Below are 67,739 nucleotides of genomic sequence, written 5' to 3'. Positions count from 1 at the left end.
TTTCATAATAAAATCAACCAGTAAAAGTGATTAAAAGTTTTAAAATAACCAACTACAAATTTTAATAAAAAAACGAGAATAAACTAATCAACTATTAAAAATTTGGAATTGGTTTCAAGTATGAAGCTATACTACTACTCAAAAATAAATTTACAGATTTCAATTAAATTTGGTGTCAGTGATTGTTGAGTACAAAAAATAATACTTTTTTTCTCAAAGAAAAACTAGGTTAATAAAGCATCAAAATCTAAACAAATAAAAAGAAGTGCTTGTTTTAAATAACTCTAATACATTTTTACACAACGTTGCCACTCTTTAAGTAAGAAAACTAACTTGAGCGATCTTAAACTGTCCTGTGTCATTCATGATTTTGATGAAAATATTTTCTCCAGTATAAATTAAGTATATAAAAAATTAATTGCGGAGCAATGTTAAAATAGAAGTATAAGAATATAAAAAGGCAAAGGTACTAGTTTAAATGTACTATCCGTAATCAAATAAATCTAGTTGTTACCATGAAAAAGAAAACCAAAATCACTTTATACAAAACTACAAGTAATTTACAATACCTTAACACCAACATAGTTTTAAATTTTATTCTAGATACTAAAGCTTCCTTTCATTACGAACTAAAACTTAATTTAAAAAAAGTCTGCTTCTCATTAATTTAAAAGAAATACTGACAAGCAGAATTTCTAAGCACACTTTTTTTTTAAATTTATGTATCACTGCTTATATTTTGTAAATGCAATGTTATATGATTCAAAACAATGGTAATTCAATAATACATATTTAAAGATTAAACTCAGTTATTAACAAAAATTAATTTTTGTTTGTGTAAACAACTACAAGTCTTAATTGAAAAGCTCTTAAATATAGTTAATCTTATATACAAGTATCACTTTAGAAATAACAAAAACTTATATATAATTATATAAAACATAATCTTAATTAGTTATAAAACTAAGTAGCTTATTATTATTAAATTAACTTTATTTAAATAAAACAAAAAAATAATTAATTAGTATAAATTTTATAAGCTTTATTAACAGTTCATAAAAAAAAAACTATGAACATAAGATAAACATTAAAGGTTGTTACTACTTGATAAACATTTTGTAGCATACATAAGTGCAATTTATACCAAAGTTACAATAGAAAAACCATTCATAATTTGTTAATTTATATTATTGATTAAAAACAAAAATCTTCTTTTATTGTACCAACATATGTTTCTTGTATTAACGAATCAACACACTTTAACTGGATTCTGTAAAAAATAATTACGGTAATGAAAGAAAGAAGCATAGAATAAAGTGGGTGTATACATTTTTTTCATTAAGATAAAATAGTTTCTACAGATAATAGTTAATAGTAGGTAAAATACTTAATATTAAATCCGACTGTTATAAAACCATATAATATTTGTAATTATTAAGTCTAAAACATGTAAAGTAAACTAAAACACACAACAAAACAACAAATCATAATATAAACAAAGCACTCACGTTAATGGAAAAGATAACTGAATCAAATTTACTGTTGTTAATCAATAATTAATAAATTTTGAATGTATCTAATAACTTATCAGTAAATCAATTTTTATAAACAAAAAAAAACTATCACATTACTTACTATTTGTGTCATACTGATTAGCTTAAACAATTTAACCTAACAAAACAGTAGAACTGATCTAGCTTTTACAGAGACTAATACTTTTTAAAAGTTAAATAATAGCCTTAGGCACTCTAAACAAGCTAAGTTTATTATTATAATAATGTAAACAAAATTTGTACATACACAAAAAAAAAAATTTACAGTGAGCCTACTTGTACTACAGCCGAATTCTTCTGCTTGTACAGTTTCTAAATATGCTTATTAATATGCATAGAAAAATATAATACAGAGTTGACATTCTTCAAGACAAAAAATGCGGCCTGTGTGATCTAAAAATACTTAAAGTAACATTAAGGGCATAGGGAAGAATCAGCTTGATTTTTACAAGTTGATCTTATTTTATAGAGCTATATATCTGAGCTATAAGACATTTTTAACCGTTTAAAAAAATTCAAAGTAGTTTTTGAGATATAAGAGATCAAAGTTGGTGACCTCAATAAGTTCCTAATGATAGGCACAAACAAAAAACACAAAAGAAGACTATTTCATTAAAAATCTATCTTCTCCTTCATTTTTTAACCAATCTTCTTCAAATTTTCACAGAAAGTCCTTATTTTGTAATATTTTCAAAATCATAACATTCAAAACCTTTTAAACCAAAAAAGGAACGTTTCCTGAAAGTTTAAGGTCTCTAGCTCAAAAAATAAATAATAGAGAAGATAGATTTTTAGTGACTTTGAAAAGTTCAGAGAAGATTTACCCCACTTGTGATCCACATGTTTGTATCTGAAACTGTTTACAGAAATTACAATATCTCAAAAGTTAAACAAGATTTTTTAATTCTTTAAGCTTCTAGTTTGTACTTGAAACTTTCATATAAGAGTCAATGTTATTTTGTGCTCCCTCTATGCCCTTAAACTAGCCTTTGTTTATAAAATTAAAGTCCTAAGACAGGGTTGCCAGTCTTTAAGTAAAAAACCATCCTGATTCATCCTGCATTATTTCAAATCCTTAAATAAAAAACTTATCAAAATCAAGAAATATCAAGTTCTTAACAAAAATGGTTTTAAAATAACAGTCAATGACACTAAATCAATTAAGGCCATAGGGGGGGGGGGGGGGGGGGTCCAACATTTTTTTTTACAAAAATTAACTTTGGCTTTTATATGAAAGCTTTAAGTACAAACTACAAGCCAGTTTTTAAAGAATTCAAAAATATCACTTAACTTTTGAGATATTTAATTTTTTGTAAAAACTTTTCGATATAAACGCATGGACTGCAAATTTTTCCGGGTCAATTTTCTCAGAAATTTTAAAATTCACTAAAAATCTATCTCCTCCTTCATTTTTCAAGCAATCTTCTTCAATTTTTTTAGGAAATGTTAATAATAATAAAAGGAGAAAACGTTACTTTACAATTTAAGTTATTTAAAAAAAATAAAAATTTTATATCAAATATTTAAAAAAAAAATTTAATTTAACGAAAAAAAAAAAAATTTACAATTTCTTTTTTTATTCCAAAGTAACGTTTTTTATTTATTGTATAAAGACTAGACTGAAAGTTTGAAGAAGATTGCTTGAAAAATGTAGGAGGAGATAGATTTTAAATGAAATAGTCTTTTTTCAATGTTTTAGTTTTCCCGTCCCATAGGAAACCTATAATGCAGCCCGACTTTGTCTGGTCATATCTCAAAAAATAATTCAAATTTTTTAAAACGATAAAAAGCATTTTGAAGCTTCGAAAAAACTTTATAGAATAAAATCAACTTGTAAAAAACATGGTCTAACCCCCCCCATGGCCTTAAATCTCATAATAAATCTTTGAAAAACATTGTCTGAGATTTACTGAAATTTAAAAACTATTCTGATTTTTTTTATAAATAAACTAAATAGCTTAACTCACCCTGATTTTTGTTTCAAACTAGCCTGAGTAATCTTGAGATTTTCTAAATACTTAAAACTTTTCTGAGTTATTCTGAGTAACATTAGTGGGCAGAAACCCTTCTAAAAGAATAAAAATGAATTTTAAGGGCATATGGAAGCCCACCTTGATTTTTACAATTTGATCTTATTTTGTATAGTTTTTTTCTAAGCTATCAGACATTATCAAAGTAACTTTTGAGATATAAGCAAAGTCAGTGTGCTCAGTAGGTACCTAATGGAAAGCACAAACCAAAAACTAGAAAAAAAACTACTCCATTAAAAATGTATCTTTCTCTTATATTTTAAACTAATCTTCTTCAGCATTTTATAGAAAATAGATTGAACACAGGAATTTTTAATATTCTATAATTGCAACATTCAAAGTTTTTTAAACTATAAAAGGTACGCTTTCTAAAAGTTTGAGGTCTCTCGCTCAAAAAATAAATAATAGAGAAGATAGATTTTTAGTGACTTTGAAAAGTTCAGAGAAGATTAACCCCATTTGTGATCCACATGTTTGTATCTGAAACTTTTTACAAAAATTACAATATCTCAAAAGTTAAACAAGATATTTTAATTCTTTAAGCTTCTAGCTTATAGTTTATACTTGAAACTTTCATATAAGAGTCAATGTTATTTTGTGCTCCCCCTATGCCCTTAAACTAGCCTTTATTTATGATAAGGTTTAAAAATAAAGTCCTAAGACAGGGTTGCCAGTCTTTAAGTAAAAAACTGTCCTGATTCATCCTGCGTTATTTCAAATCCTTAAATAAAAAACTTATCAAAATCAAGAAATATCAAGTTCTTAACAAAAATGGTTTTAAAATAACAGTCAATGACACTAAATCAATTAAAGCCATAGGGGGGGGGGGGGGGGTCCAACATTTTTTTTTACAAAAATTAACTTTGGCTTTTATAGAAATAGAATAGAATTCAAAAACAACATTTAACTTTTGAGATATTTATTTTTTGTAAAAACTTTTCGATATAAACGTATGGACTGCAAATTTTTCTCGGAAAATTTAAAATTTACTAAAAATCAATCCCCTCCTTCATTTTTCAAACAATCTTCTTCAATTTTTCAGGAAACGTTCCTTATAATAAAAGGAAAAAACGTTACTTTACAATTTAAGTTATTTAAAAAAAATAAAAATTTTATATCAAAAATTTAAAAAAAAAATTTAATTTAACGAAAAAAAAAAAAAATTTACAATTTCTTTTTTTATTCCAAAGTAACGTTTTTTATTTATTGTATAAAAACTAGACTGAAATTTTGAAGAAGATTGCTTGAAAAATGTAGGAGGAGATAGATTTTAAATGAAATAGTCTTTTTTCAATGTTTTAGTTTTCCCGTCCCATAGGGAACCTATAATGCGGCCCGACTTTGTCTGGTCATATCTCAAAAAATAATTCAAATTTTTTAAAACGATAAAAAGCATCTTGAAGCTTTGAAAAAACTCTATAAAATAAAATCAACTTGTAAAAAACATGGTACACTTCCTTAAAGTTTAAGGTCTCTAGCTCAAAAAATTAAGGAGGAGATAGTTTTAAAAAACGTTTGTAGTATGGCATCATATTTACTCAACTAAAATTAAAAAGTGATAAAATTCTGGTCATTATTAGTGAGTATAAGACTTTCATTTCCATGCTTTGTTAAACAAACTTGATTCAGCTAAAACACAATTTTGCTGTGATGTCATATTACTCAACGGATTACCTTAATTTAAAACATTTACCTAAACAGGTCATCATTAGTGAGTGTATGAACTTTTATTTCCATACATGCAGTAGCTTTGTCAAATGAACCTTATGGTTTTCAAACACAACTATCCCTGGATAAGATGTCTATGAGAGTTTTAGTGATTTGAAAAATTTCCAAGATAATTGACCCTGAAAAATTTGCATTCTTTAGGTTTGTATCGGAAACTTTTTTTAAAAAGTACAATATCCCTGAAGTTAAAAAATATTTTTAAGTTCTATAAAAACTTACTTGTAGCCCGTACTTAAAGGTTTTATATTAAAGCCAATTTTATTTTTGTAAAATAATGTGGGAACCCCTATGCCCTTATTTAAGACTTAATAATTAAAAAACATAATAAATTCTAATGGAGTTAGGGTTATTAAATGTTTTTTTTTTTCAAAATCATTTAAGATAATCTGAGACTTAAGATAATGATTAAAACCAGCCTGACTATTACAAAAAATATAAAAACTTTTTTTTTAAAGACACATGCCTGATGGTTTGGAATTTTGATATGCATTAACACATAATTCATTAAAGTTAAAAAATTTACCAACTTTTGAAACTAACTAATCCACTTAAACTATTTATTGCAATTTTTATCGATTTAAAATGTCTTAAAATCTTTTCTATTGTAAAGGTTGTATCTATTATCAAGTATTTGTCTTTTTCTACTTTTTATTCTTAAAAGTTAATTTTTTAAACATCTTTACTGGTTACAAACAGAGGAAGATTTTAGACTAGTTTTGTATGAAATTTTAAAACCTGATTTTTTTAGTTAAAAGATAAATATTAGATTTAAAATTACATCCTTTGAAAAAAATTTGAAGATAGTTTTAATGATTATTTTGAAGTTGCTTCTGATGTTAGTGTAGTTTATAATTGGTTGCTAGAATATTGCAGATGGAATTTAAGTAATAAAATTATTTGAATTTTTGACAAATAAAAAATGAAAAAAATTAAAGAAATACAGACAAAATGAAAAATAAATGACAATTTTATGAGACAAAAAACTGAGCTTCAAAACTATTATAGAGTACAGATTATTTTACTTTCTACTTTGTATACTGAATATAAAAATTAGAAGGATTATGATTTTCTTTAACTTAAATCAAAATCCCAAAAAAAAATTTTTTTAACATATATCATCTTTTTTTTTTGACAACTCTTCCTCTGAGCTATTTTGTGTAAGCATTGAATGTTTTAAAACTGGTATTTTTTTGATACTGTGATGACTTTGTATTAGGGGATTTTATAAATAGACAAACATACTATATTGTATACAGTGTTTTGAAAATGATTTTTTTTAAGTTCCCAATCCTAATCTAAAATGAAAAATTTAAATTATTTTGTAGTTAAAATACTGTAAATATATAAAACAATAATAATTAATTACTTTAAAACTTTTAATTTCTATTCTTTATACATATATACTATTAAAAGCAGAACAATTTTCCAGAAAAATTATATTTAAAGTAGCATAGCACCTAAATTTTATAACCATTCTATGTTTAACAAACGTACAAAATAGTAGACTGCTTATATGTTTTTTTAAAATAGGCCAAACGTATGTAGATTTATCAAATTAGTAATAAATATATTTTTTTAATAAATTAAATTATTCTAATAAGTAACAAAGCATGAAGTGTTCAGCTAATATGTTTTTTCTTACAGTAATCTAAAAAATTATCAAACAAGCTAACAATTTATTAAGGTTAATTATTATTTTTAGATGTTTTTAAAACACTTTAAGAAAATATTTGTTAAAAATTTAGGTCTTAAGTATTGGAAAAAACGGAAAAAATTATTTTAAACTATTAACTGTAAATAACTAAATGGGTCGATCGAGAGCAGTAGAAAATGTACATTTTTTTTATAATTTAATACAAATGAGGTTAAGTAATAGTACATCAGTACATATATAAAACAAAAAGTACTATCTCTAAGCATATTACCCAAAACTTTAAGTATAAAGCCTTACTACAACTAACTTACCTTACCTAGACATATTACAAAGAAACTTTATACTAATTAAAACTTATAATTTAATATATAGATTTAAAAGAATTTTGAAAGTAAATTTTTAGTCAATAAGAAGCGCGTATATTTTTAGCTAAAAGCAACTAAACTACCAATGGCTATATAATTGGTTTTAAGTTAAACACAGATAAAAATACCAACTAAAATTATGTACGTAAAACACATTGACTTTTTTTGTAGTTTTAATATACAATAATTATTTTTATATTTTTACTGTACTTAAGATAGACTTAAATCATTAAAAATATTAAGTATTTTTATGGTAAAAATTTACTAATAAAAATATTTTACTCATATTCTTAGTTCAAAAACAAAAATAATAAACTGATTAAAAAAAATAACTTTAAGCATTCAAAAAAAGTTGTAATTATTTATTTCTAATAATAAAAAAAAAATATATATCAAAAGTTTATAAAATGGAAAAAGGAAAGTGTTTACAACTATCAATTACTTATATAGTTAAATCTAAAGTATTTTACTTTTAATTTTAGTAATAAGACAATTGATAATAGTTAACTACAGTTTTTAATTAATTTTATAACTCTTTGCTAAAGTTATAAAATTCTAAGATGTAGAAACTAAATATTTAACATTTAAAAAATAATATACATGTTTAAATGTATATACTTTGAAAATATTGTTATTATTTTAAGCTATGTTTTTGAAATAAAAAATATATTTTGTATTATTATCTTCAAAATTTTTGTCTTGGTACTATTTTTTGTTATAAAATTTATACATAAATCTTTCATTTTAAAAAGCATATTAGTCTTTTCGTTTAGCTCTTGTCAGACAAGAAATGTTAAAAACTTAAATTAGTTTCGTCATACAGACTACATAGTCAAATGTAAAACAAGTCTATGTTAAGATTTTGTTTTTAAATTTTATATTTTTAATGATTAAAAGTTGCGTTCAAGGTAGAACTGACAAAATTGAAAAATATATTGTGGAACTAAAAAACTGTTTGTATGTTTTTAATTTGTAAAAATTATATATCATATAAATGATAAAAACAACTTAAATTCAATTAATATTTCACTGAACAAGCCTATATTGAACTACAGCTTCTAATTAAACTCTTTTAAATTAACTTAAAATAGATAAGTCTACAAAAACAAGTTTATACGAATTTATTTCTCCTAGATTGTATGTTATGTATAGTACGTGTCAAAGCAATTAAAACTGTTTTAAGTGTTTACTATGATATACAGTAGTAAAAAATGGAGAAATTTTAAATATATATATATTTTTAAACTTGTGGATAGAAGGCTAAGATTCTAGCGCATTAAATCCTTTAAACTAAACTAAAAAACTTCGTCTACAACAAAAGTTATGTCAGTTGGCGCAAGGGATTGAAGGTTTATCTTTATGATTAGATCAAATTTTGGTGTCTTTAGAAGTCGAAAACCAACGGTCAATAAAAAATTGTTTTTAAAACTATTGTAATATAATTTTATTTTAGTGTTTTATTGTTTTTTTTATGGTTTGAAAAAAGTTTTAAGTTTTTTTTAAATTTAATCGGTAGTTGTATCAAACTCGTTCTTTTTTTTTTGCAAATAAAATAAGTGTATGTATTTTTACACTTTTTCTTGTCGACAGTCTATTAAACTTTAAAAGATTAATGTACTTTCGGCACGAGCTTGGTTTAAATATATTTTTAAAGTCTTCAGGAAAAGTGAATTTAAACTTAATTAAATTAACGCTTTCTTTTTTTAGACAATTATAGCTAATTTTTTTTTTCAAAAAAACCCACTTCAACTCAATTTTAAATTGTTGTTGATAATTTCTGTAGTGTTTTTTAAATTATTAAATTAAATGTCTTTTAAACATTTACATGTTATAAAACAAAAGTAAAAAAAAAAGTGGAAATTTAAATTGTCTTATTTTTAATTTTAATCGACTTACTTTTTAATTTTAAATATGCATAGAGCAAAAACATTTTATAAAGCTTCATCTTAAAATCTGATATGATTACTTTTATTCTTTTTTTTTGTTTATCTCGAAAATTTAAATAGATACAATCTTAAATAAATTAAAATTTAATTTTCAAAATTTTTGGAAGTATAAACTTTATATAAAGTTTAATACCCTATATCTGCTAATTTTTTTTAAGACTTACTGTGTGGTGTATTATTACTTTACGTATTATGAAGCTATTTAAAGTTTGACTTTTAGTTTTTTTTGATGTTACTCCACGTATGTAATAGATCTAAAGACATGTTATATACAGTTTTTACTTTTTCATGTTTTAGTATTTATTAGAACTTAATTTGTATCCATTGTTAGCTAAGTAGTACCATTAATTTATGAGTTTTAGGCTTAGGCACAGTGGGAGACGAAGTTCAAGCGGCTATTGACTAAAAAAAAAGTTTTTGCTGAATAGAAAACCAAACTAAGTGCTATACATTTTTATGTAGAACTAAATTTTTTGTTTCAAAATTAGTTTTGTTTATTTTTTTACTTCAAGTATTTAAAAAGTTTTGTAAGTTTAAATCCAACCCATTTGTGCCTTTTAATGTGTAAGAACTTTTCAAAATTCTTCATAGTTTTCTTTGAAAAATTACTCGCACAAAGTTACAAAAAAATATCTGAAACATATATACATAAATATATATATTAAAACTACTTTTACAATTTTTCTTAAATTTAGTATGAATTTTATTGAAAAATTAAATATGTTATTTAACATTTTTGAACATTTTCCTAATCAAATACGTATCAAAATATTGCTTGTATAATCCTTAAAGAATAGTTTTATACCTAATGATAATTTTTTTTTGTAAATTTGCTTATACAATTTTTGTCAAATTTACTCAAGTATAATAAACATTTCTGCATTAGGAATTTGGGATATTTAGCCCGTACAGATGCCCTATTTCGCTCTAAATGCACCAATGAAATTTTAGAAAACTGAGCAGTATTTTTTAGTAAGAAAGATTACACTTTTCTTTTTAAATAAATCATTAAAGAATTTCAAATTTTTTGAATTAATACTTAAAAAAAAAAAAACTAAAAAAATTATATGTATACATTTTTTAAGGTTTTTTTAGCAGTTGCTGTAGACCAGGATTTCCCAAACTCATTTACTAAATCGCCCCCTTTTCGCCAAGTTTGAAAAAAAATCGCCCCCCACGATTTTATAAAGTAATTTTTATCTTGATTACGCACTTTTAAGCCAAAAATGTTGTGTTTGAAATATATCTTAGTCTGGTATTTCTTATGAACGCATTTTTGAAATGTGTTCAAATTAATTTACATTGCTTGAAAAAATAAATTAGAGTTTTTTTTTTATAAGCCCAGTAAATTGTATTAAAATACTTAATTATTAAAAATAGTTGTGTAATCTGTAATCAATTCTGTTTAGATATGAATTGTTATAAAACTAATGAACTTTTAGGTTAGTGGTGGACGATATTTGTAATCAGCAAGTCATTTTTACTAAAAAATCCTTTATAGTGTCGACTTGTTAAAAAATTTACTTGCGGGCTGCATATTTTAAATAACTAACATGTAAGAAAGTTAGAAAACTAGAGCAAATTTGTAATAACATGATTTAGTATTATTGTGATCTATAAAGTACTATTTTGAACTGAAAACCAAGTTGAAAGCGTATTTCAAGATGATAAATATCAAAAAATTTAATTATATTTGTTTTGCACAATAAAAATAACAATATTGAACAATGAAAAAAAATCTTAAGATATCTGGTCCTAGGACCTGGTGCACTTTCGGTTATTGGGTCGCACACCACGGATACCTTTTGACGTCATGTCCAGGACAGTTTTAACACAAGTGGTTTTCAAGTTACTTAGCGGGCCCAAATTTGACTTGATCTTGACCGTACGTCACCCATCTAAAACTTTAACTAAAACCTGACATAACAATAATCTTTCTTATAACGGATTTCGGACATTTAAAAGATAATGCTAAGTAACTTATTTTAGCCGAACAATATACTTATATATATCTAGGCATATTCTAAAATTACTATAACAGACATTAAAAAAACTAAAAAAGAATGAAGAGATTATTTTGCACATAATTGGATAAATATTAAAACATCATTGCTGATCTAGTTTTAAAATTTTTGACCGACTGTTTGATTACCTCAAATGAAAAGTGGTTTTATCTTTAACTTCTGTTAATGCAGTAAATTTGTTAATTTCAATGAGAAATTATAAGCAAGTTAGTTATAAAGTTATAAATATAATTTTGACCTTATTAAACTATATGTTTTGTAGTAAAATACCATGAAATAGTATTTGACTTGGAATAACCTTCAAAAAACTAAACCTTAATTCTAACAATATGTTTTATTGATTTTTTAACTGTAGCAATCTTTTCGATGGCTCATTTAATTCTGTTCAAAATTGTTTTTTTTTAGCATTCGGTCCTAAACTAATTTAACATAGGAAAATAGTGAAAAATTAAAAGCTAATGTAGAAATATTAAAATAAACAACACATTTTAATTGTCAAAATATTCTGATTTAAGTTAAACAAAACAGTTGTACTAATAGTTTAAAATTCCTTAGAATATAATTATATTACCAATAATAAATCAAGTTAAAAAATAAAATTGATTTTAAGAATCCTTTAAGTGAAACATTTAAAAGACCTCCAATCTATAATCTTTTAAAGCCAAACATTTTTTTTGAAATAAAAAATTTAATGGTTATCAAGATTATTTTATTTATACAGATAAACAAGTAATAAAAAAAATCTGTTAAATAAATATCTTTCAAACAAATATTTTAATCACTATGTCAAAAAAACTTTTATTGTAATGTAAAATGACAAATATAATCTACAAAATTAACCAGGTAAAAACAAAACTTTTAATAACTGTAAAACATAAACCACTTAATAAATACAGTGGACTTCCGCTTGAGTTCGCACTTTGAACAAAATCAAAAAGTGCAAAAAAAAAATCATTATCATTTTTCGTACAAAATGGCAAATTTTAATATTTTATAATGCAATAATGTTATAAATAAACATAAAATCAAATAAAACATAAAAAAAAATTCTTAAAAAAAAAGATATATATAATCTATTAAATGTTATAATTTTTTTTAGAAATACTTACTTAATAATAGACTTTATTTAAGTTAAATTTAAGAAAATATTAACTTTCACTGTTTTTTGGTAAAAAGTACGAACTCGAGAGGAAGTCTACCGTAATTAATATTTATTAGGCATTAAGCAAACGTGTTGTAGAATAAATAACTTTATAAAATTGTTTTTATAAAAAGACTACAAAATTACAATACAAACAAAGTTAAATAAGAATTATATATAAAGATCTAATACAATAAAAAAACTTATATAAGATAATGTCTGCTACTGAAGTCTAATCAAATGTGAAGGATGAGCTTTATGATTGCTTGCAATTTTTTTTATATCTGATTTTAAATCAGTCAAAAAAAGGCTCAAGTCACCTCCTTTACAAATATCTAGATTAAACCTTTTGCTCAAGTTGTTGATAACTGAACTAAAAGCTTTCTCAACAACAAAGCTAGAAGGAAATATTATAAACAACAATCTAACTTTATCCCAAATGATTGATAAATTTTGCCTTAATTTTTGTTAAGTCAAAGAGCTTTCATATTGTTATTTGAAAAAATTTACTTTAAGTTCAAGGTCAGTTTGTAATTCTAAAAAGGTTTCCTGTAAGTCAACTTTTACTACAAAAGGATCACTAATCCACTTCGGGACATTTAATTGAAAAACGTCAGTAAACCGTTTATTAATACCACTTTTAAGCTGTTCAAGATGAGATAAAAATACTTCTACTTTACCTTAACTCATTTAAAGTTTTTAAGTTTTTTAAACTTACAAACTGTGAAAAGTGATTAATTCTGAAATTTCTTTCATATAGGTCAGGTTGGTTTCTGAAAATGGTTATCTTACTTTTGACTTTCACAAGGTTAAAGTTTATACCTTTTAAAGTTTTGTTCAGATCGTTGAACTTACCATATAAGTCTGACATGTAAGCAATGTCTACTTTTCTTTAAACAAGATTGTCTGCAAACACCTTATCCTTTTCATAAAAAAACTTAATTAAAAACAGCTAAAACCTTTTCTAGACAGTTTCCTTTTGATTACCATCTAAGTTGTGTATGCATTATCAAATTAATAAAAACCTCGTCATTGCACAGCTGTTTAAACAGACGACTATATATAGCATGTTTTTTTTACTAAGTGATTTGTCAAAAAACAATTAGAAATATCATGAGGTGATAGTTAATAATAGATAACATAGACTTTTACAAACCATTTATGATCCAAAATAGCACATATGTCAAGTTATGAAATGGTTAGAAAAATTCCGATCGTCTATACTCTATGACAGGGGTCGGCAAACTGCGGCCCGCGGGCCAATTGCGGCCCGCGAAGGGTAAATCTGCGGCCCGCGAGCACGTTATTTTTTTGAATGGAATGCGGCCCGCGAGAGAAAATTTTGTGGCCCGCGAGCATTTAAATGTGGCCCGCTGAGCAAAAATATATTTCAAGTTAAATTTTTTTCCTAATTCGATTTAATTTGATTAGTTTGGTTTTAAGTTTCTGTATAACATTTAAAAATAATTAGAAGAAATTACTGCTTTAGTTAAGTAATTATCTGAAAAACGAGTGTAAAGAGTGCTTGAATTTAATAAGTTAGTTATATAACACCTATTTATTAAATAAACTAAATGCAAATGTTTTCCATTTTGTACAAAAGTAATGCACAGTAAACAACTATAGTGTCATTTCTTTATAGCTTAGATATTCTTTTTCAACCTTTTAAAACCAAAGTTTTTTTTATAGATTTTTTTTTTCAAAGTGTTATATTTTAGTGTAAAAGCATTTAAAATAACATAGTAATAAGAAATAAGGTTTATTTAATTTTTGTTTTTACACATTTTAATTATTTAAAAGTTTTCTTTGCACTTAAATTAATTTATATGCACACCAACTTAAAAATATGTTCATATTTTAAACAACTTTTTATTTAATACTTTAGTTAATTTAAGTTTAGTTTATGCATAATTTTCTGACATTGTTGTTTCTACATGTAATATCTAAATTTGTACAGACACATTAAAAACAGTATATATGACATAAATTAATAAATTTTTTTTAAGTATGCATTTTCATTTTACAAACATTGATTTTGTCAAACTAAGTTAACTTTTATGCCTTGCATATCAATACACACATTTGATGTTTTTTGGAGCTACTTATTTAATATAAACTAGGTTTAGAGATGGTAAACTTATCAAGTTTGTACATTGTTAATCCAAATAGTTCAAATTCAAGCAAATAAACAACTAAAAGTTGACACACACTCAGACTATCACTATTTAAAGACTTCAAATCTCAGGCCAATTAAGTCTTTTTATAATTTTTTGGCTAGAATAGTTTTTTGTATACAAAAATATCAGGAATGTTTTTGTTGACTCAGGCTGGCTTTTTTGCTTGAAAGAGTAGCAAATTAAACTTATGATGTAAGTTTTGCTCAATCCACAGTGTTAGTTTGAGTTATAATATATGTTAAATTTTAAGTCTTGCAGCCGATATAATTCAAAATATTATTTATATTATTTATATTATTGTGTACATATAAGTATGAACAATCAGTATTGCCAAAAAAATTGAATCCCGGAAAAGCTTTGAACTTGAAAATTTATGCTTAAAAAATCTTGAAAAAAACTTGAATTTGAGAATTTTTGAAAAAACCTGGAATTTCAAACAATTTTTACATTGAAAGTAATGAAATTTCTATTTGACACAAAAAATTTAGCAAATAAACATTTATTTATTAAAAAATATTTTAGAGTAGCTTAACAGTGTTTTTTAATATTGATATATTTTTTAAGACACTTTTTAAACTTTAATTTAACTATATACTACAAACAAAGGAAGGAATTGTACTTCTAAAAACTTTGTATTGGTGCATTGCACCTTTACTTGTGAAATTTCATAGATTGGTGTGCTTCGTGTTGGAACTAAACCAAAAATTTCTACTAAAATGTCAAAGTTAGTAAAACATCTCTAATAAAAATTCTCAGATGAGCAAAAGTTTTTCTATCAGTGCTCTCATGTTAACATATTGATAAAGTCCTAATTTGATTTATGCGACTTTATAACTTTAATGCATTTCCTAAATATGACTTTTTGTTGTCACTGAAGAAATAAACAAAAGTTTTTCATTACTGCCAACATAAATTCTTTGAAAAAGTTTTCAATTATAAACGGTATGTCATTTTGAATAATAAATTTTGCTACTTTATAACTTGCCTTAACAATTTTTTCTGATAATTCTGTAGTTACTGAAGATAATCATGTGCTTTGTTGGAACTGTCTTTGGTGATTTGTTTTTTTATCGTTTCTCGCAATAAGTCCTAACTAAGGTTTTTTTTTTGTAGCTCGTCTTATATTTTACAATTAATATTTTTAAATGAAATATTCGTATTGCAGATAAAGAATTTCTAAAATGCTAAAAAAAAAATAAGTTTTTATATTTCGCTAATGACTCAATAAAGTGTTATACTTTTGTTAAAGTTGTTTAAGAAACTTAATTGTCCATTCCAGCTGACTTTTACTTTTTTGGCATGTAATTTATTTACTGTTAATAACTTTCGTTATTTCTTTATGTTGTGAACTTTGTTTTAACTGGGTTGCTACACAAGCAGGCTATTTTAAAAGCTGGAAAAATCAGGTGTGTGTGAAAATTTTATTTCAAACACTAAAGAAATCTTTTATTTCCCAGAGAAGTTTTTATGACTGTAGTGTAGTTTACTAATTGTAGTTTTTTCTTGTTTTCTTACATTTAGTGTACTTTTTGATGATGATGATATTTTTATTAGGTATTTAAGCTTGATTAAAACGATTTATCAGCTTTTTAAACTTTTAACAAGCTTAGGCTGGTTTGATACAACTCAGACATTTTTGCTTTTTAAGTGGCAACCATGTAAAAGACTAGTTACTAATAAGATATTTTATTTAAGTATTCGAGAATTAATTATATTAAAGAATTTGTTCTAGCTTTCTGGAATACAAACAGGTATTAATTTTAATAAGTTAAGTAATTACTAAATTTCAAAATGAATGTAAACTATTTAACACGTAAAAACTTTTTTTTTAAGTAAATACTCTTAGAAATATGAAAAAAGAGTTGATAATATAACAAATATATAAAATTAACCCATAAATTGTCTTTCAAGTTTGGTTTTTATAGAGAGTTAGGTTGTAATTAAAATTACAAAAGTATTAAGTTTAACTTATTAAGTGCTTATGAAAATACATAGTTTATTAACACTTAAGTATATTAGTCAAAGAAAATTTTATACTAATAAATATTAATTTAAATAGGGATTCTATGTATAGCTAAAATATAATTCTAATAAATATTAATTTGAATAGTCATTCTATGTATAGCTAAAAGTCATTTAAAATGATAAGGTGAATAAAAGTAAAACTTTTCTCTAGTGTGACTAAAACTAAAAGTTTATTCAAATGTCACTAAAACTTAAACTGCGGCCCGCGAAGATTTTGTAAACTTGAAATTTGGCCCGCGACCACCAACTGCCTGCCGACCCCTGCTCTATGACCTATTTAGTTGTTAAATAAGAAAACATATGAATAAAATTTTGTAACTTACTTAAAAATAGAAGACATAAGAACTTTTTTTTTACGTAAACAAAATAAACTTTTTCGTTTAAGTTATACATCAGTGTCAAATGTTTAATCGCAAGCTAAAATTAGTAAAATAGCAAGGTAAAAATTAAAATTTTATTACTGCCCAAAATTTAAAAACCGCCCCCTTACTAGTTATCGCCCCCCCCCCCCCTTTACTAACTTTCGCCCCCCGACTTACAAAAATCGCCCCCAAGGGGGCGATATCGCCCACTTTGGGAAACCCTGCTGTAGACCTTAATTTCGACATAAGTTTGAGATGTTTTCAACTTATTTTATACCTTAAAACAGCAAAAATTTAAGCTTACAAAACTTTTAATATATTTAAAGCAGAGTAGATCCAAACCCAGTTTTTAAAAGAGGAAGCCCAGCTCTAAACAACCAAATAAATCTCTTGGTTTAATCTTTAAATCACTAAAATGGTCAATGGCTACTGTGTTGTGGTGCTTTCTGCCTTTTTAAAATTTTAGGCCAGAAGGTGATAATGAAATCAGGCGTTCAATGACCTGCGGAAAGTCAAACAATATTAACTTGCTCGACTTGTTACTATGAAGCTGGACCAGTATTCTCAAACTAAACTGTTATCGGAAAAGTAATCAGTAACAGTTTGAACTAAAGAGGAATTGTTTTGAAGTTTTTTATAAAAGTAGTTTAATATTTTAAGTTTCAATAAACTAAGTTTTGTTAGACTTGTCTTAAGCTAGTAAAAAAAAAATCAGAATAAAATATTAATAATTTAAGTATCACTTACCAGAGTTGCCACCAGTTTTTTCAAACTTTTATTTTAGGTTTTCCAAATATCTTCCAGGTTTTTAAAAGTACACATTTTTGAGAATGTCTTTAGTCTAAAGTTAAGTTTTAGGTAAAAAACCATGTTAAAAAGTATAAAAACATTGAAAAGATACTGTGAAGCTAATTTAAATGTGTTTTTTACTAAAAAAATTTTTGATGATGATAAAATTTTTTTACCTATATGGTAGACTTTTGGTGTCAAATCGAAATTTTTCTACTAAACATGTAAAAATTGTTAAAAATTACAGGCTTCTTAGTAATTTTTGTTCAAAATTCCCTTTTTTTTTTCGAAAATTTTCCAATTCCAGGTGTTTTTTTACCGAAATTGTCAAATTCCAGGTAAAGTGGCAACCCTGACTTACAATCTAACTGACGATCATTAAGAAAAAACTTAATAATGCTTGAGCTAACAAACAAGACTTTACACGTAGTAACTAAAGTCTCGGTCAAAACCTGACTCATATTTTCATAAGAATGGTGGAAACCTTTTATTGTATATATTGTTAAGTTGTATAATCTATCAAAAATAAATTTAGGTTTAAATGACTTGCAAAATGAGTTAATTCTAGACATAAAAATTTACATCCTGGTGTATAGCGCATCTATATCATAATAATTACTGATCTTAACACAACGAAAACTGTTTAAATTTTACTCTCGATTATAGTTTCTACTATTGATAGTAAATAAATATATTTAATTGGTTAAACTCTGAAAAATTTAGTTTAAGCAGGTAACAATTTGTCGAGGCTTAAACTGTAATATTTTAAAAATATAACTAATTAAATATTTTTAATGAGACACACTTCATGACTGTTGGAAATTTTTAACTAAAAACTTACCAATGCAGTTAACGTTTTCACAGTTATTTTTGTTTTATTATGTTACATAGTACTATTGTGTGCCAAGTTTGAAATGATAAAATAAAATCAATAAGTTGACAACGTTTGACTGCGAATGCACTTTAAAGAAAATAAGACACAAAAACGACCATCGAATGCATATAAAAGAAAAGCAACAAAAAGTATGATGGCAAAACAGAGGCACCAAAATCTATCACAAAATAACTTATTAAGTTCTATGAAAGCTTTGGTATAAATAAAATTGCTTCTACAAAAAGGTCTTGCATGATAATAATGCGATATCAAAGAAAAAAAAACGAATTTTACTAATATGTGCACTTGAATGAGAAAAGTATTTCCTAAAATTTTAAAATAAATCAGGTAGTTTCGAAGTTTTTGTTTTTTTGAACTGCTTTAATCAACTTTTCGGAATATTCTCTTAGCAGAGGTTCAAACTGAAAAGTGTTCTGATGAGTGTTTTCTATGCCGAGTTGTGAAATTTCAGCGGAAATTGTAGCGAAACAACCGGATATTCCGTGCAGTGCCTCTTCAACGTTGTTCTTTTCTTCGGCTGAGGAGCTTTCATGGCTTGCTAGCTGTAAAAATAAACGAAAATATTTCAATGCATACTCGATACAGCACGCAATAAAGTGAGTTAAGAATTCGCAGTCTCTATGAAAAAAGCACAATTAGTTAACCCTAGTACTTTCTTTAGTAAGATAAACATTCTAAAGTAAAAAACGGCTTGTAAAACTTGAATTAAAACACTTAGTCAAATAATAAAGTATGTTTTAACATAAAGACTACATAAATTTAAATCTACCTTGTGTTGTTTGTAAAGTCTCTGAAGAGTGTTAAACTTGGACATTAGCTCGGAACAGTGAGTCTGCCAATCTTCGCATTCATTATCGCTTACTACTGAAGAATTAGAAGAGGCAGAAATTACATCGAAAGTTGCGTCACTGCTGCTATTTGCTGTATCTGTATTTTGTTGCATGTTTGGTTTTATGGTATGTTATTATATAACTCTACTAATAAAATAAAATTTTTTAAATAAGAGAAAAAATTTATTACAATTTTAAAAAAGGCAGTCATTTCAAGTTCGAAAGATTTTTTCGAAATTTTCTAAATAACTTTCAAAATCACATACTAAAAATTTTGGTACATATATACTTTATTTATTTAAGTAAAACAACTTTGGCATATTTATATAGTAATAAACACTTGGAAGCAGGGGCGTTGCGTGGGGTGGAACGCTGGAGCTACTGCTCCACCCAAAAAATGAAAAAATTAAAGCGTACAACAAGTTTAAATTTTAGAGATTAAGCTTTTAAACATGCTGTTTTAAATGAGGCCCTGCTTCAGTTGTACAACCCCAAACTACATCAAAATAACTTTATGTTAAAACTTATAAATTGAGCTTTAAACGATGTCAAAATGTTTATGGTAGCTTTAAAAACAAGAAAGTTAGGTTATTATGAAGTTGTACAAAAATTACAGCCAAATGTGTACATGACCGTCGTTAATTTCCCTGCTAAATTAACTTTTTTCAAATTTTTTATTTGATGTTCAAAATGTTCGTAAAATTAGAGCTGCAAGCCCAATCTGGTCAGCTGCATCTTAAAGGTTTACAAGTTTTCAATACAAAAAATGTTGAAAAGCTGAATTCAGGAGCTGCATGAACTTTCAGCAACATGTGAATTAAATCATGATCGTTGTTAAAAATTAACTAAAACGCAAGAACAATAAGTAAAGTTGAACTCGAGCAGAAGAAACTTGAGGAGGGCAAATCGATCAGAGGCAACTCAAGCAGGGACAATACGAGCAGAAGAAACTTAAGTAGTGGAAACTCAAACAGAGACAATTCGAGCAGGGGCAACTCGAGCAGGTGAAATCGAACAGAGGCAACTCGAGCAGGTAAAATCGAGTAGGGGAAACTCGAGCAGAGGCAACTCGAGCAGGAGCAACTCTGTCAGGGTAACTTGAGCAGGAAAAACTTGAGCTAGGACAACTCGAAAAGAGGCAAGTCGAGCAGGATCAGAGTATATTTTATTTGATAAAAAGTAGTTAAAATCTTTATCAAATTGTAATCTTTTCCATTACATAATTACTTATTATTGTAGTAACTTTGATTTTTTTAGCAAACAAATATTTTGTTACATTTACAAATTGATGTAGTCGTATTCAAAAAGTTCTGAACTAGTTTAAAATAAAAGTTTCAAGTTTGAGGTTTGAGTTTATATCTCAGCACCCCCTAACAAAAATACCACGCGACGCCACTGCTTGGAAGCACTTTTATTGCTACTATTATAGTTATTTGTCTTAACTAAAAAATATTGCTCAACTTACTGTAATGTAAAGAGCTTATTTAGATACAGTTTATTTTTTATTTTTCTTGAAAATATTGTAATTTTTTTGCCACCGAAACCTGGTAGTAAATAAAATATTTAATTTGCAATAATATTATATTGCTACTATTACAAAATTTGAGTAAAAAACAAAGGATTCTTCTTTGATATTTACCATACAATTAAGGTAGTGGAGAACTAAAATTTTTTTTGGAAAACTTTTATAAATATTTCTTTAATGTAAAAATTAAAATATTTCAAAAAGCCAAAAAAATAAAAAAATAAAACTTACTTGGAGCCTCTGGTTCTTCAACAGCAGACGACGACGCCACCTCAACACTGCTGCTGACGCTTTTCTTTTTAGGCGATTGTAGGCTTTTCAGCAGTTCAATGAAAGCGGGAGGCATGGAACTGCTGTCTGATGTTATGGTCTTGTTGTTGTCAACTTCTTCATCGGAAGTAAACGACATCAGATCTTTATTTTCAGCATGCGAGTGTCCCTTGTACACAACTGTGCTTTCCAACTCATCTACTTCGTCGAGCGAGTCGTCCAAAGTGTTGACAGAAGTATCCGAACTTCCATCACTGATAACTGGCAACGAAAGAGAATTTTGCGAACCAGACTTTTCTGACTTTTCCATGTTAAAAGTGGACATTGAGCATGCAGATAAAGTCGGTGGATATTTTTCCATTTTAGGTATTAATTTACAATCTGAAGACGGGCTGGAACTTGCGGTACTAGAAGCAGGTTTGTTTGAACTACCATTTTCTAAGTTTTTATGCAACAAGTTTGTTGATTTTTCATTATCAGCGAATTCTAAACGTCTTGATCGCGTCTCGGAGGACTTTTCATCGGGAAAACTTGAAATTATTGCGATCTTTTCAAGATATGATTGATTTTCATTGATTAAACATTCTTCAGAGCGATCAGGAGATTGTTCAAGTGATGAACCTATGCATTATTTCGGCTGTTAGATTTAATTCATTTATACTTAATTAATTAAAAGAAGGCTTTGTTGTGGGAACATATAATTGTTGTATTTAACAACCAATTTGATTAGAAATAAATAAAGACAAAATACTCATCTTTTTTTGGAAAACTATAAAAAGCAAAGTCTAAGTAATTTAATGAAAATATAATATTAAGTAACTAACATTGAAAGTTGTCACAACTTGATGAGAGCGTAATTGAGCTTGTGTCGTGGATTTCGAGCTTGTTTATAGCTTCACAAACCTAAAAAACATATTTGTTCTTTAAGTTAATAAAAGATGCAAGAAAAAAAAAACTTTAAAGTGTATATGCCGAAAATGTTGCATAAACCTTTTTTAACCAAACTACTAACCTCGACTTTGCTAAGATTTTCCGCCCATTTTCCCAGCGGTTGGTTAACATCCGTTGCTACTTTATTATCAGCAAAACCCCTTAAATCAGAGTTATGTTTTTCAATTTTCAAATCTTCTGTTTTAGCAAGATCCACTTTTCCGTCGTCAAAGTTCTGAATGACAAGCGCTTCTTCAAACGCGTTTTCAACAGGCGAACTGGATCTGCTGGCCGGTGTGAAAATGACGTCCTTGTCTGATAAATCCCCATAAAACGAGGGAATGCGCAGCTTCAACTTGCTCACGTTCCACACGAACAAGCAGGAATCTCCCGCTGCCGACACCAACGTCGTGTCGTCGTGAAAGTACATCGAGTTGGCGTGATCGGCGTGTCCCAGCAAAACTGCGAGTGTTCTGTCTGCAACAGATAGAAAAGTTAGAACTGAAATACTCTTAAAAAACAGTAATCTTAATTCAAATAGGAGATATAACGTTGTATTTTTGTGTAAAAAACTGTTACAACAAAAGCTTTGACAAAAATGAACTAAAAATTTTAGAAAGTTAGATAATTATTCAGACCTGAAATTAAAAAAGTATCTATAATAATTATTTTAACCTACTAGTGAATCATGTAGTTACATTTATTAAAAAATGGTTGTATACTTTGAATGAATTCAACCAGAATCTATGTGTTAAAACTTAAAAAAATATATCATTTAGATAAAATTTGTTCATTTTTTCCGATATATTGTAACATAACGTTTAATTTATTTTTTTTGCTTTTGCATGTTTTCTTTTAATCACAGTATATTTATATGTTTGCTAAATTTCGTTATATTATGTTTTCTCAAACAATATGAGTATATTAATTACAACCTGAGACAAGTGAGTAAATAAAGATTCCTTCCTTTCCAGAGCCAGCAGCTAGTAATGTAGAATCACTATTAACCGCAATGCACATAATAGAAGAAAACTTAAGGTCTAGACTGCATTCCCGTCTTAATTCCGTGCTTTTCATATCAAACTCGTAAATACAGGATCCCGCCGATGAAAACAACTGGCCATCTCTGTTTTGTTTGAAGTTTAATATTTAGCAATTTTCTTAAAACAATATAATCATTTAAATAAAGTGTGTACAAAATAGTCAGTAAAAACGAACTTGGTTAGAGCAAGACTAGATATAGTATTGTTCCTGGCAATTTGACGCTGGTTCACCCTGTCAAGCGTCCATGCTTTGCTTTCGTTGGACCACTTCAAGTTGTAAAAATGCAATGACCGGTCAAAGCTTCCAGTCACTAACCTAACCTGTTACAAATATAACTATATTTGTTTAGAACAACCTTTTTAATATTTTATTATTTATTTATTTATTTGTAAACCTTAACACACAGTAATAAACCTTATAATTATGTTTTTCTAACCAATAAATTGAACAACTAACAGGTAAATATCTAATGATAAATTTATACACTTAGTGTATAAAATTATTTAAAATAATAATTGATATAAAACACAATCATGTAAAAAATTTTCCAAAACTAAGTTTTTAAAAAGTATTTAACAAAATTTAAGAAAACTTTTACCTTTTTAAAATACAATTCAGTGTATAGTTTATCTAATTTGCTTTTATGTAGTTTTACTTTTTGTTTCAATAGTCAAAAAATATATTTCAATTAAGTAGAATAAGGACAAAATACAATCTAATAAGTGAAAAAATATAACATTTTATACTAAACTATGAAACTTCATTTGTTACTGATGACTACTCAAATAGAAAGGTCTGTTCAAATATAAAAGTATTAAAAAAAATCAATACTTTTAATCTAACAACTAATGCAGTACTTAAGCATTATGTAATGTTTTAATGGTTCTCCAAACCCATCTACCTCTAAAAGTTTACTTAAGCAACTTTACACAAGCATACTAAAGATGAATACAGACTTACTTGGTCTTCCAATTCAAAAAGCTCAACCCCGGTGACAGTGGACGAATGATCGGTCAGGGTGAACAGCAGTTTGTAGTTTTCTGTGCAATCGAATATCTGCACGACTCGGTCCCTCCCCCCGCAAACCAACAGAGAGGGCCAGCTTCTCGTCGATTGGTAGAAGCCGCAAGTCGTGACCGATGACGTCAGGTTTCTCATTATGACGTCACCCACCGACTGCATGGAGTCGATGTCAAATATGCTGTTAAATGTTTAGAGTGTGATAAATAGATATGCTTCATAAACAAAAGTTTTCCTTTCGTAAATTTTGGGATAAGAACTACCCTACAAAAGTTAAAAAAATAACTCAAAGTTATCCACATTCTACAACAAAACAAACTGTGAAATTTAAAACTCAAAGAGTCAAAAATTGCGCGTTAAATATTGTAAATTTTGTATTAATATGTAAAATGTAAAGACAAGATTTAAAATCCACTATGTTACGATTATCAACATTTTTTCCTTAAAATTCATTACAAAAACTTGAGAGCTGAGTAAAAATAAAAACTGACTTTAACAAAATATTTAAAATAATTTATTTATTTGTTATAATATAACAAAATTAATGATCTTACTGTTATAAAAATAATTAAAAGTAAACAGAGCTTTTAGTCAAAAAAATTGAAATAAATTATATAATAATAAATATATCATCAAAAGTTTATACAACGATTGTTACTTTAGCTAACACTGTTTCTCGTAAAAGGATCTTCAGAGCTTTCAAGTAACAACATTTGAAACTTCAGAAATTTGAAGCAACATTGTTACTTATAAGCTTTAAAGATCCATCTAGGAGAATTTTTTTAGCTAAAGTAACAATCGATGAATAAACTTTTGATAATTAAGCTCTTTAGTGTTGAGTAATCTAACTCCTTCAGTTTTCTAAATTATGTAATAAAAAATGTATAAAACTACATATAAAAAAGAATGCACACAATATAAAGTTTAGTATTATTAATCATAAAGGAAAATACTTAATTACAGGTTGAATATCTCATGACAAAGTTTTATATATGTGTTACCTTATGTTACCAGCAAGGTCACCGATAGCCATTGTTTTGCCGTCAGGACTAACAGCTAGAGATCGAAATCCGTTTTTGTCGAAATCAACTTGGTTGTTGCCAGACTGAACATTTTTTGAGTTTAAAAGTTGAGGTTCCTCAACCATCGTGGGTATCTTGCAACAAGTTGTTGTATGAAGCAATTGCTAAAAAAGTTATAAATTATTTTTTCTATTTAAAATAACTAAACCAGCAAATAATATTAAATTTTCTAGTTTGAAGCATTTTCTTATGTAATGTACATAGAGCTGTACAGGGTTGCCAAAGGTTTTTTGAATTTTTTTTTAGGTTTTCTAGATTTTTTCAAGGTTATTTAAAGAAGAACCTTTTTGTTCCATTTTTAGTATTAAATTAAGCTAAAGGTAAAAAAACTGTTTTCAATATTATAATAACAATGAAAAGATACTGTAAAGCTACTTTAAATGTGTTTTTTATTAAAAATAAAACTAATGATATTTTTTTTCTATATGATAGACTTTTGTATTATATCAAAATTTCATTACTTTACAAAAAAAAATCTTTTTTGTAAAGGATTTTTGGCAACCCTGGCTATATGACAACTTTTTTATTTATTTAATAACTAATATATATCTCTATTTTCAGTTTAAAGCTAATTCTAGCCCACTGTGTAGTGATAACTTAAAAAAAGAATTTGGAAAAATTAATGAGATTTTATCAGATAAAATCAAGTTTCAAAACTCGAACCAGTAAGACTTATGATAGTAGCAATAAAATTAATTTCGTCAACTAACGTTGATTACTCTCATTAAAAAATAATAACAAATTTAGTAAAACTTATTATGAAGTCATCCGTTCATCCTGTTCATTTATATTTATAATATCAAAACTGCACAATGTGTAAGCTACCCCTAAACCCGTACTAAATGACTAAGTACCCCAATATAAGATAGCCAAATGGAGCACACAATTCTTAAAGATCCATTAAAAGTATTTTACTCAAAATAGAACACGAAGTCTTAATACCCTAAAATAAAAGCTATAGGCTCAAAGTTACCGGATCTCAACTTTCAAGATTCTATGTTGTTATCAGCAATCATAACATTTTTAAATTATGTCGAATATAAATAAAAACTATTTTTTATTATAAAAACATACAATCAAATATTTTCAATTCTAGCTGTCCTGTCTCTGTTTCAACTGAAATTTTACTGAAACCAAACATACACGACTAATTAAAATCTTCATAATATTATTCTTTTAATAACCAGAAATTGGTGATTTATTCTTTAACTTTTTTATTATTAAAAAAAAATTCTATTCAAGAATATAATTTCAGCTCATTTTTATATAAAACGCTTATAATAACTAATTAATTTTAAATGCTATTGCATTATTCTACTTTAAACGAAAAATACGTAAAAACATATTTACACAGCATTCATTTGAATACTTCCATATCATCGAGCGACCATCAGTAGAACAAGTTGCAAATTTTATTGACTTTTCATCTTCTAACGATTCGTAATTGATATTCTGTGTTGTTGATTTTGTTAAACATTTAAATAAATTTTGTACAATAGTCTTAACTGTAGGAAAGTTATAAGTTATTCGAATTATTAATCGCAATGATTTTTTAATTGTAAACTTTGGAAACTAAAAACAAATACAGCTTGAAAAAAAAAAAACCTTTACATCCCACAAAGCGTCACTGTGACCTTCGATACTAGAATGTAGTTCTAGTGGCTTGGTAAACATTTGTTGCGTGGAATAAGTTTCTAGCTTGTGATCATCATACCAAATATGCAGTAACTTGTTGTTCGCATCCAAATGAGATGATCTTATTTTCTTTTCACTGTTGAAAAATAGTACAGTTTTATATTTGAACATAGATTTGCTATTTAAAAATTTCTGATACGATAAAATAAATCTTTTTTTAACAAGGTTTATAATGCATAAACTGCAAGGTATAAGGTAGCTTAATACAATAAATATTTTGTAAAAAAAATTAAAAAGCTGCTAAGTTTTATACTAAAAATAAAACATGTGCATCTTAAATTCTAAAATAGAGCTGGTTTTTTAATGTATTAACTAGCTTATCATGTTTTTATTCTAAAACAAATATAAAGTATACTAAAACTTAAATTAAGAGTTATGAAACAAAATAAACGTAAAAGAGACTTGAAATTTTTTTAAGTATTTTCATTACTCACATAAAAACTTTATTAACTCAATAGTGTACACGTGCTTATTTCTAGAATCACTACTGTAATATACTTTTTTTAATAACTTTATGGAGTAAACTCTATTCAAGAGCAATACTTTTATTAATTTATGCAGAAAAAACTCAAACTACTTAGCTAAACAAAAGAAGATCGTTTTAAAATGCATATTTATACCTTCCAATAGAATTTAAAATATTAATTTTTATAGTATTCAAAAATTGTAATTAAGCATAAGGAGCAATATCTTTTTATTTTGTTTTCATCTTGGCTACCAGACACTTTTTACGGGTAGGTCTCAAATATGCTTAAAGGGTGAATTTTGCATGAAGATACTTATGCACGAAGGGACACTTTTGCACGAAGACACTTTTGCGCGGTTTTTTTTAAATGATAATAATTTCAATTTTTTTTTTTATTATTACTTTTACCCCTAATCCTCACCCTCGTTAGCTTTTTTCTCCCTTTATAATTTCTTTTTATTTCTTTTTTTTGTTTTTAAGCTTTTTTTTTTTTACTCTCGGGCAAAATAGCCTTTCTTGCAAAAGTGACTCTTCGTGCGAATTTGAACCGTCCCCACTAATTACAGCTTAATAAAGTTTTCAGTTGTTTATCACGGTAACAACGATAAATTTTAAAATTTTCTTGTAAAAGACTAAAGCTAAAAAGACAAAAAAAACATCTCCTAAAACTTTTAAGTATTTGCTCACAAATTTTTCATTATAATCTTTATTAAATAACAGAAAAACACAACAGCCAAAATAAGTTTATTTTTACAGTGCAGAACATATTTTTAAGCTCAGTGATGTGGTTTTTTTAATCTAAAATAAATAAGTCTTTTACAAAGCTGAGGATATTTTAAAAACTATTTAAACATTTATATTCCATGAAAATTATTTTTGTATTAGTAATAAGTAATAGTTTGTTTATAAAAGTTCTATAGAAAAAACAATTATAATATTTGTAAAAAAATCTAATTAAAATTTATAACTTAATTAAAAATTAGCTCTACCTAAAAAAATATATTTTTTTTATACATAATTTTTAATCTGAAGATTGTATTATAAGCAAAAAATAATCACTACTACAAGTAAAAAAAATTAAATACTGATACAACTTACTCCTCTGAAGCTTTGAAATCCACATCAGAGCACAGTTCTAACGTTTGACAATCATAGAGTCGTAATTTTCCTGAATGAAATCCGACAAGCATTTTTGTTCCAAAAACGTTCAAAAACTGACCTCTTTCCTGTTCGAAGTTGTTTTTTTAATATACAGAAATAAACAATGTTTTTATTTTCGTTTACTTTTCACATTATATAAATTGTTTAGCAGTTAACTATCAATTTAAACTAGTTTACCTTGACAACTTTCATCGATCAAATATTTTAGCAGCTTATTGTTTAAGAGTGAAAAAAATCATAATAATTTTACATGAACACAATACATAGATACTTATTTTATAAATAAAAATTGTATTATTAAGGATACATTTAAAAGAAAAGTAATATAGTCCTCAGTACGATCTAAAAAACTTATGAACAAGTAAAGCCGCATTCAATATAATTAATTAACACGTTTAAAGAATTTTAAAAGTGTTTTTACAGTATACAAAACAAATATCAATTTTTCACAACATGGCATTAAAACCCGGAGGGTGTTCTATTCTAACTTTACAACAACTTTATAGACATTTTTTGTGAAATTACAGTTATCACTTAAAATATGATGTTGGTATCTGTTTTGTAGCATCTTAAACATAACAAAATATTATATAATTAAAATTATGTAAGTTTTAGTTCATTCTTTAAATAACTTCAAGTATAAATCAAAAACCTAATTGTTTTGTATATCAGTTACGTGAAAATTTAAGAACTAACTAAAATAAATAAATAAACACATATTTTCATCGAAGAAAAGCTGTAACTTTATCATAAAAATTTATATACACCAAAACATAACAGCACAAATATAACTATACGATATACATGTATATTTTTCTTTACTATATTACAAAGTTAATTAATTTATTAAAGTTTTAAGCAAACTAAAAAAAATTGACACATTTTTAATGGAAATTGTTATTTAATTTATTGTTAAAAACGACTTACGAAAACCAGTTTTAACAAACAATATAAACTTTTACGTTCTTTATAAAAATGAGAGAGAAAAGCACTAAAATAACAATTGAATTTTTTAATCTTGGCATGTATTACTAATATAAGTGATTGAAATTAAAAACAAATTCATTGTTTAAGCTTAATGCTTTACTTAAATCACAAAAATTAGTAAATTTATAATCTTGTATTAATTTAAAATAACTTACATATTTTTTATACTTTAAACTACATTAGACTTTAGTTTGCTCTAAAATCTATATACTTATTATAAATGACGACTTAAAACTAAAAAAAAATTAATACTAAACTTTAATTACTTAATATTGAAAAAGTTAAGAGTATTTAACTACAACCTCTTATTTAGCTTACATTTTATCAAAAATATTATCAAAAAACATGCCTTTTAAATACTTATATTAGTTTTGGGTAATAAAAAATAAACGAAGAATAAATATATCTATTCTAGTAATATAAGAAAAAATTAAATATAAATCATTTATACTAAATGAATTACAAGTTATATTATACTAAAATACTAAATGAATTACAAGCTTAATTCTAATAATTAATCATTAATTTCTTAAAGTATAACTAAAAAGTATACATGTTTAAACTTGAAAAAAAAATCGCTAACTACTGTTTGTGTTTTATATAAAGTTTTAAGAAAAAATGGTTCTATTTTAGTTGTGCTAATTAGAATATACCATAAACATGGTTGCCACTGATCAAGCTGAGAAAAATTTCCTGACTTTTTCCTGACTTTTTACCAAAATTTTCCTGACTTTTCTAAATCAAACTCTTAAATTATACTTATACTAATATACATAATCTAACACTTGAAAATATATAAATTTACTCTCTACCAGTAATAGGCTATTTATCTAACTATAAAGTAAACTTTAGTCAGACTTAGCATATAAGTTGTAAAACAACTTAGAAGTTGAAATATCTGATAATAAAATTATTTACTTAAAACATGTTTTACTTATAACAATTGTTCACTTAGTTTAATAAAATACTACCCAAACTATTTAATATAAAATCCTTAAATTAAAAATCAGTTCAAAAAGAATATACTTAAGTAATTGTAAAAAAAAGACATAAAAAAGTAAACTATATAACTGTTGTATAAAATATTTCCTCTTATCATTTAGTATAAAATTTGTAACAAATAAATATACTCTTATTCACTTTAAAAACTTAAGTTACTCTACAAAAAATACAAATAATAAGTAAACTAAATCTTGGCATATACCTCTCTTATAACTTATTTTATAAATTTAAACAACTTTGAAAAAATTTTAAAGAGGTAAAGTATACACATTAACTTGTTACATAAAATACTAAACTAATTGATTAGTTATAACAAACTCAATTATTTACTTAAACAAAAAACAATACACAGCAGTGATCTTTGTAAAATAAAGAAAAAACACTTTGTTGCTGATTAAATGCAAAAAAAAAAATGGAAAAAAAACAAATATTGATCAAGTAACATGAATCAGAATTTTAAACATTCTTCTTAAATTTAAGGGCATATGGGGGGGGGGGGGGGGTAAACACCCTTTTTTGGTTTTTGATCTTTTTTTATATAGTTTTTACTAAGCTACAAGATGCTTTATACAGATTAAAAAAATTCAAAATAATTTTTGAGATATAGCAGGTCAAAGTCGGAGGCAACAATAGAATCCTTATGGGAGGCGCAAACTAAAACGGCTAATAACTAGAAATCACTAAAAATATATTTCTTCCTACGTTTTTTGAGATAAGTACCTCAAATTTTCAGGAAATGTTCCTTGCAGTATTTAGAAAATTCTGTCAGAACAGAATTTTACAAAATTAAAAAAACAAAAATTTTATAACAAAAAAAAAAAAAAAACTGTTTTTTGTTTATTTTTTATATAAAATTATTATTTTTTAATTTAAAAAAAAATCCTTTTGACAGAATTTTCTAAATATACCAAGGAACATTTTCTGAAAGTTTGAGGTAGTTATCTCAAAAAACGTAGGAAGAGATAGATTTTTAGTGAAATAGTCTATTTTTGCTGTTTTAGTTTGCGCCTCCCATAAGGAACCTATTGTTGGCTCCGACTTTGACCGGCTATATCTCAAAAACTATTTTGATTTTTTTAAATCTGTAAAACATTTCGTAGCTTAGTAAAAACTATATAAAATAAGATCAAAAACCAAAAAGGGTGTTTACCTCCTCCTTTGCCCTTAAAATAATATTTTTTTTACTTTAAATCTAAAATCAACTCACAGGTATTTTAATATATTCCACAACCGACTTTTTGGAAATGTCTATTTTGACAATGTATTTTGATCCTACCGCAAACGCGATTTTTTCATCAAGGCAAGTAAAGCAAACGTCATAAAAATTTTCATATTTACAATCTTTTAGTAAAATACTACTCAAACTGTATCTTGTACCCAAAAAATTTGAAAACGAAGATTTTCGGTCTGTGACCTAAAAAATGATTGTCTAAATTCCTTAAAATAATAGTAAACTAAAAATTGTTAGCAATAAACAGATTTTACAAAAAAAGTAAAAATCAGTAAATTAATTATCAGGCACAACTTAAAAATAATAAAAATAAACAATCAGATGATTAAGTACTTTAAAAATTTTAGTTCAAACAACTCATACTTGAAAAAGGTTTAAAATAAACTAAATCAACAATTTTTACAGTAATTTTAATTTTAAACTAGAAAACCGCTATTAGTTATAATAAGTTAAAAAAAATTATCAAGTAGTCGTACTTAACTTATAAATAAGTAACGACTTTTCTCTTTTTTTAATTAAAAATATAACTTGAAAGAGTTTTTAAGGTAACTAATGTATTCTAAACATTCTAATTACTATCAGAATTGTTGTTTTTACGTTCCTACAAACTTGTTTCGCTAAGAAGTTTTATTACAAAACATAAATATCTTACAGCTTTAACGTTTTTAATTGAACTAAAAATTTTTACTGAGAAAACCACTTATACTTAACACCAAAAATCTCACTCGCTTAGACGCTCCAGGTGATAAATTGAGTATTTTGATGTAACGTTTTCCAACCATTAAACAACAGCTGCTGTCAGATGAAAAAGCAGTAGACTCAACATTTTTCTGATTTATTTTAGTTTTCCAGACTAGTACCCATTCTTTTTTCTAGGAAAAATTATTAATTATATTATGTTGTAAGAACATTGGTTTTTATAACTGCTTGTAAGTTTTTATAACTGCTTTTTTAAAATATATAGTTTAAAACTACAAAAACAGTACTAGAAAACTTTACTTATAATTTTTTTATGAATTTATCTTAAAGTAAAATTTGTTTTAATACCTAAATACTCATCTATTATTGATAACATAATTAATGTCAAGTTTTTTTTTGTTTTTACCTCAAACTTCCAAACATGAATAGCCCGATCATGTTCAGACCCGACTCCAACTAGATGCTTCATATCGGGACTGAATTTGACACAAGAAATTTCATTTGTAAACGATTGTGGAAGCTCACAAACTTGCTTTAAACTTGAAGTAGAGTAAATTCTTGCACATGGTTTACTACCAGACTGAAAAAAAAAATTCATAGACATAACATAAATAAAAATAAGTTATTTTAAATTTATTTAAAAACAGATAATTGAAACTTAAAGTGTAAAAAATAATTTTATAAAAATAATACAAACCTCTCCAGTCACAAGCAGCTGACCATCAGCAGAAAAGTGTAGACTTCTTACTTGCTTTTTGACCATGGATATTATATGTCTTTGTTGTTGGGTGAATGGGTCATATAAAACAACAGTACACCCTGCGGGATAAGCAATAAGCCCTGTGTTATTGTCAACTGAACAAGAACATGAGGTTTTTCCTGTTGATCCAAGTACGTGTTGCAACTCGAACTTGTACTGTTTTGTTACAGCAATTATTTGTTTACATGATTTAACATAATATTACTTAAAAGAAATTATAAATAAACTTATGCTTAATTTCATTAAAGTTTTTTTCATATACTTATGATACACATACTTATTTAGGGTTCAGGCAATAGGAAGAAGTAAAAGCTTTTTTACAAAAATGGACATTAGCTTTAATGTGAAAGCTTTAAATATGAAATATAAGTCATTTTAATGGATATAATAATATCAAATAAACTTTTTAAATATAATCAATTTTGTAAAAGTTTCCAAAACAAACATATGGACAGCAACTTTATTGTCAATGTTATTATAAATTTATAAACTCACTAAAAATATACCCTTTTTATTGTTCACCTCAAAACTTAGAAGTTGAATAAAATATTTATTTAATAGTAATAAAAATTCAGATTGTTGACTTCATTTAAATTTAAAAAAAATATTGCAACAAAAATTAAAAATGAACTTAACTTTTTACAAAAAAAGGACTTTTTCATATAAATATGAAAATATCTTAAACTTAAACATTTCCAATATTATATTCAACTTTTTAAATATACACAATTGACGTTTTAGAGTTTCATATGTTTTTATCGAATGCACAAAAACTAACTTGTGTTTATAAAATAAGCTGAAAAAAATCAATCTTGTAAGGTTTTTTAAATTTTTAACCGTATGTGGAAACTATCATCCAAGAGATCCAAAAGCTAGGATATGGCTCTCATTTTTGGATCAATATCTTAATTTTTAATGTTAAACTACACTTTGATTTCAATTTAAACTTGTTTATTACAGTTAATTACATTTATATAAGAGTTGGCAGGAATTTAGTGGCCTAATTTTGAAATTAAAAATCTTAGGAGGCTGCAATTATTTTTTTTACACAATGTGTCTTTTTTTTACTTTTCATTACGATTCACATAATATCTAGTGTATGTTTCAACAACTTCTAATTTAGTAGGACAAGTTTACATGATTACTGTTGTCCTGTACTGTAGTGTAGAGATAATGTTCATAGACATTTGTATACCTACAATACTGTATAAAAAAAAAGGAAGTTTTTAAAAGTCCTAATACTGTAGTACATTTGGTAGATTTTAGCTTTTCAAATGAAAAAAAGCGCGACTTAAATTAATTGGAATCAGACCCGGTCAAACCTATAATTTGTTATTGAAATTAAGAACCAGACCTATTTCTAAAATTAGGATTCAAATATTTGCAAAAAAAAGGCCTGATCTGGATTGGGGATACTGTAGTAGAAACCTTATTTATTAGAAAACTGTTAAACACTTTTAAAGTTGTATAATATACACTTTAATTATTGAAAACTTGAAAATGTCAATATTACTTATATTGTAATATGCACATATGTATCCAATATACATGGATTGTAAGAAATTGTCAGCAGATTTCATTTACTTTAAATTTTTTTAAACAATTTATTAAAATTATGAGCTAGAGATGATCTGTTTTTATACATAGACATAACTTTAAGGGGCATAAAACATTTAAATACTAATTGTTTACAAAATAAAATAAATTTTTAAACAGTTATTTTTTAGTGTAATAATACTTAGAAACTTAATAGTGTTCTTCAAAAGTGTATTTTATAAATTTAAAACTGATTTTAGAAATGAGTTATTAAACTTTATAAAACAAGACTGTTAATGAGAAATACTAACTTTTTCAGATGCTTTAAGTTTTCTGGTACTTCTACTTCTCTTCATTTGCAATTGATGGTTTTACAATGACAGACAGTTACAATTAAACGAGACAAAAACAGGTTACTTAACAAAAACTAATTACATTACTATTTAATGGTATTTGATAAAACAAGAACTTTAAAACTATTAAAAAAAAGGTTACTAAAATTAAAAATGCTATTAAATTAATATAAACAAAAATTAAAGCATCTTAAAGATAACAAAACGTTTTAACAAACTTTATAGCAGTTTTTAACAGACTTATATTAGTATGTTGTGAAAAAACTACAATAACATGTATAAATAAGAACAAAATCATTAAAACAGGCTACCAATTGACAAGGTTAGTTACAAAGGTTAATTCATTAGAAGAAAAACATCCTAATCTGTTTAAGAACAAATAAAATAACTTAGTTTAATAAATTAGTAAAAACACACTATTTATTATATTAGTTTTTAAATAAAGCTAAGCTAGCCAGGACTTTTAGTAACAGTATTATGATATAAATGCAGCAAGTTTAGAAAAAAATATTTTTAATTGTTTTTTGTTAGTATATAACTTATATAACTACAGGGTTGCTACTTTTTGAGTCAAAAAAACTGTCCGAATAATTAAAAACTGCCTTGAGTTATCCTTAGTTTTTTTTTCAAATCCTTAAAAAAATTAAACTAATTAAGGGCATAGGGTTCCATTTTTTTTTTTTTCTTAAAAATAACATTGGCTTATAAATGAAAGCTTTAAGTACAAACTACAACCCAGTTTTTATACAATTAAGAAATATTATTTAACTTTTGACATATTGTAATTTCCGTAAACAGTTTCAGATATAAACATATGGACCGGAAATTTTTTTAGGGTCAACTCTCTCAGCTATTTTAAAAATCACTAAAAATCTATCTTCTCCTTCATTTTTTAAGCTAAAGACCTCAAACTTTCAAGAAATGCTACTTTTATAGTTTAAAAGACTTTGAATAGTGCGATTGTAGAACTATTAAAATACTAAAATTTTAAATAAAAACACAAAAAAATAGGTGCTTTTTTTATTTTAATAAAAATTTTATTTTTCAAAATTAAAACAATTCCTACATTCAAACTTTTTTAGATTTAATAATGAACTTTTTTGTGAAAATTTGTAGAAGATTGGATGAAAAATGAAGGAGAATATAGATTTTTAATGAATTAGTCTTTTTTAGCGTTTTTGGTTTGTGCCTTCCATTAAAAACCTATAACTGTCCTGAACTTTGATCGCTTATATCTCAAAAATTGCTTTGAATCTTCTAAAGTGTCTGATAACTCAGATAAAACTCTATAAAATAAGATCAAATTGTAAAAATCAAGGTGGCTCCCCCCCAAATAACTTAAAACATTTTAGATCTAGAAAAAAAAAAATTCCTGAGGTTTTTTTTAAATCTTTAAACTTTTCTCATAATTTTATAAAAAACCAAAACTGTCCTGAGTCATCCTGAGTTTAAAAAATGTCAAAATTCCTGAGTTATACTGAGATTACTTAAAATTTCAAAATATTCTGAGTTACCCTTATTACCCAGAGTGTATGGCAACCCTGATACATTTACAAAGCTTATTTTTTCAAAATTTTACAGCTAATCCTTTTATAACTTTCATATCATAAAAAATCAGCAAACTCTTCATTTAAAATAAGTAATTATTTCAGGGTATCAAATTCAAACTATTAATGGTTTTTCAACTGTTCAAGAAATAAGCACTGAAAACTTATGTTCATAGCTTTAGAAATGAAATTGATTTTTTTTTTGATATCTGTGATTTTTGTGAAAAAAATTAATGATCAAAATTATATTTCTACTATGCTAGTATAGGAAACTTTACTCAAAACCAAAAAATTTTTAAACTTTTGGTGAATTTTTTAAATATATGTAAAATTACCTAAATTTTATACTTAAGTATGAAAGCTATTATAAAAGCCTTCACTACATATGTTAATCAAATATGTTTAGAAATTTCCTGCTGCTTAACAATACTGTTTCCGCTTAAATTTTAGTTTTTTTTTTTAAACTACATAACAGTGCTGTAGTTCAAATTTTTTTTATACAAAAACCATTACTTCTAAGTACAGTCAACTCTTGCAAATCTACACACATTGTGTTAACAACAAAAGTGCGCGACTAAACAAAAGAACGTAACTAAACAAGAGGTAGATAATATACAAACTATATTGGCTTTTTTTTGTAATGTAGTTGCTTAAATACAGTTTATGGATTTTTCCACATTTTTTGTTAAGAAAGTAGTTTTCATTCAAGTTGTACATGTATGTGAAAAGTTATTTTAATGAAAATTGTTTATATGTATTTTTTTTGACTATGTTCCTTGGCCTTCTAAGATTAAACTTGTCTTGCATAGAATTAGAGAAAGATCTTTCTTTAAAAAAATTATTAAATCAGTACATACAAAAAGTTTTAAATATTTAAGAAGATTTCAAACTTTTATTTTCAATTTTTGAGAATTCTAAAATGCGTAACTAAACAAGAGTGCCTAACAAACAAGTGCATATAGATTTGCGAGAGGTGACTGTATACTAATCTATTTAATTTTATAAATAATATAAGAACCTGTAATGAACTATCAAAAATCATAAAACTTATAAATTAAATTAAGACAAAATTCTTATTTGTAATTAAAAATATTTTACTAGTTATCAAAATTAAGTATAATAAACAGGATTAACACTTTTTGAGGCTTGATCCAGCTTGAGTAACCAAAAAGTAGCTAAATTTGGCCAGAGTTTTTTAAATATCATTAAACAAATGCTACCAATCAAGCTTAATCACCAATTAATACCAAAATAATATCTAAAGGACATATAAAAAGCTAGTGATCTACCGGATCCAGATGGATCTAGCCATTTTTCAGCAATAACCCGCTTTGGATTTTTATGAAAAAAAATCATGAAAACTAGCCTGAGATTTAAAAAGTTATCTTAACTAGTCTGCATTAAAAAAAGTCTTCAAGTTTTTCAAAAAGTTAAACTATCCTGAGTTAATCTGATTAACTAGTGTGGTATTCATTAATAAATAAAAATTTGTGCAGAGGTGCACGTTTCAGAAACACTGCTATTTAAAAAACTCAGTTAAGTCTATTAAATACTACAACTATTCAAAGCAAAGGTTAGTAAAAGTTACTTATAAATTATATGTATTATTGTTAAATTTTACATCACTTTAAAACTTTAAAAGTGTCATAGATATTTGTGTTTTGGCAGTATTTGCAGTTGTAATATGTTGAAATATTGCGCTGTTTTTGTCGGATCCCTTGTGGTCTTTGATTTGTCGAAAAAGTTGTCTGGATACACCAGCAGAAAAATATTCACCTATTCAACAATAAAAGCAAATGCTCGGAAGCTTTCAATGCAAAGGACATTTACAATATACTTGCTCTAAAGATCCGAACATCTACTTCGTGAAAATTTTAAGAAGAGTTTAAAAATTAAGGAGAATATAGATTTTATAGTGAAATAGTCTTTTTTCAAGTTTTTGGTTTGCGCCTTCTTATAAGGGTAATATCTCACAGACTTTGATCGCTTATAACTCAAAAGTTACTTTGAGTTTAAGGCCATAGGGGGGGGTCCACTTTGTTTTTTACAACTTGATCTTATTTTGTAGAATTTAATCTGAGCTATCAGACACTTTTAACCGCTTAAAAAAACTCAAAGTAACTTTTGAGATATAAGCGATCAAAGAAAGGGCATTCAATAGGTTCCTTATGGAAGGCGAAAACTAAAAATGCGAAAAAAGACTATTTCACTAAAAATCTATCTCCTCCTTCATTTTTTGAGTAATCTTTCTCAAATTTTTACAGAATGTGTATCATTAAACTTTAAAGAGATCTATTGTAGGAATTTTTTTCATTTTGAGTAAAAAAAAAAATATTGTCAAAAAACTACCTTTTTTTTAGTTTTTTGTGGATAAAATTTTTATTTTTCGAAATTTCAAAAATTCCAACATTAGGATTCTTCAAAATATTAAAAGGAACATTTCCTGAAAATTTGAAGTCTCTAGGTCAAAAAATGAAGGAGAAGATAGGTTTTTAGTGCGTTTTAAAATTTCCGAGAAAATTGACCCCGAAAAATTTGCGGTCCATACATTTATATTAAAAAATTTTTACAAAAAATTAAATATCTCAAAAGTTAAATGATATTTTTGAATTCTATAAAAACTGGTTTGTAGTTTGTACTTAAAGCTTTCATATAAAAGCCTAAGTTAATTTTTGTAAAAAAAAATGTTGGACCCCCCCCTATGGCCTTAATTAAGCGATAAAATTGTCTGTTAGATTAAAACTCTATAAAACTATAATAATTTGTAAAAAACAAGGTATACTTTTGCTAACAAGGTATTTTTATGACACAATATTTTTTAAGTTTACTTTTAACTACAATTGAGTTCCATAAACTAACTTATATAGAAAAAAAAAAACAATGAAGAACAAATTGTTTGAAAAACTGACCAATACTTTTATGATATAGTTATTATTAATTATTAAGCTTTTTGTAATGAATTCTATATATTTTCTTTTAATCCAAAACTAACAACTTTAACAACAACTTGTTCAGAATTTCTTGGTTAAAAACCACTTTATACCTTACAAACATACTGTTTGATTAATTTTGAGTATTTCGTACTTTTTCAAAGACATAACTAATGTTTTAATTTTATTAAAATTAACAGCTTGTTATGCTAAACATATAATATTTTGCTAACTGTTTGATAAAATATATTTAAAAGCTTATTTTTAACTTAACATCGTTTCAGATCCATCCATAGATATGTCGAATTGTTATGAAATTCGAACAAAATCGTACATCTTTACCACTCTTGTAAAAACTCAAAACACATGGGATGTTGATCTATGATTTATTTTAAGATTAAGTGTAAAGTAATCTAAAACAAAATTTAATTACAACTTGACCTTAAAATTCCTAAAATAAATCTAAACAGTAGACTTAAATTTATCAATTTTCATTTAACTAACACATGGATATACAAAAGCAAAAACACTTAAAAAAGATTTCTCACAATGTTCATAATTACATTAACTTGTAGTAATATAGTTTGTTTGTGCTATGGTAAGACTGATTTTACCAAAAACTAAACTATTTTGACATTAACAAACTTTTAAATGTACAATAGTTATTATTTTATAGGGAAGACAACAAACACATAAATACAAAACTTACCATTTTTAATACCTTTCAAGTACAAAATTAAGTATATAATGTGTAAGAAGTAAAATGTACACTATTGTCCTAAATACTTATTTCAATATACTGCTAAAAGTAAACATATACCTCTTACACTATTTCTTTTAATGTATTAGAATAGTATAAGACTAATTAATTTATGTGGACTTTGTAATTTAGTACATGTAATTTGTAAACAAAACACTAAGGGTTTAAAAAAAAACAATTTAAATATAAAATTTTGTATCTACTATTTCTTAAATTTATTACAATTTACTCTCAGGAATTATAAAACATAACATCAAATAAGAAGTTAAGTATTAAAAGGTTCAATTTCCTAAAAATATTAAAGAAGTAAAATAAAAACTAAATTTTCAAAGAGCTCTTAAAATATTTGACAACAAAAGCTAGAATAAAATACTTTAAATTAACTCATATTTTCATTAAAAATGTCTTTAACTAAATAGTAACTGAAAATAACAATCTACTTCATTACAGTTTTATCTTAAATACCATAACTACGCGTTTCATGCTTCAATAAAAAAACTAGATTGACTTTAAAGAAGTTGCTTGATATCCAAAATTCAAAAAGACAGGTATCCTTTGATCACTTCCACAAACAATTACAGGTAAGCCCTTTTTTCCTGTAGCACTTACAGTTGATGCTATTGAAAAAATACCAGCGGAATTTATTTCACAGACAACATTAGTTTTACTTTTCCCATTCATGTGCCATCTCCTTAAACACGATTCATTACCAGCAGCAACTATTTCTTCATTGAATAAATCCACAACATTAGCAACAAACTCATTATTCTCAATTTCTAATGGGTTGTACAATTCAAGATTATTACGACTGTACATAGTAAGTTTTGGACCTCCACCACATATTATCCAATCACCCTTAGCATCTGAAGTTACACACTTTAAAAATTTGCCTAATTTAGGACGTGATAAATCATGTTTTAAATGCGGCTGAACTTCAGAAGTCATATTACCACCTCTGACATCCCAAATTTTCATACAGCCATCTTCAGAAACGCTAACAAATCCATTGTCAAATGTACTCAAGTCATGTATATAATTATCATGACCTACAAAATCAAAAATCTTCTGACCAGTTTCTATATCAAAAGAAGTAATTTGCCCATCACTATCACCACAATACAAGACACCAGCATTATGTGTAACTTTACTAATATAATTAGCTTTTGAATATTTTGAACACTCCTTTTCTGCCCATAAAGAAGACAACTTACCAATTTTTAAATCATCCCAACTAAAAAACTTAAGTTGATCATAACCTGCCAGTACTAAACAATTTTCAATGGTAGTTATACTGAAAGCAGGCTTTTCAGAAATTTTCAAGGTAAAAAGAGGTTTGTGATCATCATTATCACCAGCTTCACGAGATTGTGGAGTTTTATAAACCATTACAAATCCAAAGCTGTTTAATGCAGCATAATATAATTGACAAGGTGAAAAGCATGATGAAGTGTATATGACAGAAAATGACATCCTTTTGGTAAACAAACTATTTTCAACCCCATTAACTTTACAACTGACCATTTTATTAATTTATTCTAAATCTAAATACATAAGCATAATTTATTATAAAATTTATTCTTATAATTTCAATTATAAATTATTTAGGTACAGATTGTTATTTTGATAATGTCTATAGACATATAAATGTATACAACAAAATTGATAAATAAAACAAAATTCTACACGTAATATAAACTTCTAGGTTGCCACTCTTTGAGTCAAAAAACTGTACTAAGCGACCTTGAACTATCCTGAGTTTTTTCAAATACTAAAATTTTTTTTAATCAAAATTGTTAAAAATCAAGTTTTTTCAAACTAATTGGCTTTAAAGTAACAAAATATTAAAATCAAATAAATTAAATCTTATTTCAATTTATATATCCTGAGATTTTTTAAAAATTATGATTTAAATAAAAAGGTATTCTGAGTCAGCCTGAGTTCAAAATAAATCAAATATCCTGAACTTTTCTGAGCTGTCCTAAGATTTTCAAAAACTTCAGAGTATTCTGAGTTATCTTAAGTGTCCTGAGTATGTGGCAACCCTGACATCTAATTAATGCTGAGATGTCGCTATTTTTAGCAAAAAAATAAGCCTGAATTAAGAAAAACTAATGTTAGTTATGTTAATTTAACCTAGTAAAATTTTGTAAGAAAATTTTAAATATACATACAGGCCAAAAACTGAGAAAAAATATATCAGATAATCCTAAATACTCAAAAGTATCAAAATAAAAACAAAATGATTTTGAAATACCTTAACTTTTGAGAACAAAAAAATAAAGATTGAAAAATGCCTGAGATAAAAGAAAAAAAAAACAATTAAGCCAGAGTCAAAAAGCATCAAAAGCTTTTAACTAGCCTGAGTAAGCATGACCATCAAAAGTATGTGATAACGCAGTCAAATAAAACAAATTCAAGCAAATTTTGGTTGTAAGAAGACTTGAATTTCAAAGAGCTAATACTGCTATTGTCTACTATGAAAACAATAATGATTTTATTTCTTATCAGTTATAAACTAAACCATTAGTTGCTCAAAATAATAATAAAATTATTATTAATTAAACTATCTACTATTTACAAAATTCTTAAGATGTTGAAAACCACTGCTTTCTTCATATATATCAGGTACTTCATTTTTAAAACACAAAAAAAAACCGTACATATATTTTTATTTAAATTAAGAAATGGCTAAAAAATACTTGATATATTTAACTAAAATTAATTTCAATCCCAGAAGTTTTTACCAGGGTTGCCACTCTTCACGTCAAAAAACTGCTTTGAGTGACCTTAAACTGCCCTGAGTCATCCTGATTTTTTTGAGTTCTTAAAAAAATTGCCTTTGGGGCAAACTACTTATACCTCATGTTCATTTTCCTTCTTGAAAAATTAAAAGGATGGTTGTATTATATTTTCACTAAACTTATGAGAAATACTGTTTTTGAATATCTAACATCAAAAGTTTAAACAAATTGAGATTAAAAAACAAAATTTGTGTATAGTTTTATGAAACCATGTTTATTAACTTCATATGTAATAGAAAATAGTTTGAATTATTTTTTTGACATTGTTATTGACTTTTTTAATCTTATTACATAAAGTACTCACTTGCATAAATAAACTTAAACAATGATAAATAATAATTTTTGATGATAATAAATAATAATAATAATAATAATAATCATAATAATAATAAACTACAATGTTGTTTTAAAAAATATTGAAGAACTAGCAACAAGGCTCAAATCTTTAAATATTTCAAAATCAATAAAAATCACGTTCTTGAACAAAATTGGTTTTATAAAATAACAAAATATCGAAAATGAGTTAACTAAATCTCATTTAATATAAAAAAAAATTTGTTTTAAGATTTCTTTTAAATCTAAAAACTATCCTAAGATTTTTATAATGGAGCAAAACTGTTCTAAGTCATCTTAAGATTTACTAGATTTTCAAAATTTGTTCCCTGGGTACCCTTAGAGTGTGGAAACCATGTCTTACATTCTAAAAACCCAATACTGTATAATTAAGGGCATAGAGGGGTTATCACATTTTTCACAATTTAGTCTTGTTTTATAAGGCTTTAACTAAGTTTCAAGCTGTTTTTTACAGAATTTTAAAATAATATCGTTTTTTGAGATATAGCCTGTCAAAGTGGGAGACTACAACAAGCTCCTTATGGGAGGCGCAAACTAAATCAGCAAATATCTAGAAATCACTAAAAATCTCTCTCCTACATTTTTTGAGATAACTACCTCAAAAAACATAGGAGAAGATATATTTTTAGAGAAGTTTTTTTGCAGTTTTAGTTTGTATATCCCATAAGGAACCTATTGCTGCTTCCAACTTTGACCTGCTATATCTCAAAAATTATTATGAATTTTTACAATCTGTAAAAAGCATCTTTTAGCTTAGTTAAAACTTAATAAAATAAGATCAAATTTTGAAAAAAGCGCCCCAACAATGCTCTTAACAAAGTAAAAAATAGAACATGAGCTAATAATTATAAAATATTAAAAAAACATAATGACCCAAAACTCAGTGAAATAGAACAAAAAAAAAGCTGAAGTATTCAAAATTTTATTAAATAAATACAGTCTTTGTTTGCCTGCTTTTTTAAATCTAAATATGCTAATGTGCCGCAATCCTTAAATATGGAAGTAATGATGTGCTGCAATCTACTTTGATATAACAGACATTTTAACTATAGTAACCGTTTTATGTTTGATAGATTATTTTATTAGTTTTTTTAACTAATTTAATTACTTGTTTTATATTAAATGAAGTTTGTGTTCTTATTTAGTCATTATTCAAATAAAAGCACCACTAAAATCTTAGTTAACTTTATAAATGTTTAACTTCCTTATTTTTTGTAAAAAAATCCCTTAAATTCCTATGTCCATCAAGCTTAAATAATACAAAAAAAATACTATAAATGTTACAAAAGAGTTATAAGTAAAAAATAAAATAAATTAAATCAAAAAACTAACTTGAGTTTTTTGTATATATCTAAATTGGGCTAATTTTTGAAAAAAAAAACAATAAATAAGCCTGAGTATTTTTTAAGTTAAGTTTGCATAATTTTTTTATCATTTTTTAACTAGCCTAAATAATCTTGATTAACCTGATTGTGTGATAACCTTTTTTACAGTTAAAATTAAAGAAAATATTAGGTTCCAACTATTTCAGTTTATACTTTATTGCCTGAACTTATAACCAATAAACAATCAACCATGGAAACACAATGTGACTAAATTTTCAAACCAGAAAAAAAAAAACATACTGGAAGCATGGAAATTTTTAGATATATTAAATATTAAAGCAGATTTCTACATGCTATTTACAGGGTGATCACAGTTTATTTAGAATTTTTCCTATATTTTAAGAGCTATGCTTCTCTTTTCTTTTAAATCAAATTTTAAGCAAAAAGTCTTTTAATAGGATAAAATTATTTAAAAGAAACCATATTTCTACTTTATATGTATTTGTGTATTTAAATTTTTTATGAAAAAACAACTTTTGCTTTTTTTTTACCAACTAGTATTTCTTATTTGATCTAAATTTTAGGAGTATTTTACTTTTTTTCTTGAAATTCTAGAGTAATTGTTTTTAAATCCAGGCTTTTACAGTTTAAATGGCCGCCTTGTTTTAAGCATAATATTTCTATTTTGAATTTCATCTCATTTTTGACACTAATCACTCATACATTTCAATGTAAATTTTCAAGTGATAATGAAATTTAACAATTAATGTTTTCCAAAAATATAGAGATAGCCTCCAACTTCACGAGATCAAACACACTATTGCAATGATAAATTATTCTAAATCTGGATATGTCATATTTCCTAGCACAATCTCCATTGTTAATTAGATGTTCTGCAACTGAAGATCTTTTTGCTGCGTTTTTTGTTGCTGTTGTCTTAATTTCAGGTTCTTGTTCAGTGAATTTCAAAACACAAGCAGGTAGATGTTCTTTTATCCTGGTTTTTAAGTGCCTTGAGGTCTGACCAATATAGCTCTTTTCGCAAGCTCAATTAAACTTGTACACTATACAACTTTTGTCTTGGTCTGGTATCGGGTCCTTCAACTGCACTTTTAATAAAGATTTTGACAGAAATATAACTCTTGGAAGCACTTGATTGTAAGATGTTTTTATTTGCTTTAATTAATGTTTTATTTACCAGGATGTTATTGCAGTGAGATTTAAGCTTAATATTAAAGTTGGTGATTTGATTTAATATTATATCAATATCTAAAAATACCAAAGTAATTAGAAAGGACTTGAGGGCATAGGGAGTAAATATTTTTTTCACAAATTGATCGATTTTAATGAGTTTTAACTAAGCTATAAGATGCTTTTTACAGTTTTCAAAAAATTAAAAATAATTTGAGGTAAAGCAAGTCAAAGTGGAAGGCAACAATAGTTTCCTTACGGGAGGTGCAAACTAAAACCCCAAAAAAGGTTATTTCATTAAAACCCTATTTTCTCCTATGGTTTTTGAGATAAATACCTCAAACTTTTAGGAAATGTTTCTTGCAATATTTAGAAAATTATGTATTAAAAGACTTTAAAAAATTAAAAAACAAAACTGTGACAAAAAAAAAATTTGAACTAAAATTTTTATTTTAAGTTTTTTTTTAATTTGTTCCAAATGAATTTTCTATATAACAAGAAAGATTTCCTAAAAGTTCAAAGTAGTTATCTTAAAATACGTATGAGGAGAAAGATTTAAGGCCATAGGGGGGTAAACCATGTTTTTTACAAGTTGATCTTATTTTATAGTTTTTTCTAAGCTTCAAGATGCTTTTTATCATTTAAAAAAATTCAAATAATTTTTTGAGATATAACCAGTCAAAGTCAGGCCGCATAATAGGTTCCCTATGGGATGGGAAAACTAAAACAGCAAAAAAAGACTATTTCATTTAAAATATATCTCCTCCTACATTTTTCAAGCAATCTTTTTCAAACTTTTACAGTCTAATTTTTATACAATAACAAAAAAATGTTACTTTGGAATTAAAAAAAAAAATTTGTTAAAATATATTTTTTTTGAAAAAAAAAACATTTTTTTTTTATTTTTGTGATAAAATTTTTATTTTTTTAAATTACTAAAATTCTAAAGTAAAGTTTTTTCCTTTTATTATAAGGAACGTTTCCTGAAAATTTGAAGAAGATTGCTTGAAAAATGAAGGAGGAGATAGATTTACAGTGAATTTCAAAATTTCCGAGAAAATTGATCCTGAAAAATTTGCCGTCCATACGTTTATATCAAAAAATTTTACAAAAAATTAAATATCTCAAAATTTAAATGATAATTTTTAATTCTATAAAATTTGGCTTGTAGTTTGTACTTTAAGCTTTCATATAAATGCCAAAGTTAATTATTGTAAAAAAAAAAAAGGTTGGACCCCCCCCTATGGCCTTAAGTGATTTTGAGTTATTTGCCGTTTTAGTTTTTGCCTCCCATAAGAAACCTACTATAGTCTTCAGATTTGACCAGCTTTATCTCAAAATTTATTTTGAGTTTTAAAAATCTGCAAAAAGCAACATGTAGCTTACTTAAAACTCAATAAAAAAGACTAAATTGTGAAAAAGTTTATTTCCCCCTTTACCGTTAAATAATTCATAATTAAAAGAAAAAGAAGTTTTAAAGACATAAAAAGTAGTCTGAGATTTAAAAAACAGGATTGCCACAACAATTAATGTCAAAAAAAGTCTTGAGTGACAAAAACTGGCATAAGTAACTATCCTGACTCATATTCAGATGTTCAAACTAAATCCTCAAAAAAATTTTTCTTTAACTTTTAAAAGTAAAGTTGTTCAACAAAATTGGTTATAATAGAACAAAAGAATAAAATAAATCACATTCAAAATTTTAAAAAACTGTCCTGTGATTTAAAAAATCTTAAAACTATGTTGAGTTTTTTACAAATAACAAAATCATCTTGAGTCAGCCTGAATTTTAAAAATAATAAAATGTCCTAATATATTTAAAAATTTCAAAATACCTGAAGTTATCCTGAGTGTGTGGAAAACCTGCAAAAAATCAAAACTAGCATGAATTAGTCAGAATTTTTTATCAAATTTAAACTACTTGACTTATCCTGAGCCCTTTTGTGTATATGTTGGCTGTGGGTTTGATCTTGCTATGTTATACTTAGAGTGTTTTCAAAGCCGTCATTAAGACCCCTACACTATCAGACCACATGGTTTGTGTGGCAACCCCACAAGATAAGTAATTGTGAGCTGTGATTGTTGTTTGCCTAGTCATATAAGAACAATGCTGTTGGAAATTAAATGATTGATAACTCATTGCTGAATTTTTCTAATAAAATTTTGAACTAAGCTTGGTTATATTTTGTGGAAAATCTTATATTAATTATACAAAACCATACATTTCACTTTGTAAACTTATCTTTAAAAAAAATAAAATATATTAGCACTTATACATGCGTTAGCTGAGCATAATTGTACTATAGGTAATAAATTAAATATTTTAATGTTTTTTTAATTTCAGCTTTATTGGGTGAGCAAAGCAACCATAAACACAATCATTTAATCCATGGGTAACATTGAAATAATAAAAAATATATCTGATAAATCCAAAACTTAAAAACATTTATTTTCAATTTGTTACAGTTGTAACATAATTTTAAAAATCTCTGTAAATTTCAAGTTGTTTTTTTCCATTTTTATAAATGGTTATTTTTTTACTACAAAATTTATTTATGTTTAAAAAAGCTTTGTTAGTTTTGTTTTTGAATACAAAATGGCTTGCTAAGTTATACATGTTTTAAACCATGGTTGACATAATTTGTTAAGCTACTGTATATCTATCCTCTAGCGCAGGGGTCAGTCTTAGTAGCCTTTAATAATTAGCAAACCATTATTTTCTAGAAAATGGTTTGTGGGCTGCACTACATAGAAAATAAAAGGTGCCCTCACTTATTGAAAATTTTGTAGTAATCTACAAAAAAATTCTAATTAAAACCACTACTAGTATGATTAAAAATATAGTTACAAACGGCTAGTAATTAATTGTATTTAATAAAAAGTCTAATTACAAGTTTTTAACGAAAGCTTTATTTTAATTATTTTATAAGTATGTTTTTAACTAAAGTACATCGCGGGCAACAACTTGCAAATTGGAATTTTCGGACCTATGCTCTAGCGAATTATATAATGTTCTTAATACTTGATCAATTTTTTGTATTGGCAAGTTTGATTTAAAAACGCACAGGTTTTAAGGCTTTTATATTAACATAATTATTATGTATGAAAGACAACTCTTATTTTTAATTCTAGTACAGATGTGTCTAATTTTTTATCAGTGGGGTAGCACTTCTTTTTTGTTCAATAAATCGAGTATAGAGCTTAGAATATAGCATATTAAAAAATTACAGTAGTTTCTACAACATAACTGACTAAAACTTTTTCAGGTAGATAGAAAAGTTTAAACTTTAAACAATTTGAATATACCAATAAAACACAATGCAAAATTTTCGTAAGTAGTCCAGTTCTTTATTTTAAAGTAAAAGATTTAAAAATAAACCCAAGTACTGTTAATTTTGACAATAGATTTTTTTTTCCTTTCATTATGAAGCTAGAAAGTGTAACAAAAGCATTTATACATAAAAAACTAAAAACTATTCAAAATAGTAATTTGTTTGTCCTAATGCAGTGACCTCTACGGACATTGTGTCCACAGCAAAAATTGTGTAATTAAAGGAAATAACGTTCAAAACAGTAGGTAGCTAATATACTTACAATATTATACGTAGTTTAGTGCTGTAATGGCTATTCACTTTTAAAGGACAATGATGATTTTTTTTTCGTGTTTGCAAAGTTTTTTTTCTAGTTTTTTTCTTGCTTACATAAGATTAGACTTCTCTCGAATGGTATTAGAGAATGACCAAGAAGTTTCTTAAATTAAATTCAATTTAATAGGATAAGTTTTGTGACAAATTAAAAATTGTACCTCATTTGTTTTAAATTAAACTTTTTACTTTATCTTTTAAGAATTGTAAATGTGTAACTAAACAAAAGTGCGTAACCAATTAAGTTGATAGATTCGCAAAAAGTTACTGTGATAGAAAAACATATTCAATGATATGTAAGTAAATTACTTACTCAAGCAAAAAAAGTATAATCTATATAAAAATTTATAATTAGTAAGCTTGCTTAGCTTGAAAAAGTAACCCTTTGAGCTGTAAAATCATTTAAAAATAGGGTTATAAAACACTTTAAATGGATATTTTTAAATAGAAAGTTTGCTTTTCAGAATGTGCAACTCTTGTAATTTGAAATTTTTTATTTAGTTTTTACACTTTTTCTAGAAACAAAACTTTAAAACTACGTTATTACCTTGCTTTTTTCTACAAGAAAACTTATAAAACTACGTCATAATAAAAAAACTGAGAACTATTTGAAAGTAAAAAATTAACAGCTGTATACTTTTAGAAGGCTATTTTAGAATAAAACCATATTTAATCGCTTTAGTATTATGGATATTTCAGTTTTTTTCAGAGGTCGCAAAAGAAATCAGTCAAAATACGCCCCTGAAACAATTGGCTCAGAACGTTATAATATTTAGTCTAAAATGCACGCTTAATGTAAAACTCATGTAGCGTAGTACTTAAATGAGTGATCTACCAGATCAATAACCTGGTAGGATCCGGATCAAGCTATTTAAAAAGGGTAATAATATATTTCTTATAGAAACAAAACCTTATATTGAAAAAACTTTACCAAACATATAAAAAATAGTTACCTTAAGAGACACAAGATGAGCATTAAGAATAAACAAATCCACTATATTATTATTTTTACAGCTAGTAGTTGATGTATCATACATACATTGAACTGTAGTCAGACTGAAAAGTTCTAATGAAAACGAAACTCGTGTTTCAGTTTATCGAAGGCTTGTGGTTTCATAATTGGATTGGTATGGTTAAGCCTGTCTTATGGCATATGTTAATTCAGCCTTAGAGTCTGACTGACTTTTGCCGATGTTTTCTTTGAATACTACAAAACAGATATAAATAGACTGTTCATTCTAATACGATTATTTATCAAAACAAAAACATGGTTAGTACAAAATTTAAAGATAACAAATATTTTTAGTTTTTATAACTTTTTTATTTATTCATGTAAGTGTTTGAAAGCATTTGAAAATTTTTCAAAAAATATTTGTTTTCTAAAATAAAGATACAAAGAGTTATTAAGAAAATATTTATTAATTACATAAAAAGTGGCATTAAGTTTTATACAACCAGTTAAATACATAGCAAATAAAAAATGTTATTTTGTGTAAACATTGGCTAAATGTCTGCTTTAAAGATTTTTTACTGAAAAAAAAAAAACAAATAACAGAGAAGTAGTAAATTTTATCAATAAATTAAAAGCATACTTCTTATTTTTATACATAAAAACTATTTCGTTATTAAAAAAAAGTTTTTACTGGAAAGTGACCACTGTAGGCTGCAAATTTTTGTTTTCAATCTCTTTGTCTATACAAAGGTTTATTGAACAAAAACAACTGGATACGCAAAAAGACCTCTCGCTCATCAAGTTGCATACCCAACTTAATCAAAATTAATATGAGCAAAAAATTAAAAAAAAAAAAAAAACTTTACAGTCAAAATTTGTACTCTAAAACGAAAAAGTGTATGAAAAATGAGACTTCTAAACTTTATAACATTTAATATTTTTCTAAAAATATGAAAATATCGAAAAAAATAAAAGAATTTTTATACACACATATATTTAACACTACACAAACATAAGATATATATTGAACTCTACGTTAAAAGGTAAGATTTCTATCTAAAATTATTTTAATACTAAAATCTATCAATAATTTTTGCAAATAGTTTAGCCTATTATATAATTTAAAAAATAGAAAAATAAATTAGTTTATAAATAAATTTGAATTAAAAAAAAAAAGTATGTTTAGAAATTAAGACTCTACTATCAATATATAATAACTTATTAAAAAATAATTAACAATAGATCAAAGCTAGAACATAAAAAATAAATAAAATAAAGCTGCAATATTCAAAAAAAAACGTTAATCAAGCTGTATCTATAAAAAAAAAATTGCTTAGACTAAATAAAAAGTACAAATTAAATATATCCTTTTAATTTTAATTATCAGTTATTATAAACTTGAATAAAAGTTTAAATATAGGAACTTAACTATACCAAAGTAATAGTGTAAACAACCACAAAAAACACCTAAAATAGTAAATAAGTTTTTTTTTAGAAAACTAAATATAAAACACTAAGAATCATAAAATAAGTCAATCTAATACTAGTTTTAAATTTTATCAGTAATTTAGTATCTAACATTCTTTGTTTTCAGGAAAAAATAAATTTAGAGACTAATAATTTTATTTACACAGATTAATTGTAGACTATGAAAAGAAATTGTTTACTAATACACTTACAAACTACAAACAATTTCCTGGTTTAAACAAACGTATACACAACATTAAAAATTCTTTATTGCTAAAACTTGTTCAACTCTAGATGTCAGTATTTTACTAAATACTGTTTAGTGTGTAAAAATAATGTTTTAAAATTTAATTAATTTAAGTTAATCGCGGACCTAAACTTGGCTGTTAGTAAATAAAACACTGGTCATTAAATCTTTAAGGCTAAGACCTGAATTTGATTTTTAGAAAGTCATATGCACCTTTAATTATTATAAAAAGAAACAAGTAAAAAATACTTTTAATATAACTTAATTTTCTTTACTAATACATGTTAAACTAAAAATTGGTCAGATATAATAAATAGTTATAGTTTTAATGAAAGAAGCAGAAATTTGTTAATATAAACTTGTTTTAAAATTATCGCTTTCAGGAGTAAACAAAAGAACAGCAAGACATGAACTGCGTACATAGGTTTACACCTAGTAAGAAAAAAAAAATCTGTGTTTAGGAATTTTATTTTTTTGCAAAAAACATTATTCTATAGCTTATATAAGTCTTTTAGACCAGAGTTTTCAAAACTCATTTAGTCAATCGCTCCTACTCAGAAATTTGAAAAAAAAATTGCCCCCCCCCCCCCCATAATTTTATAAAGTAATTTTCATCTTGTGTACGCTTTTTTGAGCCAAAAAGGTTGTGTTTGAAATGTAATTTAGACTAATATTCCTTAGGCACTCACTTTTAAGCTATGTTTAAAGTAATTTACAGAGCTTGAGAAAATAATTTGTAGTTATTTTATTATAAGCCTGGTAAAGTGTTTTAAAATACTTAATAATTAATAAGCCTTATGTATTCTGTAATCAATTTTGTTCAAGTATGAATTGTTTTGCAACTAATGAACCCTTAAGGTTAGTGATTGGCAACTTTTTTAGTCAGCAGGTCATATTTACTAAAAAATTCTTTATCGTATCGACTTGTTAAAAAAATGTACTTGCGGGCTGCGTTTTTTAAAAAACTAACATAAAAGAAGTTTTAAAAACTCGAGCTAAATTGTAATAAAATGATCTAGTGTTATTGTTATCTTGGAAGTGCTATTGTAAACTGAAAACCAAATTGAAAGCGTATTTTAAAATGTTTAGTATCACAAACTAAATGTAATTTGTTTTGCACAAGTAGTTTTTAAGTTATTTAGCAGGTCGCAATTTGACTGGATCTGGACCGTGCGTTAACCATCTGAAATATTAACTTAAACCTGACATTATAAAAGTATCTGATATAACGAATTTCGAATGTTTTGTAGTTAATGCTAAGTAACTTATTTAAGCCAAGCACTATACTTAAACTATTGTGATTGTCTAATACTTATAATAATAACTATATTGCATATACATAATACTTACAAAATCCCCAATGTTTCTGCTGTGAAGAAATACTCATATTTGGCAATATTTTCTTTTTAACTTTTTAATTTTAATCGGTAAAATAAATAGAATACTTTTTACCACGGACATGTAATGGAATAAGTCAAAATTCAGAAGTTTAATCAAAAATTACACTTAAAATATTATTTTTAGTGTGCCAGATCAACATGCTCGCTAGCCACAGAATAACTTTTCGCGGGCCGCATACTATTAATAATAAAAACATGCTGGCAGGCCGAAGATGCATACTTCAGAAGTTTTAGCATTTAATTTGTACTTTTATACTAAAAGTAATCCCTAACTCAGGCCTTAGGGGAGTATAAATAAACTTAGACTTGAATGTATTTTTCTCATTGAAAAACAAATAAAAATAGAGGTTATATAACTAATTTTTTACGTAGTTTAAAATTCAAAAAACATGAATTTATGTCAAGATAAAATTATGAAATTATGCTACTAAAGTAAAAGGAAATCAACACAACAGTAATAATCAACGAAAGTTCTTTGTCAATAAAAGGAATAAATTAGCAAAGTTCGTCTGTTAATTTATCCTACTTTATTCTGAGTATGTTGATAAGACAATTACGTTTCAATGTTACATAGTTTTAAAATACGAAAAAACATTATTTGTCTGAAAAATAAACTACGACCGTTTTAAGTTTTATAGAGAATGCCAGTAAAGAAAAAAAATTCAACTGTTCAAAAAAAAAACATATAAAATTCCATTTTCACTTAAATAAGCATTTATAACTTTAAAGATATTTTAATCTTAATAATCTATGTTGTTTATTATATAATGTTTAGCTATTTGGTGTAAGCTAATGAACGATAGTTGTTTAAAGTATTAATGTACGCTATTAAACTACAGTACAATTTTTTTTTAATCCTATAAAAAACAAAATAAATTTCATTTTAAACTAAATTTTAAGCTTTTTTAAAGATTTAATAAACTAAATGACTAAGAAATACTATAAAGTATTAAGTGCAGTATGTATAACTAGGAGTATATACGCTTAACTATTTTGTTAGATTAATTTGTTGGTTTTTTCTTCTATTTTTTACATTAATTAAAACTATTATAACATAACTTTTCTTAAGAACTTTTAACGACTTCCATTTATAGAAAATACGGAGAAAAAGAATTCAGAACTAATTCGTATCAGTACAGATGAAACTGCTTCTTATTATACAAAACTGTCGTAAAAAGCTGAAACAATTGAAAATCAAATTTGTCCAACGTACTTAATCTATATTTATATATATACAAGTATCTGTCAAAACTTACGATTTAGTTAAAACTGATAATTGAAAAAAAAAGTATATAAAAAATGTTTTCTTTTCTATTGTAAACACCTTGATTTAAAAAAACAAAAGTTCGAAGTATTACGTTTTACAAACAAACTTAAATCTACAATATCAATCAATAAAGAATTTTATAATTTTAATGCTTAAATTTCAGGTTGATGTTAGTTTTTGTAAATAGAAGAAGCCCAAAATAAAGAAAATCTAATTGCATGTCAAATGAATTAGAAGATCATGAAACAGATACACATGACTCAAGTTGTATAAAAGAAAATATGTAATTGGTATTTACGACAAGTTTGTGATATACTACTTATCACAATTTTTTCTTTTAGCTGAAAGCAAATTTATTGCAAGTTATCAATTTTTTATAATTAAGATTATTTGTAGAGGATTATCCTATCTAACCTGACTTACTTATATTTAATTTTCTATAGATATCTGTGCTATGTACAACTATACACGACTCGATAACCGAAAGGTTTTTTCGTACACCAGGTCTTTAAACCAAACTTTTTGATCGCTTTTACTATCGTTCAATAAACAATATTGATTATTAAATTTATTTATTTAGTATTTTTTTTTGCTATTATAGATAACTAAATAGTGCTTAATAATTAACCTGACACGAAACTAAAAGCAATATTTCAATAAGTGTAAAATTTTTGATACTCAACTGATTTTAAGGTGTTCTAATAGTAAAACTATAAAAAGTATTATAAGCCACCAATTAAATTAAAAAAAATAAATCGAAATGTTTCTTGATTTATAGATTAAAAAAAATAAATTCAAATGTTTTTTCTAATATTTTTTGTAATACGCTACTTTTGTAGAAGAGTTATAAACTGACGGAAAACTTAAAATAACAGTTTTATAATCATAATATGTAAACTATTTTAACACAAATAAGAAACTACTTTTGGTAGGAATATGTAAAACCGTCTCTAATGATCTAAAAAAATATACTTGAACAGACAAGCCGTTGCTGAAAATCAGGAGAATCAAAACAAAATTAATGATCCAACTGAACAACCAGAGATTGTTTGGCTGAAGATTGTCAACTTACGAAACGGTGAAAAGTATATGTACGAAGTCAATGTAAGGTTGGGTTAGCGCTTTAACACTTTTTTAAACATAAACATTATAATGAGCAATTTATAGTAGGTAGAAAATATAAACCAAGTATACCAGAATTTTAATTAAAGAACTATAAAACATATGTAAAACTTTCAATATCTTTCAAAATGCTCAATCGTTTCTGTTACGAAGATACCTATGATGGATATATCTGGGTTCTTATGAAAGACTTTCGCATCATTCGCAGAGATGAAACTCCACTGTAGCTTGGTAAGCGCGATAGAGATGTGGTGAATTTTTTATGTTTAGGCTAATTTTTGTGTTAAATTTTTTATTGCTTTGTTCACATAGTTGTATTATATTGTTGGATAAATTTATAACTTTTTTTTTTGAGTAAATATATATATTTTTACGTAGTAATGAAAATGATTTTGTAACATTTGTATTGTGTAATAGTTTGTGTTTAATATAGTTTAAAATTTAGTTAACGGTTATAGTTTTAGGCTAGAGTATTGTTATTCAAATGAAGCAAATGGACTTTAAAAATAATAAATAAAATATTTAATAAAAAAGTTGTCACTAAATTAACCGTTACAAAAAACTTAATTAACGAACTGAAATACCATAGCTGCTTTGTTCAAACTAAAATTTTAACTTTGAAAATTTTTAAAATACGTATTGTTTAGTTATTTTTTCAATCAAATTGTATTATAACTTATCACAGGCTGTAGATTTTCTTTGAGGTCCGCATTTGATCTCTAGTTTAAATGTACTAATAAAGCTAAAAAATAAAAAGTTTCTAAACAATGTCTCAAAACGGTAAACTCAACTAATTTTCTATAAGTAAGACCCAATAAACTTTTTGCTATTAACCGTTTTTACAAATCATTTTTGACTGATCATCTTTTTTCCTTATGCTTACCACCAATATACTTATCCATATATTCCTTAATTTTAGTTTTAAAAGGTTTGGAAAACGTTAAAGCATTTAGTATAGTATTCATCAAGTGTCAGATAGAATTTATTGCAAGAATTTTAATAAATTTTTTAATGGTTTAAATTCGCCTTTTAAATTTGTATATAAAGTTATTCTCTGGAATATAACTTTCCGATAAAGTATTTAAATATTATGGTATATTTTTTTACGTCTAAATTTTTTATAAGGAGTGAAAACTGATCAATAAAAAATCATATGAATATTTTTCCGTAAGTATTTTAATTAAAAGCTTTTGATAACATTCTTAAAACATTAGATTTAATAAAATATTAAGCTCATTTATTTTATTGCTCTATACGCTGCATGTAAAACCAAATAATATAAAAAATTCTGTAGTTTATCTCTTACTTTTTTAACTGTATGGTGTTTTAGTATGTACAATTTAAAGTCTCCAATTAACAAACAAGTAATAATACTAGCCTGATTTCAAACTGCATGGTTAAACTACCTACTTATTTTATCTTTTTTGTATACTTTATATAGTTTTTTTTTAACATAATTTTTTTTGTTCTTTGTTTTTATTAAAACGGCAGAAATTATGATTTACAAAAGTTTCAAAAGCATAAATTTAATTCCATATGTATAGAGCTTGGTTTGATTTCCCATTCACAAAAACGATTAAAACTCTCTTGACCTAGTTCCAATCTCATTGTTTGATCATAAACATAAATTCCAAAAACGCTTTTACACCCAGTATGGTCTTAATGCAACAATAAGCTTGTGTGTTTATACAGGCATAGTTCTACGTAATGTGTTTGAAATATGATTCATAATTTAAAAAAATATTACAAAATGTAACCTATATTCATAAAAACAACATATATAGAAATATTCTATGTTTATTGCACGACAAAAAAATCAATCAATGAACTCCTGTCTGCAAAAGGGGCAGGTTTTGTGATTGTTGAACCACGTGTGGGCGCACTCCGCGCAGAAGACATGCTTGCAGTCCAGCTCGACCAACTTCAACCCGACTTTGAAATCACTCAAGCATATACTGCACCTGCTTCCCAGGTTCGACTGCCCGGCTTCAAAATGCTTGAACTTTTCAATTCTGATTTTTGTGAGGCTTTTGGTTGGGGGTTGCCAAAAGTTTGGCCAAGTGTCGTCAGGACCATATATGTTCAAAACTAGTCGACGCATTATAAACTCTCTTTTCAATCTGTCTATCTCAGACATTGCCGCAACTTGCTGTTCGTCCTCCTAAACATATTTAAATCTAAATTTTAGTAAATTTCTAAAACAACACTTTCTAAGTAAAATATTACATAAATATTCAAAACAAAAGTTATTACTCTAGTAAATGGGAAATTTATTGAAAAATTGTTAACTTTATATAATAATATATATATTGTATTTGTATTATTATATTTTATATATATTTTTTATTTATTTTACTAACAAAGCTAAATCAACTACGAAATATCTCCTATTACATCAAATAATAAAAATTCAAAAGTTGTGTTTAGATTTTTTTACTTTCAAAAATATCTGGATAAAAACATATTTATAAACCAAGTTTCAGCCGTTATTTTTTTAAATTTTTAGCATTATTGTAGTCTTATTAATAACATAGTTATTGTCTTAAAATTAAAACATCTAATTGAGATTGAAATACTAACTAAATCTTTATACTGAAAACTTTTTTTTATAGTTAAAATTATTTCAAATAAAAGATAATTTGTTTTTTTTTTTATCAAACATTTATATAAGTTGATAATTGTATAGAATTTATAAGGAATGGTTTAATTATAATTAAAAATTAATATTAAAATCAAAAATATCTTACTTGTATAAGACGAGCCAAAAGTTGTATATCTTCGGATATAGCTGATGAGCCCGTGTTATTCATTTCGTTAGATTTTTAATGCTGAAAATTTATTTAATAAAGTATCTACTTTAATTTTTACCAAACTAACATGGAATTAAAATCATTAGTAAAAATAAATTTGTAATGTATTAAAAAAAAAATTCAACTTTTATAATTATTTTTGTGATGAATATTAAGTAAATACCCAAAAAATATTTTATAAGCACTTTTTAAATAAAGCCAGTTATTTTCTATAATTTAGTTTTTTTACTAATGCTTGTCTTTTGATGTTATTTTTAGTTGGGTAAACGGTTTAGAATTAGGCCTTTCAAATCCTGGTAAAATTTTAAGTACTGACAAAAACTTAACTTTCTTTTTATTTTAAGTTTTCCTTTTTTTTGTATATTTATAAGTTTATACTTTTAGGAAGGTCAGTGAAGGGCTTATGATTTAGATTTATTGGTAGTTAGGTAGGAAATAGGAACTTTAAAATTATTTATTTAGTTTATAGTTGATTTTTGTGGTTTGAATCTTAAAATATCACTGAACACCTAGATAAACAAAAAAAAATCCCCTGTTAAACTTTGTATTACAATCTCTAATAAATTAAATTTCCAACTGAAACATAAAAGATAAAACTGAGACTTGTAGAAAAAGTTGTGTAGAATGAAGAAAATAAAAATAATTAACAAAAACTTATTAAAGGAACAAATTTAAAGTAGAGACCTGAAAACAATCAGCCCAAGATCCAATCAGAATTAAACAACTATATACGCGATGTTAATTCTTTATTTTTTCAACTATAATTTGATTAAAGTGATTAAAACTTGCTTTATTAAAACTTATTCTTTTTTCTTAATATTTGATTTCTACAAGAAACCAGTAGTGAAAATATGTATTCAAAAAAGTAAATGAACTAGTTCTCAAAAGCAAGTGGACAAACAGTAAAAATTTATAAATAAAAATATTATTTTTAGTGTCAATTGATTACATTAGTTTGTTCAACAAGAAAAAAAAGCTCAAAAAATTTGGTCCTAGGACTTGGTGCACGAAGAACCTTTCGGTTATCGAGACGTAACCACGGATCTTGTCCAGGACATTAAAAAATAATTTTTCAAAAGAGCTACAATAATAGTTTAGTTTGAATAAGCTAGAAGTAGAAACTTTTAACTTTAATTTTATTTTAATTACACAATGTATAAATACTTTTGCGTATTCTAATTTTCAAAAAGAGTCAAACAGTTTCAATCAAAAAATCAAACCGTAATTGAAGGTAGAAAAAATATCTTTTTGATGCAAATGAAACTGAAAGAAATTTTTTTAAATAGCAATATCTTATGGTAGATTTAAAAAAATGACATAAAAGCAATAAAAAATTAAATCATACGGAAGGGGCCGGCATTATTGTATAAGTAATATAAGTGTGGAAATGTAAAAAAAAATATCGCGGGATATTTATACTACATAGTCAAATTTGCTACTTAAAGTAATAAGATGCAACAATGTAATTAAATTACTATTTTAAAAACAATTTTTTTACTGAATCAGAGTCAAATCAAAAGCATTTTTTAAAAAATATTAAAACAAAAGTAAAACGGAGGGTTTCTAATTGTATATTGTTTTATTTAACACCCAAAAATTACTATGCTAGATAGTCTTTTAGTTAAAAAAAGTAAGGTTTTTTTTCTAAATGTTACTGTTATTTAACTATTAAATGTTCTATATATTTCGCTAAACCTAGAATTTACTAAATGTTAATGCAAAAATTGTGTAAACTCTAATTAAATTAAGTGTATACTTTTAAAACCATATTTAATAATAACTGCAAAATTATTCAAAAGCTTTTTTATAAACAGAAACCAGACTAAAGCTTAAGATGTAAATTGTTTTTTTTAATTTAAAAAAATAAATGTTGCATGCTTATAAAAATAAACTAAAGCTATCAAACCTGTTATAGTTAATTAATAAGCCAATAAAAACTGCTGTAAAAAAATATTTCATTAACTATGTAGTATAAATATCCCGCGGTATTTTTTTTAAATATTTCAAAAGAATTAAATTTTACTAACACAATCAAAATAACACATTGGTTACTTACATACATGTTGGTAATTTTTAAAAGATGTCAATTTTTAAATTGTTGAACATTTTTCTAATGTTTTCAAACTTAATTTAAAACTTATACAGTTTATAATTGCACTTATGTCTCTTATCAAAGTTAATTTAATTTTATTTAACATGTTCTTATTAGTTTAAAGCTATTTGAAGCTATTACAACCACAAAAAAGAAACAACTAAAAAAATACAAAAAAAAATAAAAAACCACAAAACATCAAAGTTAAAAAAAAATGAACTTTTTAAGATTCATTTTTTATTAGCTTAGGAAACGTTAAAAAATATTTTTTTTACTACTGAAAGACAAAACTTGTAAAAAACTACTGAATATCAATTAAGTAAATTTTTTTTACAATTGGTATATGATTTAAAAGTGTAAACTCTCACAATTTACAAGAAATATTTTTAAAGTAATTTAAAATTTTAAAGAAAGTTAATGTTAGAACATTAAGTATTAGGTTAGAGGATTTTAAAAAATATTGCGTAGTAAATTGATCCAAATAATAAATAAAAACTGCAAAATTGAAAGCTATAATGTTAAAACTAACTCGTCAGCACATAAAAAATACAAAAATGTTATCTCTAAAATGTTTCTGTCAAAATATTAGGGGGGGACTACCTATAAGTATAATTCTAACAGCAGTTCGTGCTTTATGGTTTCAATAACTCACTTACTTTAAAATTGTGATAACTTTATTAAATATTAAACACCTAATGTAATTAGTTTGCAAAATTAAACAAGATAAGCTTAATCTTTTAAATATGTTTTGCTAATAAAAAACACTTGAATTAAAGTAATTATGTATAAGTCTTCTTAATTTCATTATAACTTTAATATGTATTAAGAAAAAACTGTGTTGTTTAAACTTATTATAAAAACTATATAAAACTTAATTCTCAAACAGAAATAAAAATTCATAGTTATGTATTTTAAAATTATTAAGCTATAGTAATTGTTAAATTCAAGTTTAAAATATTAAAGCTAAATAAAAATCTAAACTAGTGTTTGAAAATTAATTTTAAAAAAGTTAAAATTCGATGGTACATATTTTTTTAAAGCTCTAAATATAATTTTTGTAGTCTCTAACTTTTATAACTCTTCAAAAAAAATCTTAAAGCAACTTTTAAAATATAATATTAAACATCAATTCATCATAAACTATTATGTTTTATTTATATGATTTAAAAAACCATACTTTTTTACAACTTATTATTATTATTCACTTATATGTTAATCAATTTATATTATTCAATTATTTTATTAAAGAGTTAAATTATAAAAGATAAAACCTCAGAAACTTGTTTTTCTTGAATATAGCTGCTTATTTTATAGGTCCACGAGGGTTTTAATAAAACTATTTATAAGATAGTGTTGTACAAACCTTAAATAAACATTTGAAGGACACTAAACACAATGCAGTCATTTTAAGTCAAGGATCAACACACTTAAATAGAATGTCTGTAAAAATTCAGTAGTAACCTTGCAACTATTCAACTCAGTTCAATACTAGCTCTCATAAAAGTAATCTAGTATACTGAATATATTAATTTTTTAAAGATTTTTACACGGCAATCATTCTAAAACAAGGGAAAATCTGAGTCATTTTTCTTGACCCAAAAATTTTAAAACACAATAGTTTGTTTGTTCTTCGGTTTTTAGTATATTTTTTACAGAATTAAAAAACTAAATTGTAGATCTTTTTTTTGTTTAAGTCTTGTTTTTTTAGGTTGCTGCTATAGCCCATTAAACAGGTAGGAAATTTTGGCCTTATTTTAGTCCTCGGAACATTTCTCAAAAAATACACATTATTTCACTATTTTTTTTAATATTCCTTAGTGAATTATCTTATTGGTCAGTGTCTTTATTCATTTTATAAACTTAAAATATTCTGAGATATAGGCCAATTTTGTTTTTTCAGCTTTGGTCTTTAATTATTTCGTCAAGTCAAAAACAATTTATTAAGAAAATCTAAATTAGACGAGCTAATAAAAGTACTTTTGTCCAGTATCAAAAAAAAGTTAAAAGTCAGAAGAGTTTTTAGTTGTTTTTTAGTTCTGGCAACATATAAAAAAACGGGTAGCTGTCTAAATTGCACGAGCGTACAAATTTGCACGGAGACAATTTTGCACAGGCTATTTTTATTATTATACTTTTTTAATTAATTTTATTATTTTTTAATATTATTATTTTTTAGTATCACTGTTACCCTTAACCCTTACCCTCGGTCGGTAAGTTATTCTATTTCTTTTTCTATTTATTGTTATTATTTTTTAATTTTATTGTTTATTTTTTTTCTTTTTTTTACTATTACTGTTACCCCTAACCCTTACCCTCGGTCGGTAGCATTTTTTTTAAATTAATTTTCTAAAATATAATATTTAATAATTATTTTTTTACTTTAATTATTACTATCACTATTACCCCTAACCCTTACCCTCGGTCAGTATTTTTTTTGTTTTTTCAATTTTTTTATAGTTTTTTTTCGGTTTATTTTATATTTTTTGCTTCTGTGCGTAAATGTAACTCGTGCAAAATTGACCCTTGGTGCAAAATCGTCTTTGTGCAATTTAGTCCCCTCGTGCAATTTGTTTACCTCGTGCAATTTTATCTTTGTGCAATTTAGACCCGTTCCCAAAAAAATCGATTGAAATAAGGATTTTTAATTAAAAATGTTAAACAAAAATATCTTTAACAGTCAGTGAATCTAGATTTTCTTGAATTTTTTTTTACTAATCAAGAGGACATAATTAAAGACCCAAAACTGAAAAATAACACAGTTTTTAATATTTTATTAGTATTTGTGTATGGTTTTTTTTTTGTATACCAGGTCCTTAGACCAAAATTTTTGAGCGCTTATTTTTCGTTCAATAAATAGTATACATACATTGAAGCAGATTCAAAGCAATCAACTAAACTACATATCTACTTCATACTTGCCAGTATCAATTATTTTTGATATATTCCGGAATTTTCTCCTAGTCTAACTTTGTAAAAATTTTAGTTTAGAAAGATAAATTATCTTTTACATTTAACAGTTAATGAATTTTTTGTTTCCTAAACTATTATCTAAAAGGTTATGAATACTTCAAGAAGAGTAAATACCAGTATTTTGAACAGCTAGTATGAAGCAACTTTTATTTCTGACAAGCCTGCTCTGGTTTATTCTTACTGTTGAAGGCTACTATTTTTCTCGTATTTTTAATTTTGTTCTTCACATAGTAACTGATTTTATATTGTCAAATTTAACTTAAATTAGTTGAATAACATTTGCACATATACAGTTTTAGTAAAAATACCGCGATTCACTATTTTTAATAACTTATACTATTGTTATTTAAGGCAGTTATCTTAATTATTCTATTGAAAAAAAGGAAAACTATCAATTTTAAATATGATAACACAAAGTTAATCACAAACTATTAAAAGTAAAAACAACGAAGGTATCTTAACGAGAAACACTTTTTTACTTTTATAAAATTTTCTTCAAAAATTCAGCAAAATTTATTACTAAAAATGCATATAGTTAGAAAGAGTAAAGTTTTATTCAACTAAATACTATGATTTAGAAAACTAATTAAATGTTAATTTAATAATTTTTTTAGTTAATTATAAAAAGAAAGTTGTTAAGTATTTAAAAAAATACTAGATAATTTTTCATTACCGTGTTATAAAAGGACAATAAAATTAAAAAAAGTAACAGTAAGTTTAGTTGAAACGACAGCACAAAAAAAAAAGATAAAATTTTAAATACAACATGTCAAAAACTTATAATTTTTTTGTCGAAATATGTTACAATAAATGTTTTAAAAAGTTTTTGAGACATAAGGAAAAGAAAATTATTGTAATAGCTAAAAAGTTCAATAATTTAACTTATAAATAGATCACATACTATTATAAATTTAAAAAATAGTACCATTTATCGTGGCTTTTTAATCGTTTGTGTTTATGTGCTTCTCAAAAAATGTATTCAATTTATTTTATACTATTTTAAGTCAATAATAATAAGTTTTTATACCAATAAGATTTCTCTAAAACACTTACAATATCGGTCGTAAAACAAAAAAAGACCATTTTTAATTAAATTTTAGTTTTGTACTATAAATTGCTTGAAGAGGACAATGTATGTACTGTTTAAAAAAAGTCCTGGTATAGTTGCTAATAATATTTAGCTTTGTTTAAAAAAGGTCTAATAAAGCAATTTATAGAAAAATGCAATGACATATTCTAATTAATTTTAGCAGTAACAGAGTTTATTACAACTTTATGCTTTGTATGAATAGACGTTTTCTTTTTAAAATACCGATGTAACAGGTATGACGGATGTATAAAAGCGAAAGAACAAAGACCAACTAGAACACCGTTGATTACAAAAAAACTGTTTTCTGGATTTTTTGTCAAGTAATTAATAATTGGATACTGGATAATGTTCACCGTTCCACAGACAATCATGCTTATTCCGTACAATTTCCCAAAATGTTGAGATGGGTATAAAGCCGAACAGTAGTATTGAAAAGCTCCTGCGAACCAAACTCTTGATATAGCATGCATGAACATTGCGAAAATTTGCGCAGAAGCGAACCTAATGAGGTTTGCTATGTTCAAAAGTAACAACACTGTTAAGGACGTGTAAAATCCGACTGAGGATGTCAGTAGTAAAGCGGTTTCATTGTTGTGCTTTTTTAGTGTTTTTCTGTAAAGTAAATCTAAAACTATGCTGTTGATAAATGAAAAAATACAGCTAGAGGTTTGAATTATACCCATCATATCTGTGTAGTACTTTATGTCTTCTACTTCATTAGACTTCATTACCCAAGGTAAAAGGATGTTTAGAATGCTTAAGTAAAAGTTTGAAATCAATGCAAACGATAAAGCGCATAGTATACCAATCCAATAAAACGGCTTTTTTAGAGTTTGTGTTAATTTCATTTCATCTGGATCGAATTTGTTACTTTGTAACTTTTTTAAATTAAGGCTTTTCTTACTTCTTTCATTTTTTACCTGATTGAAAAGTTCATAGTAACCATAAGAGTAAGTATCAGGTAAAGAAAATGGTACTGAATACTTAGGTACAAGTAAAAAAGTACGAAAGTTTAAAACGATTAGAAAACTAGCATAAATGTAAATAAGCGTACTAAAACTTATGTTGTAGTTATAATAAATGTGGCTTATCAACAAATAAACAACTGAGCCCGAGTTGAATGCACCGGCAAGCGAGGTTGTATACGAACCACGACTTTTCTTAAACAAGTTTGCTGTTTGAGAATTAAGAATGAAAACGTTGAAAGAGCACGTTGCAAAAACGGGAAACACAATAAACAACAAAAAAGAGCTTTGATTTGAAATAGAAGCCAGTAGAAACATAGCTGCAGCGGCAGAGTTAGTGAGCAGTGTTCTGACGAACCACATTCCTAGTTTGTCAAGAACAAAACCTATAAACAAAACGGAGAACATAGAAACTGAAACGCTTATAATAAAAACCAATGTTAAAGTCTCGTATTGACTATTGCAAGATTGCTCCATAGAAATGTTTTGTCCATTTTCGTACATGGTAGAGTTACAGCTTTCTGCGAAAAATTGTTCGTCTTTAAGCACGGGGTAAAGATTTGCCCAGCCATAAGTAACACCTGAAAACAATGCATTTTCAAGAAAAGCTGTGATCCATGTTAACACTTTTTGAGTTTTCATTGTTTTAATTAGTTATTATTCTTAACAAAAACTGCTCTGAAATGATTTATCACTAAATAAAATAAAACTTTGTTAAATACAAAGTAAATATTTTAAAAGTAAACTTAAGTATGATATACCTTATAAAAATTCAATTAGATATTTAATTGGTATACAATCAGCTATCTAATAAGAATACCCATGGTATTTTTTATTTAGATAGCTGATTATGTATATTTTAGGCACACATCTTTGTTAATAATTAGTGTGCAAAATATTTAAAAACTTTGATAATTTTCAATTAAACGATTTCTTTAAGTTTCTCAGAAATTCGCTAATACAGCTTATAATAGTTTAATGCTATTTAGTACTTTATTACGTATAAAAGTGATATTAGTAAGACCATCTGTATAACTATTCTGGATGAAAATAGTTTGAAAAATGACAAAAAAGTTAAAATTACAATTAAAGTACATTACAAATTTTATGGAAAAATTGTTTTTCAAGCCTTATTTATTATGCTTGCTTTTAAGTTCTAATGTTTATAAGTTGCATTAAGTACTAATTTACATAAAAGTATTATGCTTAAGAACACAAACTAATTAAAACAACAGTTCAATTCTTGCTTGTTGTTCACAAAAAAACTTCTAAATTTAAACTAAGCTTGGCTATCATTATCGTTAAATTTTCATTCAAGTGTCTGCTGTCGCAATCTATAAATTTCAAAATGTTGTATAAGAACAAGGTACATTTCTAAACCAACATAATACATAACCTACTAACTTCTTTTTATATAAGTTCAGATAAGTTTTAGTTAAAGCCAAATTGAAAGCAAGCAGTCAGATATTTATATTTTTATGTGTTAAATAACTACACAAAAACTATAGTAAATTATTTAGCTTAC

General features: G+C 25.6%; 3 protein-coding genes across 4 annotated transcripts; all 3 read right to left on the bottom strand.

Annotated features, from left to right (window-relative positions):
• Positions 1–18,707: 18,707 nt before the first annotated feature.
• On the bottom strand, positions 18,708–35,368 carry LOC145831248 (mitogen-activated protein kinase-binding protein 1-like). Of its 2 annotated transcripts, XM_082938414.1 has the most exons (17): positions 35,239–35,368; positions 33,329–33,547; positions 33,038–33,211; positions 32,658–32,804; positions 31,909–32,115; positions 28,650–28,777; positions 26,996–27,161; positions 26,741–26,842; positions 25,310–25,494; positions 24,249–24,489; positions 23,463–23,608; positions 23,180–23,370; positions 22,327–22,721; positions 22,139–22,217; positions 21,276–21,935; positions 19,459–19,616; positions 18,708–19,231 (listed from the first exon to the last, which is right to left on the bottom strand). In XM_082938414.1, exons 1-17 carry the CDS (start codon positions 35,281–35,283, stop codon positions 19,013–19,015), a joined length of 3,462 nt encoding a protein of 1,153 aa, XP_082794540.1. In that variant the 5' UTR covers positions 35,284–35,368; the 3' UTR covers positions 18,708–19,012. The 2 variants fall into 2 exon arrangements, with proteins under 2 accessions (XP_082794540.1, XP_082794548.1); XM_082938422.1 differs by lacking the exons at positions 31,909–32,115; positions 32,658–32,804; positions 33,038–33,211; positions 33,329–33,547; positions 35,239–35,368 and adding an exon at positions 28,890–28,947.
• Positions 35,369–40,986: 5,618 nt separating this feature from the next.
• Positions 40,987–42,053, bottom strand: LOC145831713 (THO complex subunit 6-like). Its single transcript, XM_082939030.1, has one exon. The coding sequence runs from the start codon at positions 42,036–42,038 to the stop codon at positions 41,016–41,018; it is 1,023 nt and encodes a 340-aa protein (XP_082795156.1). The 5' UTR covers positions 42,039–42,053; the 3' UTR covers positions 40,987–41,015.
• Positions 42,054–65,214: 23,161 nt separating this feature from the next.
• Positions 65,215–66,859, bottom strand: LOC145833969 (equilibrative nucleobase transporter 1-like). Its single transcript, XM_082941265.1, has one exon. The coding sequence runs from the start codon at positions 66,854–66,856 to the stop codon at positions 65,396–65,398; it is 1,461 nt and encodes a 486-aa protein (XP_082797391.1). The 5' UTR covers positions 66,857–66,859; the 3' UTR covers positions 65,215–65,395.
• Positions 66,860–67,739: the final 880 nt, after the last annotated feature.

The sequence above is a fragment of the Thalia democratica genome, chromosome 1, assembly GCF_965202585.1.
Source record: "Thalia democratica chromosome 1, ktThaDemo2.hap1.1, whole genome shotgun sequence".
Taxonomy (NCBI): domain Eukaryota; kingdom Metazoa; phylum Chordata; class Thaliacea; order Salpida; family Salpidae; genus Thalia; species Thalia democratica.
Note: the sequence above shows the minus strand (reverse complement) of the source record. Positions and strands in the feature narration are given on the sequence as shown.

Excerpts from the sequence above, each read along its gene's own strand:
- LOC145831248 (XM_082938414.1), bottom strand. The coding sequence starts at position 35,283 with ATGAAGAGAAGTAGAAGTACCAGAAAACTTAAAGCATCTGAAAAA. Across the intron at positions 23,609-24,248 it reads TTTTTGAATTGGAAGACCAA|GTTAGGTTAGTGACTGGAAG; the intron begins GTAAGTCTGTAT and ends TATTTGTAACAG. Across the intron at positions 19,232-19,458 it reads GACTTTACAAACAACACAAG|CTAGCAAGCCATGAAAGCTC; the intron begins GTAGATTTAAAT and ends TTATTTTTACAG.
- LOC145831713 (XM_082939030.1), bottom strand. The coding sequence starts at position 42,038 with ATGGTCAGTTGTAAAGTTAATGGGGTTGAAAATAGTTTGTTTACCAAA.
- LOC145833969 (XM_082941265.1), bottom strand. The coding sequence starts at position 66,856 with ATGAAAACTCAAAAAGTGTTAACATGGATCACAGCTTTTCTTGAAAAT.